We start from the raw sequence: 72,089 nt of genomic DNA on the forward strand, positions 1-72,089 counted from the left end.
AGATAACAGTCAACAATGCTCCAAACAGCACATAATGCAAAGAAAAGAGGAACAAGAAAGAATGGTCCTTGGCCCCTCCAACCACTTTTATGTTTTATATATTAAACAGGACATGCACAGTTAACAAACCAATCACTTCAGTGTTAGGAACTGCCACTTGTGGCTGACATGATTAGTTTGTTTGGGCCCTCACAAAACAACTTGCAAATGGGCAGTGGACATTGCTGGCAATGATCTCTATGTACACAAACTAGCTGTACATAGGCAAGATGACATCATCGTCATCATTATCCAATTCCACATCCCCATCAGTGTGTACATCATCTTCTTCCAACAATATTAATTTGTACCAGCTGGAATCCACCATTACAGATGCCTCTGTATTTTTTGACTTAATTGCTGGCAAAGGTCTTCCTTGTAGAATTTGTAATTCATTTTGATGAACATCATCTTTTTCACATTTTGGGGAAGTAACCTCCTATACCGATCACTGACAAGGTTCCCGGCTGCGCTGAAAACTCTGAGTACACACTGGAGGTTGGTAAGCTTAAGTAAAGAAAAGCCAGTTTGTGCAAGGGCCTCCAAAATGCCTTTTGTCACTGCCAGTAGTGAAACGATCTGAATGACATGTCTGTTTGGATGCTATAACTAAAATAATCATCAAACATGGATATTACACTGCAGTTTGGTCCACAGCAGCATCACAGTAATTGTATGCATATTACACATGGGTATGGCCTATAGTGTCACAATACTTGTATGAAATTGGGGTACAGCCTGCAGCGTCACAATACTAGTATGAATACTGCACTGCGGTTCTACCTAGTGTTTCACAATACTTGTAAGATATTGGGGTACGACCTGCAGAATCACAATACTTGTATGAATATTAAACTGCGGTATGACCTACAGTGTCACAATACTTGTATGAAATTGAGGTATGGGCTGCAGCTTCACAATACTAGTATGAACATTACAATGCGGTACGACCTGCAGCATCACAGTACATGCGTGAATATTAAGCTGCAGTACAACCTACAGCATCACAACACATATATGAATATTACATTGAGGTCTGACCTGCAGTATCAAAATACATGTATGAATATTAAGCTGCTGTATGACCTGCAATGTCACAATATTTGTATGAATATTAAACTGCGGTATGGCCTGCTGCTTTACAATACTTGTATGAATATTACACTGTGGTACAACATGCAGAGTCACAATACTTGCATAAAATTGGGGTACGACCTACAGTGTCACAATACATGTATAAATATTAAGCTGCAGTCTGACCTGCAGCATCACAATACTTGTATGAATTTAACTCTGCAGTCTGACCTGCAGCATCACAATATGTGTATGAATATTACACTTTGGTATAGCCTGCAGCATCACAATACCTGTATAAATATTACACTGTAGTATGACCTGCAGCATCACAATACATGTATAAATATTACACTGTAGTATGACCTGCAGCATCACAATACTTGTATGAATTTTACACTGCAGTCTGACCTGCAGCATCACAATACGTGTATGAATATTACACTTTGGTATAGCCTGCAGCATCACAATACCTGTATAAATATTACACTGTAGTATGAACTACAGCGTCACAATACTTATATGAAATTGGGATACAACCTACAGCATCACAATACATATATGAATATTACGCTGTGGTCTGACCTGCAGTGTCACAATACTTATACATTATAAAATTGGGGTATGACCTATAGCATCACAATACGTGTATGAATATTACAGTGTGGTCTGGCCTGCTGCATCACAATACTTGTATGAATATTGCGCTGCAGTATGGCTTGCAGTGTCATAGTACTTGTATAAATATTACACTGGGGCAGTGATGGACAGGAGCATGAAGGGTCCACCAGGGGAATGCAGTGGTAGGGGCCCATGCTTAGGGGTGTGGCCAGCCTCCAGAGGGGGTGTGGCCAGCCACTAAAGATAGACGGTCTGGGCTCCTTGATAAAAATGTATAGGAAACAATGCTAGTGCATGCACAATAACGTACCAGACTAATAATATAAATAGTCCTCTGGAGTATAATGTAACATTATTTATATTTCAAGTGCACTGTTTTAAACCTGTTCCCTAGAGGAGGAGGTGGAGCCCTCGTGTAGTGGGGCCCATCGGGGGTTTCCCCTGTGCCCCTGTGCGCCAGTCCAACCCTGCACTGGGGTACAGCACAAAAATAAAATTAAAAAACTATTTTTAACTTCTATATTTTTTTAGTTATTCTATATTTTACACTGGAGCAGAGACCCTGGATGGACACAGCAGCTCCCCTGGATGGACACAGCAGAGCCCCTGGCTGGACACAGCAGCTCCCCTGGATGGACACAGCAGATCCCCTGGATGGACACAGCAGATCCCCTGGATGGACACAGCCAGCAGCCCCTGGATGGACACAGCCAGCAGCCCCTGGACGGACACAGCCAGCAGCCCCTGGACAGACACAGCCAGCAGCCCCTGGACAGACACAGCCAGCAGCCCCTGGACAGACACAGCCAGCAGCCCCTGGTCGGACACAGCCAGCAGCCCCTGGACGGACACAGCCAGCAGCCCCTGGATGGACACAGCCAGCAGCCCCTGGACGGACACAGCCAGCAGCCCCTGGTCGGACACAGCCAGCAGCCCCTGGACGGACACAGCCAGCAGCCCCTGGACGGACACAGCCAGCAGCCCCTGGACGGACACAGCCAGCAGCCCCCGGACGGACACAGCCAGCAACCCCCAGACAGACACAGCAGCCCCTGAAGGATGCATCAGCCCCTGGAGGATTAATCAGCCCATGGTTGGACAAAGCAGCCCTGGAGGACACAGAGACCCTGGACTGACATAGCACCTCTGGATGGACACAGCAGCCCCTGGAGGACAAAACATCTCCTGGATGGACAACATAGCACCCCTGTATGGTCACAACACATATTGCACTGTTAAAGTTCCACAGCTGGAGTGAAGGTGCATGCCGATCATCTGGGATCTTCATGCAATTAAAAACCCAAGAGAAACCAACAACGGAAGGATAATGTTTTGCTTCGTTTTAGGATCCAAGTCAGGCAGAAAAATCCGAGCCGGACTCGGATACCCTTCGGATTCACAACGTTCCCTCTCATCTCTAATTTGTATCAGTCTCATATATTATCTTAAAGTTTACTATGTGGAGTTGCTGACATTCTTCCCTCTCCTTTTTTCTATTTGTGTATCCTCCTAATTTGATAAATGTAATACAATTTATGTTTTGTTTAAGAAATGTAATAAGAGATATACTTTGCCATAAAATACAGGGAACATCTTACTGTACAATTCAGACACATCTTAGTGACTGTAGTGTAAGCACAGATCTGAATTATCACTGCCTGGCTATCGGATAGCAGAGAACATGTAGTGGATTCAGACTTTAATAATTCTTTACTATTATAATATTTAACAGGATTTGTACACCCACACCATTGGGTGGCTGTAGGATCAATAATATCACTGTTAATTTGGGATATTGCTAGGAATGTGATCAATAACAGCATTGTACAGTATAATAAACAGGATGTATGAAAATATACTCAGTTAATAGGGGAGAAATAACATATTGACAGGTTCTCTCTAGAGATGAGTGGGTTTGGTTCTCTGGGAACTAAATTCCCCAAACTTTGCAATCCGAGCCGGAATCTGAGCCCAGCTCGGATTTTCCTGCCCACCTCGACTACATCATCAAGGCCAAGCAACATCATCCTGCTGTTGTATTCTGCGGGCTTTGGATTCTATATAAGTCTCCAGGCATCTGCGCCATCTTCACTCATTGAAGAGTGTACTGGACGGAAGTGTCCATCTCAGTACTGGGTGGCGTGGTGTGTGGTGGGTGGGGGTGCCCTGTGTGCTGTATCTGAAAAAGGGGTGCTCTGTCTGCTGTATCTGAAAAAGGGGTGCTCTCTCTGTCTGCAGTATCTGAAAAAGGGGTGCTCTCTCTTTCTGCTGTATCTGAAAAACGGATGCTCTCTCTGTCTGCAGTATCTGAAAAAGTGGTGCTCGCTCTGTCTGCTATATATGAAAAAAGGATGATCTCTCTGTCTTCAGTATCTGAAAAAGGGGTGCTCTCTGTTTTTTCTGAAAAAGGGGTGCTCTCTCTGTTTACTGCATCTGAAAAAGGGTTCCTCTGTCCATCCATCCAGGGGCTCTGCCCCAGTGTAAAATTAAAATAATAAAACCAAAAAGCCTAAAATGATTAAAAAAAATTACTCCAGTATAATATACAATTTTTATTTTATTTTCATAAGTACTGTGACACTGCCGGTCAGAACAAAGTATATTATTTCCTTCTCACACTTTTACTCTGTGATGCTGTCGGTGAAGTCAACCGCAGTGTGTAATTATTATTATATACATTTTTGACTCATTTGTGTGATGCTATCTGTGAAATCAACCACAGTGTGTAATCATTATATACACTTCTGACTCACTTGTGCTATGCTGGCGGTGAAGTCAACTGCAGTGTTTAATTATTATATATATTTCTGACTCATTTGTGTGACGCTTTCGGTGAAGGTGTGTTGATAGAAATGGAGGGTACTACTAGTGCTGAAGCTGCTGCCACTAGCCATGATATTGACAATGCATGTCCGTCAACATCATCTTCTGAGGCACATGCCCACGGACATAGAGGGCTTAAGTCAGTGTATATAAAATCATTTAATTTTTGAGTGGTAAAGAAAAAAATCAAAAGGAAATTTAACTGCAGAGGCAAGCAGACTAGTTGCGCATTCAGAATCAGAACCATCAGACATTCTTAAGGAACATTTAGGGGTGTCCACGTCAGCTGACATTTCTCACACTGTCCTCATAGAGAAGCCTCTTTCACCTCCTTTCACCATTTCTGAACCATCTGCACATGTGGGAGCAGTACAAGTAAAGATGCTGATGAATCTGATGAGGAGGGTGATGAGTCTGATGAGGAGGACAAAATAAAAATTGAGGATTTGTGTGTGGAAGTGGGACAGGAAGAGAGGGATATGTGTGTACTTTCTGACAGTGAGGATGTTGATGATGTTGTTTGTGTAAGTCAGCCACCAGTTGCTGCAGTTGTTGACCATGATAAAAAGAAAGTAATTGCGATGCCTGGGCATAAGACCAAAAAAGCCACATCTTGGGTGTGGGATTATTTAACACTAATCCTGACAATGTTTATTAAAGTTTCTGTACCACTTGTCAGGCCAAATTTAGTAGAGGTAAGAATGTTATCCATCTAGACACCTCCTTCATGTTACGTCATTTGCGGCGCAGACATGAAATTTATTGTGCAAGTTTATAATGTAAATAACGGGTTGAAGTTATGTGACTGGCGGTCATGAAACTGACACCTCCATCCTGCCCCCTGAACATCCCGACAGTCAGCATGCTGACTAACAGGGACTATTCCAACTCGAGTGGGATTAGAACCTGTGGCGAGCATAGCTCGCCACCGAGCCTGCATCATGGTGAGTGCAGTTAGCCCGCAAGGGGCTTCATTGCGCTTTCCCCCCACCACCGGCATTCTGCAGCCAGGATCCCAGCGTCGGAATGCTGACCACCAAGATCGTGGCTGCTGGTGAAAAACATCCACAACTCATAATTTACACCTCAACATCAACCTCCTCAGAGTAATTACTTAACGGAGGAAGTCCTTCTAAAAAATTATTTTGTGGTGGCACAAACAAAACAATCATTTCAGCAACAACTGATGGTTCCTGTCAATGAAATGATTGGTTTGTTTAACTGTGCATGTCCTGTTTAATATATACAACATAAGGCTGGGTGGGAGACAATTCTATATTGCACCTTATTTATTTGCGTTATGTGCTCTTCAGAGCATTTTTTTGGGCATAGTTTATAAATCTGCCATCCTGTCTGCCACTGCAGTGCCACTCCTATATGTGCCAGTTATTTGTGTCACCCACTTCTGTCACTTAGCTTAGTCATCCAGCTACCTTGGTGCAACCTTTTGGCCTAAACTGGATAAAAACAATATTGTGAGCTGTGAGGTGTAAAAAATACATTGGGAATCAGTGGATATTAATGTTATTGTGGTTAATAATACTGTAGGAACAAAAACACCCCCAAATTCTGTGATTTGAGCTGGGTTTTTTTTAAATAGTTTATTTAATTTTCAGGTTATAAGGTACAATAGTGACCCCCCACAAAACGTGGGGAGAGCATATCCATAAAACATTATGTATAGAGTAGAAATGCACCCTTAAAAGAGAGGTCATAGGGTTCTCTGAGAAAAAAATAATACACTGATAATAAAAAGAAATAAAATTATAAAAAGAATAGACATCGTAACAGAGAAAAACCAATGAAAGAGGAACCATAGAATAATCTCGTAACTTTACAAGTAAACATCAGAAGGGTAAAGAAAAGGCAAGAGAAGAAAAGAGGGGGGAAAGAAGGGGAAGGTATAAAGTAGAGGGGGAAAAGACAGAAATGGAGGATCCACCGGTACGCCTCTGTATACAGCAAAAACAACTCATCAAAGCAATGCAAGGTTCAAGGTAATAGCTGAACTACACGATAAGGTAATATAGAGGATGTCCCCATGGTTACTCGATAGGATAGGGGTTTACAGAGGTCACAGGAGGAGTGTAGTTGAACCCCCAGAGGAGCTTGAGCTACGTGTGGGAGCTTGAGATTTGAACCAAATGTCCCATATCAGTAGGAACTGGAAAGATCTGTTATGGAAGTATGCAGTGATTTTTTCCATGCTTGCTAAGTACCACACTATATCAATGACCCGCCTAATAAGGGGGGCCTCCCTTTGTTTCCAATGGAGAGCAATTGAGCATCTAGCAGCGTTTAAGATCTGTGTTATCAATTTACCAGAGTTTGAAAAAGTGTTTACAATGGGCCGGCCCAGTAGGAAAGACCAGGGGTCTTTAGTCACCTGGGTGTTGAGCATTGCACTTATCAGGTGTGCGACCGAGTCTCAAAATAGCGCAATCTTAGGACATGACTACCAGATATGGAGGAATGAGCCGTGTCCGCCGCAGCCTCTCCAGCACATGGGTGAAGAGGAAGGAAACATTTTATAGTCTAGAGGGGACAAAATACCACCTATATAGTATTTTGTAGGCATTTTCTTTTACCAGGGTCGAAATGGAATATTTTGCGGCAGCAGTGAAGATATCCGACCAATCATGATCAACAGGCGACGGGCCCAGATCCCATTCCCACTGAAGTATAAATGACTGGGTCAGCGGCTGACCCCAATCCATAAGAAGGGAATATACTGTAGTAGGGAAATAATTCCCAGAGCAAGCGGTTTATGATAGCAATAAGACTCCAGAGTGGATAAGGGCCGAAATGGGGAAGAGTTTGATAGAGATGAGACAAAGTGTCTAATCTGGAAATAGGTAAAGGGTTTTGCCTCTGGAAAGTTATATTTTGTCATGATATCCGACAGAGGTGCACAGGACCCCTTGACAGTACATCCACAGCAAAGCAGATATTCTTGTCCGACCATGGACGATAGCAAGTTAAGTGAAAGAAGGATTATCCCATAAAGGGGTAAGCGAAGAGGGGAATGACAGCATATTAAAGCGACACATGCAATAGTCCCAAATCTGGCAAGAGAATTCCAGCACAGGGTGTAGTTGTAAGTGAGGAGGTCTGGATTTAGAGGGGGATAAGAGCAAGGACGCTAGAGAAACAGTGTGGCAAAGCGCAGATTCCAGCTGAAGCCACCAAGTACTCTGAGCTGGGGCGAACCAGGCAGTAGCTTGACTAAGATGAGTGGCTAGATAATAAAGGCGGATATCTGGGAAGCCTCTGCCGCCCTCCTGTATGGGTTTGCGTAGAGTAGAGAAACCTATTCTAGGGAACTTGTTTCTCCAAACAAAGCGAACGAACCAGGAGTGAACTTGTGCCAAGACAGAGTCCGGGACTTTCACAGGCAATGTTTGAAACAAATAAAGTAGGCGGGGGATAATGTTCATTTTTAGGGCTACAATACGGCCCAGCCAGGAAATAATCAGAGACTGCCACTTATGGAGATCGGCCTTAATATGTAGAAGCAAAGGGGAGAAGTTCTCTTTATATAGATCTCTTCCATAGCAGCGTGTAATAGAGATCCCCAGGTATCGGAGTTTAGAAGAACACCAAGAAAAGGCATAGTTGGCTTGCATATGGGTCAGGTGGCTAGGAGGGATGTGGAAGGGAAGAGCTTCCATCTTAGACCAATTAACTTTATAACCCGACACATGTCCGTACTCAGACAGAAGATTGAAATGGTTTGGCAAGGAAGTGTGCGGTGAGGTAAGCAAGAGGAGGACATCATCTGCAAACAGGGAGATCTTGTAGGCAGAGCCTCCCACTTCAACCCCCCCCCCAATGTCAGTAGAAGTCCGTATACGGACTGCTAGCGGTTCTATCACTAAAGCAAAGATCAGGGGTGAGAGTGGGCAGCTCTGCCTGGTACCGTTAGAGATCCCCAGAGGGTCTGACAACACTCCATTTACAGAAACCTTTGCAGAGGAACCTGAGTACAAGGCCTGAATCCCTGTGAGGAAATCACCCTGAAAACCAAAGTGTGCGAGAGTTTCGAACATGAAGGGCCAGCTTATCCTGTTGAATGCTTTCTCCGCATCCAAAGAAAGCAAAAGAGCAGGGGTACGTGTGAGGTTGATATTGTGGGCGAGGCTAATAACACGTTTCGTGTTATCGCGGGCTTGCCTACCAGGGATAAATCCCACCTGGTCATTATGGATAAGTTGGGGTAATACGCTGTTCAATCGGAAGGCCAGAATTTTTGCATATACTGTATCTTAATGTCAGAGTTAGGTAGCGAGATAGGCCTATAGTTAATACAGTTGGATGCATCTTTGCCATCTTTAAGGATAACTATAATCCTAGCCTCCAGAGCAGATTTGGAAAAAGATGCTTCCTGTAAAGCAGCATTAAAGAGAGATGAATGGTGGGGCAAAAGCTGGGGAAGAAAAGTCTTGTAGTAGTTGGCTGAAAAGCCATCCGGGCCAGGAGCTTTATTTGGTTATACATTTTTAATGACGGTGGCAATTTCTTCATCAGAGATCCTAGAGTTTAGCTCTGCGGCAGCTGTTGGGGACAAACAGGGCAAATGGCAGTGGGACAGAAAGTTACGTATTTCCGCAAGGAAATCAGGGCTAGATTGGGAAGACCCAAAAGCATTGTATAGCTTCTCGTAGAAACGGGAAAAAGTATCAGTGATAAGTTTAGGATCGCAGGTCTTCTTACCAGGGGAAGATTGGATAGATATCCCACAGCAACATAGGAGAAATAGTCGGAGATGCATTTGCAGTAAAGTAATGGGACATTTCGGCAGCAATTTGGGCTTAAGAAGGATTCTGTCATTCAACCGCCATGTAGGGTGGCATGTGGGGAGGTGTGGGACCGGGACGTCCACAGTAACCGGACCATGGTCAGACCACGTGCTAGGATAAATGGAGGTGTCAAGAGTGCACTGAGCAGGCTCTGAACTCAAAATGAGCATGTCCAATCGTGTGTAATCATCATAAATAGGGGAGTAGTAGGTGTAGTCACGAGCGCTCGACTCCTTCACCCTCCATGCGTCAAAGAGGAGATGTTGGGACAGCAGAAGATTCAAAGCAGCTGAATTACGAGAATGAGAAGAGCGCATTGATCTGGGCAGAGGTTTAGATCACTATCCAGAGTTACATTAAAATCCCCACCTAAAACCACATTACCGCATCTATGTTGAGCTAAGAGGCTATTTAGGGAATTGAAGAAAGAGGCCTGTGATTGATTTGGAGTATAGGAATGTGTAGGGGATCCCATTTAATGACCCCACTAACAGCAGGTACCTATCCTCAGGGTCTCTTATTATATTGGAGGGGGTAAGAGCCAGGTGGCTAGCAAAGAGTATAGAAACCCCTTTCTTCTTGCGTATAGGATCGCAAGCATGGAAAGTGTGTGGGAAGGTTTTAGACCTAAGTTCAGGGTGTGATGTGCCAGAAAAGTGGGTCTCTTGCAAAAATATAATATCGCCACATAATTGCTTAATGTACTGAAATAGGAGAGAACATTTGTGTGGGCTGTTCAAACCTTTCGTGTTCAGGGATACTATTCTAAGAACCATGGAATAAAAGTGTAACACTGTTCAGGTAGAGACGTACCAGCAGGACCTCGGGAAAAAGAGGGGGGAGAAGAAGGAAAGATGACCAGAGAAAGAAGAGAAATAGGAGAACAGATGGTGAACAGGCGAATGCTAACACCAACAACTAGAAAACAAAGAAAATCCATTCTCACAAATCGGACCCAAGGGAGGAGTAGACCCGCAGGCTAAGTTTGTCCGATGTCGACCATGAAGGCCGAATGGGGGATGGGTGAACCCAGCTGCCCGGAGGAAATACGTGTGGGGAATGGGTCCCGTGTGTGGGTAAAACCAATACAATATGTATATCGTAAATAGAAAGCAAAAGGAGCTGAAGGGGAGGGGGGGTGAAAAAGAGGGGGGAGGGCAAATCTAAAGGAACAAAGGGGAGATATGGTGTGGTGGTCACATAACCCTAGAAAAAATATAGAGGTCCGTAGACCCTCATCTCCTGAGCCCCTGAGTAGCATACATTCAAACATAGGGAAGGAGAAAATCAATAACATTAGAACCATTGAGAACAGGAATAGAAAGCATGACCTGGTTGGGTCTCTCTGGGCTGGGGTCCACGCACAAACATGAGCTATATCAAAATAAAATATCTCAAGCAATAGTACTAATAGGCTCATGAGGCCAACCGCGAAGAACCCCGGCCCCGAGTCCCAAGCCGGCCCAACCTCCTCAAACATATCAAAATAAAGAACAGCAACAATAACTAAAGAAGTAATGGTCGGGAGCCAGGAGACCTACTGCCATGGCCGGACTCAAAGAGCTGGTGAGTGACAGGGACACAGGCAGCGGGACAGATGGCATGCACACACTCACTCTATCTCTTTATAGAGAAGCTCTACCAGGCATAACATGTTTAATGGGCTCTACCTGGCATAACACGTTTAAGAGGCTCTACGTGGCGCAATGTGTATTAGGGGCTCTACCTTGCATAATGTGAATAAGAGGCTCTGCCTGATGCAATGTGTATAAAAAGATCTACTTGGCATAACATATGTAAGCGGTTCTAGCTAGCAAAATTTGTATAAGGGGCTTTACCTGGCACAATGTGTATAATTGGCTCTACCTGGTGTAACATGTGTATGGGGCTCTAGCTGGCATAACATGTGTAAGGGGATCTACCTGGTACAACATGTAAGGGGCTTTACCTGGCATAATGTGTATAAGGGGTTCTGGTCCACTGTGGTGTAATGCATGTAAGGGGCTTTATCATAGCGTAGTGTGTAAAATGGTTACTACTATATGATGTAGTGTGACTGACGGACACTACTGTGTGGTGTAATGTGAATTGGTACTATTTTGTGGCCACACCCATACATTTTTGCCACATGCCTTAGGTGTACACTGTCCCTATTTTGAATGGGGGGGTCACCACAGGAAACGTTTGCCCTGGGGGCCACAAGGTTGGAACTGGCCCTGACTTGCCTAAGTGTAAGGTTAAAAATTAATGAGCATTCTTAAGGTTGAAACTAATCTCTATTTTAAACATTTCTATCAATGTTACTTTACAACATACCCTCTCATTTCTCCAATGTATTTTCCATGGCTCAATGTATAACTGTTTATCTCCTGGAATGGATTCATCAAATTTTCCAATGTTTATATTAAGTATGGAGTCATTTTTTGTTTCATCATATGTTATCCTATTTACAAGCTCTAAAGCTGAAGATAATTCTCCTTTTTCATTATACATTATTTCATTACCATATTCATCTTCATAATAAACCTTTTGTATATAGGTGTGAAGCTTTCAAATAAAAAAATAAATAGATTTAGGGTTAGAGAGTTAGAGAATGGACAAGAACAGTATAATCATTCATGAACACAATACAGTATAATAGAAGATTTTACAGATGAAGAGAAATAAAACAGTAAATTGCTGTGGATACAAGACATGTGTAGTAATTATGGAGGACATTACTCTGCAGGCAAGCTATAAATGGATATCGGCATAGAGATTAGTTTCCAATTTAAATTCATCAGATCTTCACCGCTTTGGTTTTCTGAATACATTGGTGGATTACCAGCACTTGCAACCAGGGCACTTAAAATAATGCAATGATCTATTGTTCCATTGTATTGTTTTGGTACTTAGATTGCTTTATATCAATTATCATGGGGCATTGATCATCCTCTAACATCTCATTATTTTTCATACTACTTGAACACAGAGTAATAGTGCATTTTACTAGCGCTTGGAGGCACTGATAGTAATATAATGACTCACTATTCTACTACTCAGGCACTGAGCAATAGTGCTCAATACCTGCATTATTATTACCCATTCATCGAAACAGAATGACTTGTTCCTATATGAATCCAATTTGGGGACTATACTAAAAAATCAAGCAAAACCACTATCTGAAAGAGACTTTTTAGAAGAAAAATTTGATTGGAACAATCTCGGAATTAAAATAAATATGAAATGCCCAAACAACATACCCTAAAAATCAGAATAAGAGAAGAGAGGAGGTTACAAATGTCAAAGTAACATAGTAACATAGAGGCAGATGTATTATGCCTGGAGAAGTGATAAAGCAATGATAAGGGCAATGTGATAATGCACCAGCCAATCAGCTCCAATATGTAAATTGACAGTTAGGAGCTGATTGGCTGGTGTGTTATCACCTTACACTTATCACTGCTCTATCACTTCTCCAGGCTTAATACATCTGACCCATAGTAACATAGTTATTGGGTTTGAAAAAAATACAAAATGTCCATCTAGTTCAAACTCTCTTTTATAATTCTTACACTAATCTGTAAGACTGAAGTGAGTTAATAAGTCTAGTTAACACTATTAATTAAGCTTTTTCTAAAATACACTCACTTTAATTGCTATATCCTTAAATATCTCTTACAGTTAGGAATTTATCTAATCCATTTTTAAACATATTGATTGAGTCCACCATTACCACCTTCTCCGGTAGTGAATTCCAAATCCTTACTGCCCATACTGTGAAGAACCCTTTCCTTCGTTGGGTATGACATTTTCTCTCCTCTAACCTCAGATGGTGTCCACGTGCCCTGTGTAGAGATTTTTCAATAAACAAATTCTCTGATTAATTCTTGTATTGTCCCTTTATTTGTAAATATTAATAATGTTTCCTCTCAGCCGCCTTTTTTTGAGCATGAACAAATCTAACCTAGTAAGCCTTTCCTCATAATCCAGTGTTCCTAAACCCTTAATCACTTGGGTGGCTCGCCTCTGTACCCTTTCAAGTTCCAAGATGTCTTTTTGTGGAGCGGTGCCCAGAACTCAACACAATATTCAGGATTACACTCTCGTAGCTTGACTTAATTCCCTGCTTTATGCATGCTAACACCTTATTTACTTTTGATGCTGCACTATGACATTGGGTACTGCTTTTATCAATAAGCACCCTCAAATATTTTTTAATTAACATTTCCCTTACATTTTTCCTATTTATATTCTAGGTTGCATGATTGTTCTTAGTCCTAAAGTGCATAACTTTACATTTTTCTATATTAAACCTCGTTCTACATTTATCTGCCCAAACATCCAATTTAAATAGGTCGTTCTGTAGAGACTCAACAGTCTTGTCTGAATTAATTATTCTACACAGTTTGGTATCATCTGCAAAAATTGACAATGTGCTTTCCAGACCTTCTCCTAGGTCATTAATAAATATGTTACATAGTAGAGGCCAGAGTACAGACCCTTGCGGTATTCCAGTAAGTACTGGGGAGGAAATCATCCCATTAACCACCACTCGCTGTTTCCTGTTATCCAGTAAATTACTTACCCAATTACAAATATTGTTTCTTAAACCAAGCTCTCTTAATTTGAAAATCAGTCTTATGTGTGGCACTGTGTTGAAGGCTTTTGCACAATCCAAATAGACCACATCCACTGCCTTTCCCTGATCAATATTTTTGCTTGCTTTCTCATAGAAACTAATTAGTTTGATATGACCTGTCCCTAACAAAACCATGCTGGTTCCTTTTAATAACCTTGCATGTTTCCAAGTATTCCTGAATGCTATCCCTTATTATACCTTCCAGTAATTTCCCCACTATAGATGCCAAACTTACTGGTCTATAGTTACCGGGATGAGATTTAATTCCCTTTTTAAATATTGGGACTACCTCTGCTATTCGCCAGTCCATCGGTATCATGCCTGAAGTAAGTGAATCATAGAAAATCAAACATAAAGGCCTTGCTAGTTCTGTTTTAAGCTTCATAAGCACCCTTGAGTGAAGTCCATCTGGACCTGGAGATTTTTTTATTTTACTATTACTTAGTCTCTCACGGATTATGTCCTCTTTTAACCAAGTACTTAGAAACAGGACGTTGTCACAGCTGTTGTTATGCACTACTCCCACCAACTGGTCCTCTCTAGTAAACAGAACAATAAATACTCAGAGAAGCGCTACCATTGAACAGTATAATAAAATTTATTATTAAAAATAATTGACACAATCTCAATGAAATAAACCGCTTATCTTGGAATATTCAACATATAGTATACACCAACCATTTAATAATTCCAAATAGTCACCCTTAAAAGGAACATAACCACTTAATTTCCAATAGATGCTGCAGCAATTATAATGTACTAGTACTTAAAGGGTTAAGCTCCATGCATGGGCTAATTGATTCACATGGGTTCCTTAAATATTGTTTAGGAAGTCCATCGACAGTGAAGCGTTAAATAATGATAATCAGCTTGTATGTTACAGTCTTATCCAGATCACGGCAGACTTTCTGTGGGTAGCTTAATTGTGCAAATTTCCATAAGTGTGCAGTGATGTTTTAGCTGAATCACTGATTGTGCAGTCTCATATAATGAAGCTTACCCGACTATTGAATGAATGAAATTTCCCTTTGGTACCTTTCCTGTAGTGGGCGCCGGCTGCCCACACCGCTGAACAGCGGCACAGCAGAAGGTGTCGGTAACACTGTTGAAGGCTGCGCTTCACGGGACCACTTCAGAGCGCGGCGAACCAAGACCAGAGAGCCGTCCGCGGCTGATCAAAGTCAGGAGCCGTTCGCTCGTGCTTCCATAGCAGGAACCGCTGAATGTGCTGCGGGTGTATTGAATGTTGAACACCCAAGATACCGGACAAGACCTCGGGCGGGATGCTTGACGCGTTTCTCAGCCTCTAACACCGGGGCTGTTTCATCAGAAGTACCGCCTCCATGGTTTTGGGTATCTTTATACACCGGAGCTCTCCAATTACTCAAACACATGCCTGGTGTTGCTCCACTAATTGAAATCCATGTCAGGTGAATTAAATCAACAGACACTTGTTAGTATTAAAACACACTTGTTTATATGTAGCTGGAACTGATTGGTCTAATCTTTTTTCATTTGGTAAGGACATGTGAGAGGCTCTACAAATAGTTATTTAAAAGTATATATTTCTCTATAGAGAACACAAATAATTATAAACATATATATAAAATATATAGTATATATATAATATAATAATAATAATAGGTGTCTTATAGCCATAAAGTACCACGTTGTTTTAATTTCTATCGAAAATAACAATTCTTAAAATAGCCATAATCTTATAATTACCATAACAGAATGAAGACTTTGAAAAAATATGTATATATATACATATAAATGTATCAAAATATATACAATTTCTTTAAAGTTATAAGGATATAGAGACAGTAATTCTGTATAAGGATAGACATATATTTTTAACTGCATAAAATTACTGGATCATAATCTATCACCGCAAATTCCAGTCACAAGATGTTAATGCTGCATGTTCCACTAATTTTTCTTCTTTTGAAGTCTCCAATCAAAAGATGGTGATACAGTATATTGGCCCAGCAATCCACCTACATCTGAAGCAATACTCTGTAAAACCACTAGGATCAAATGAAGAACAAAGCTATACCTAATAATTAGGAAAGAGGGGGAGAGAGAGGAAAAGAAAGAAGAGAGAGGGAGATTCAGATGTTATTGAGCTCTATGGTGTCATTAAGACCTAATGGGGTCATGGTTCCAAGTTTGAATATCCAAAATGCTTCTTTACGACATAACTTTGAAAATCTATCCCCTCCTCTGGCGGATGGAGGAATCTGTTCAATGGCTTGTACTTTTATATCTTTGAGAATCCCCTTAGAGCACATTCTAAAATGACATGGTAGACTATGTGTTCTATTCCCATTAATAAGAAATCTTCTATGTTCCAAAAACCGAACATTTAATGTTCTGGTGGTGCGGCCAACGTATTGTATGCCGCACCCACAAGAGATGACATAAATAACATAACTTGACTGACAGTTAAGAAAAGAACCTACCTCAAACGTTTCTTTATTACTGAATGATGTGATGGTATTGTATCTATGTGCTGCATATTCACATGTGAGACACCTAGATTTCCCACACCTAAAAAACCCTTTAGGTTTTGGGGCTACATCCAACCAGTTCCCTACAGCTGGATCCCTATTACGGTCTGTTTTCAGCATACTGGGGGCTAATTTCTGTTTAAGACTATCAGCTTTTCCAAAGACCACTTTCCTAGAGTCCTGTAGATCATTCTTTAGATACTTATCAAGCTTCAATAAACTGTAATTTTTGTTTATAATACGTTTAATATCCATGGCTGATGAGTTATATTTTGTTATAAAGGTAAGGGGGCGTTTAAAGTTAGTATCCCTTTGTTGTGTGGAATCCGCAGTCTTATTATTTTTAGAGACTAAGAGCTCTTCCCTATTCATAGCACTGACTTCTATAAGGGTTCTATCTAAAAGGTCTTTAGGATACCCTTGTTTCAAAAAAGATGTTGTCATGTTGTCTATCTGTGTAGTAAAGTCAGTGTCATTAGAACAATTCCTGCGAACACGCATAAATTGGCCTTTAGGTATATTTGCCTTCCAACTACTGTGGTGGCAACTGTCAAAGTGAAGGTACTTATTACAGTCAACTTCCTTAGTAAATGTAGCAGTGTGAAGCTGATTATTAACCACTTTTAACGTTATATCCAAAAAATTAAGAGTGGAATCACTAACATTGTGTGTGAATTTTAAATTGAAATCGTTGTTATTCAAATTATTAACCAAATCTGTGACCGTGGTAAAATCCCCATCCCAAATTATACATAAATCATCAATATAGCGCCCAAAGAAGACCAAGCTCGCTCCATATCCGCCACCCCAAATGTGGCGCTCCTCGAAGCGCCCCATATAGAGGTTGGCGAAACTTGGAGCGAACTTGGTCCCCATGGCGGTCCCCAGTGACTGTAAAAAAAATTGTGATTCAAACAAAAAATAATTGTGAGATAAAATAAACTGAATTGATGATAATAAAAGGTTACGTAATGACTGATATAGTGGGATCTTTCTGTAGATAATATTGTACTGCCAATATCCCCTTGTCATGTGGGATATTGGTATAAAGTGCTTCTACGTCACATACTATAATTTTATAAGTATCTTTCCAGACAAAGTTATTAACTTTGTTCAAAAAATCTGAAGAGTCTCTTAAATATGATCGAAGAGACGTTACATAACCTTGTAAGTGTGCGTCAACAAAAGAAGATAAATTAGTGGTAAGTGACCCAACACCTGAAATAATGGGTCGACCAGGTGGTGAAGTAATGTGTTTATGAATTTTCGGCAAATGATAATAAATGGGTGTAATAGGGTGCACAGAAAACAAAAAGTGCCAAGTGTCCTTAGAAATCGTGCTATCCGCAAGTGCTTTGTCGAGGAGGATTTTGAGTTCTTTCTGGTAGACAAAGGTGGGGTCTGATGCTAATTTCTTATAAAATGTTGTGTTATTAAGCTGTCTGTTTGCTTCAAAAAGGTAATCCTTTCTGTTTTGTATCACCAGCCCCCCACCTTTGTCGGCCTGTCTGAAAACCAAATCAGTGTTAGTCATTAATTTCTTAAGAGCTAACCTCTCTTTTTTCGTGAGATTATCCCCACGGAATTTACTTTTACCCTCTCTAGATTCAATTTTTTGGCACAACTTCCTGAAATCTTCCATTGTGGAGGAGTAGAAACTCTCCACAAATGGCCCTTGATATTGAAGGGGGTAAAATTCAGATGGTTTCTTAAAGGATAATCCTTTAATATTCACATCATAAAGTTTAGCCATTGTTTCAGGTTTCTCACACCCTTCTACATTCTCTGAAAGGAGAGATTCCAATATTTCCAGAGGGATTTGGTCATTGGAATCCAATATAATGGGATTCCCTGTTAAATCTTTTTTATTAAGTTCCTTAATTGCAAAGTATCTCTTGCGACTTAAGGTTCTAACAAACCTATTAAGGTCAACAAAAAGACCAAACAAATCAGGTTTGACAGATGGAGCAAATTTTAAGCCCTTTTTGAGTAAAGATATCTCTTCAGCAGTCAAAGAACTGTCAGAGAGATTAAATATCCCTGTGGGGCTTATCTCCTCCTGAAATTTTTGTTTGGGGTTCCCATTGGACCTCCCCCCTCTACATCCCCTCTTTCTTCTTCCACCTCTTGTCTTCCCCTCTTTCCGTTCCATCTTATCTCGTGGTCCTCCCTTTCTTGGACTTGTGGGGACCTCTGGTGGTTTGTGTGATGACCCTTTCCTAAAAAACGTGACTGTTGTCGAGTAAATGAATGTTTCCTTCTTGCACCCCCATATGGGGAGAAGGACTCGGATGTCTGGTCTGTTTTATCTTCAAGTGGCTCAAACCTGTTATGTGTAGGGATAGCTCTATATTGAGTTTCCTTTGTCCTGGTATAATGTTGTTTTCTCTGGGAATAGGCATTGCTTCTATAATTTAGTTGTCTGGGTGGACTAGAGTAACGTTTCGTATAACCTCTCTGAATAGTATTATCATAATCTCTCCTGCTATTCATGTTACATGAAAATTCCCTTTGAGGCAACTTATAATTAGATCCTCTATCTTTTCTGTTATAGGTGCGGATCTGATCTCTATTGTAATCTTCCTTATCCCTGAACATTTTTTTTTTTCATCCTTTCTATTAATTAGCTCTTTTTCAAAGTCTTCCACTCTGCTATTAATCCTGCTGTCTCTCATCTCAAAACTGGGATGTTGTGAAAATTTCTTTAAATCCCCATAGACTAATTCTATCTCTTTCTGTATCTCTGAGACTCTTTCTGCTCTATATTTAATGAGCAATTTCATAAGATTTATGGAGCAATCATCTAAAACACTATTCAATTTTTCCATAAATACCTCATCTTCTTTGAATGAGGAATTTTTAAAGATTCTTAAGCCTCTTGGGATCAGATCCTTGTCCAGGTATTTCTGGAGAGTGATCTGGTCCCACCAATGGCGAGTCTCAGCTAAACATAGTGACTCCATTTTATTAAACAATTTAAACATGTCACTATTATCCTCTGAAACCATTTCATTTATATTGTCTCCAAAATTAACAGTATATTTATTTCGTCTTTCTAGACGTTCCGAAATACATTTAAGACCTGACATGATAATAACCAAGCTGCCCACCAATCAGCAAAAATAGAATAGAATGCAAAAAAGGGAGAGTAGGTGGGCGCTAGGAGATATGGCTATACGACACCTGAAATACTTTAACTGTTCACTGGCTGCAGCTTTCCAAGGTCGAGATGCTGATCCTCAACCCAAAAAATACACAGAACAATAAATACTCAGAGAAGCGCTACCATTGAACAGTATAATAAAATTTATTATTAAAAATAATTGACACAATCTCAATGAAATAAACCGCTTATCTTGGAATATTCAACATATAGTATACACCAACCATTTAATAATTCCAAATAGTCACCCTTAAAAGGAACATAACCACTTAATTTCCAATAGATGCTGCAGCAATTATAATGTACTAGTACTTAAAGGGTTAAGCTCCATGCATGGGCTAATTGATTCACATGGGTTCCTTAGATATTGTTTAGGAAGTCCATCGACAGTGAAGCGTTAAATAATGATAATCAGCTTGTATGTTACAGTCTTATCCAGATCACGGCAGACTTTCTGTGGGTAGCTTAATTGTGCAAATTTCCATAAGTGTGCAGTGATGATAAGTATCTAAAGAATGATCTACAAGACTCTAGGAAAGTGGTCTTTAGAAAAGCTGATAGTCTTAAACAGAAATTAGCCCCCAGTATGCTGAAAACAGACCGTAATAGGGATCCAGCTGTAGGGAACTGGTTGGATGTAGCCCCAAAACCTAAAGGGTTTTTTAGGTGTGGGAAATCTAGGTGTCTCACATGTGAATATGCAGCACATAGATACAATACTATCACATCATTCAGTAATAAAGAAACGTTTGAGGTAGGTTCTTTTCTTAACTGTCAGTCAAGTTATGTTATTTATGTCATCTCTTGTGGGTGCGGCATACAATACGTTGGCCGCACCACCAGAACATTAAATGTTCGGTTTTTGGAACATAGAAGATTTCTTATTAATGGGAATAGAACACATAGTCTACCATGTCATTTTAGAATGTGCCCTAAGGGGATTCTCAAAGATATAAAAGTACAAGCCATTGAACAGATTCCTCCATCCGCCAGAGGAGGGGATAGATTTTCAAAGTTATGTCGTAAAGAAGCATTTTGGATATTCAAACTTGGAACCATGACCCCATTAGGTCTTAATGACACCATAGAGCTCAATAACATCTGAATCTCCCTCTCTCTTCTTTCTTTTCCTCTCTCTCCCCCTCTTTCCTAATTATTAGGTATAGCTTTGTTCTTCATTTGATCCTAGTGGTTTTACAGAGTATTGCTTCAGATGTAGGTGGATTGCTGGAGCAATACACTGTATCACCATCTTTTGATTGGAGACTTCAAAGGAAGAAAAATTAGTGGAACATGCAGCATTAACATCTTGTGACTGGAATTTGCGGTGATAGATTATGATCCAGTAATTTTATGCAGTTAAAAATATATGTCTATCCTTATACAGAATTACTGTCTCTATATCCTTATAACTTTAAAGAAATTGTATTTATTTTGATACATTTATACGTATATATATATACATATTTTTTCAAAGTCTTCATTCTGTTATGGTAATTATAAGATTATGGCTATTTTAAGAATTGTTATTTTCGATAGAAATTAAACAACGTGGTACTTTATGGCTATAAGACACCTATTATTATTATTATATTATATATATACTATATATTTTATATATATGTTTATAATTATTTGTGTTCTCTATAGAGAAATATATACTTTTAAATAACTATTTGTGGAGCCTCTCACATGTCCTTACCAAATGAAAAAAGATTAGACCAATCCGTTCCAGCTACATATAAACAAGTGTGTTTTAATACTAACAAGTGTCTGTTGATTTAATTCACCTGACATGGATTTCAATTAGTGGAGCAACACCAGGCATGTGTTTGAGTAATTGGAGAGCTCCGGTGTATAAAGATACCCAAAACCATGGAGGCGGTACATCTGATGAAACAGCACCGGTGTTAGAGGCTGAGAAACGCGTCAAGCATCCCGCCCGACGTCTTGTCCGGTATCTTGGGTGTTCAACATTCAATACACCCGCAGCACATTCAGCGGTTCCTGCTATGGAAGCACGAGCGAACGGCTCCTGACTTTGATCAGCCGCGGACGGCTCTCTGGTCTTGGTTCGCCGCGCTCTGAAGTGGTCCCGTGAAGCGCAGCCTTCAACAGTGTTACCGACACCTTCTGCTGTGCCGCTGTTCAGCGGTGTGGGCAGCCGGCGCCCACTACAGGAAAGGTACCAAAGGAAAATTTCATTCATTCAATAGTCGGGTAAGCTTCATTATATGAGACTGCACAATCAGTGATTCAGCTAAAACATCACTGCACACTTATGGAAATTTGCACAATTAAGCTACCCACAGAAAGTCTGCCGTGATCTGGATAAGACTGTAACATACAAGCTGATTATCATTATTTAACGCTTCACTGTCGATGGACTTCCTAAACAATATCTAAGGAACCCATGTGAATCAATTAGCCCATGCATGGAGCTTAACCCTTTAAGTACTAGTACATTATAATTGCTGCAGCATCTATTGGAAATTAAGTGGTTATGTTCCTTTTAAGGGTGACTATTTGGAATTATTAAATGGTTGGTGTATACTATATGTTGAATATTCCAAGATAAGCGGTTTATTTTATTGAGATTGTGTCAATTATTTTTAATAATAAATTTTATTATACTGTTCAATGGTAGCGCTTCTCTGAGTATTTATTGTTCTGTGTATTTTTTGGGTTGAGGATCAGCATCTCGACCTTGGGAAGCTGCAGCCAGTGAACAGTTAAAGTATTTCAGGTGTCGTATAGCCATATCTCCTAGCGCCCACCTACTCTCCCTTTTTTGCTCTCTAGTAAACATGGATGAAAAAATTTTGTTCAATAAATCTGCTTTATCTTTGTCATTATTTATCAAGACACCCAACTCACCCTTTTATATAACCGTTTGCCATTTATATACTTAAAATTTTTTTTAGGGTTTGTTTTACTCTCCCTGGTGATTTACTTTTAATTTTCTGTTTTCGCCGCTCTGATATTTTTTTTACATTGTTTGATACATTCCTTGTAGAACTGGAATGTTTCCATCTTCCTGCCAAATTTAAACACTTTGAAAGCACGCCTCTTTTAATCCTTTTCTTCCTTAACCTTTTTATTAAGCCACATAGGTTTTAATTTAATACTCCTGTGTTTGCTGCCCAGAGAAATGTGCCATGAAGCAAAATTTTAAAAGCATCCCACATTTCAGCCATGTTCTTACCATGAAACAGAATTTCCCAATCAATGTCCTTTAGTGCTCATTTCAGCAAGATGAAATCAGCTTTTCTGAAGTTAAAAGTCTTAGTTGGACCCTTATAATGATATTTTTTAAAGATAATATTGGAACTGATCATATTATTATCGCTATTTCCCAAGGTCTCCCCTACTTTAATATTTGATGTACTCTCATCATATTTGGTTGGTATTAGATCCAGTATAGTTCTAAATCTATTTGGTTCCTCGATTACCTGAGATAAGTAGTGATCTTTTAGCATGTTTAAGAACCTTTTTCCCCAAGCTGTTTTACATGATTCGGTGTTCCAATTTATTTCCAGATAATTAAAATCCCCAATAATTAGGACCTCTCTGGTGCTGCAGCTTTTCGATTTGCTGCAAGAGTTGTAATTCTTTAGTCACATGTCCCTATTAATAGCTTTTTTGTGTCTTTCCACTCACTGGAAATCTCAACCTATAATGACTACACATTATCTCCAGTCCACTCATAAATAAACTCCTTTAAATATGGTTTTTGAAAATGGCTTAACAAAAAGACATACACCTCCTCCCTTTATGTTAGTCCTATATCTACTGAAAAAGAGAATATTACCTTCTATGTGCTTGCCCTAAGTTTGCGACCTAGGTCCCTGTAATTATTTTTAAGGACACTCCATTTGCCTTCTAGCTATGTCATTGGTGCCAATGTGCACCAAGACCACCGGGTCTTTCCCAGTCCCTACCAACAAACTGTCTACCTGATCTGCGATGTGTCGTACCTGAGCACCCGGAAGACAACATACTGTACAAAGGCCCTCATTCCGAGTTGATCGGTCGCAAGGCGAATTTAGCAGAGTTACACACGCTAAGCCGCCGCCTACTGGGAGTGAATCTTAGCTTCTTAAAATTGCGACCGATGTATTCGCAATATTGCGATTACTAACTACTTAGCAGTTTCAGAGTAGCTCCAGACTTACTCTGCCTGTGCGATCAGTTCAGTGCTTGTCGTTCCTGGTTGACGTCACAAACACACCCAGCGTTCGGCCAGGCACTCCCACCGTTTCCCCGGCCACTCCTGCGTTTTTTCCCGAAACGGTAGCGTTTTCAGCCACACGCCCCTGAAACGCCGTGTTTCCGCCCAGTAACACCCATTTCCTGTCAATCACATTACGATCGCCGGAGCGATGAAAAAGCCGTGAGTAAAAATACTTTCTTCATAGTAAAGTTACTTGGCGCAGTCGCAGTGCGAACATTGCGCATGCGTACTAAGCGGATTTTCACTGCGATGCGATAAAAAATACCGAGCGAACAACTCGGAATGAGGGCCAAAGATCGCGAACCGGGTACCCTATCTGCCTTTCAAATAATTAATACCCCTACTACCACAATCTGACTAGGTACCTTGCTAACAACTTTCCCATCTTTGCCGGTGTGACCGCTCCTCTGGTTGCTTGGGGAAACAGTCTCTGCCAGCTCCACAAAATCTGTACTGCTATTCAAAGTAACATTAAGAATATTGGCAAAACACATTACCTGCATATGGAAATCTTCAATATGTCCTCAAAAAAATTTAACTAAGGAACTGACTAGTCTGCTATAGTCTAAATTTGGCACTTAAATATAATTTATTTTACTTTTTTGGGGAAATCAAATACATATATACATAATGGGGTAACAACAAAGGGTGCAGGGAATGCAACTGCTATGGGAACCGGCCATCTTGGGGCCCAAAGGCCCAGCAAACAACCCCACTGCACCATTTTGCATTTTTTCGTTCATTTTTTTAATTGGAAGTGCGCCGGATTCCACATCCAGCAGTTTCCTTCCTGGTAGGAGGAGAGAGGGTGTAGATACTGTGAGCAGTGAACTGTGGCAGCTGCAGAACAGGAAGATTAAGTGACCAGTTGGAATTTGTGTGTCTCTGCCTCCAGCAAAGTACAACACATCTCCCGTCTGACCACATTCGCTGAACTCTCCCCGTATGCTTACACCCTCGCTTGGCACCTGAGCTCCCCTGTCCTCCTTAAATGTGCATGTCCCAGCCTCGCAACTCACCCTCATCCTGGCGATGATTGGATATTAGCCAGGGAGAGAAAAGATGATAAATTCCTTTGTCATGCTCACTTTCTCAGGAGTCCTCGTAGTATAGTACGACAAATAAAAGAAAGACAATATCAATTAATACTGATACATATACATTCTTTTCTCATGACCTATATACCACAGTTCATAAACACAACTGTAAATGTGACCAATACCCTTTTTCTGTTGTCACACTACATGAATTTACAATAGAATACTCACACTGTAAAGTGAAAGCTAAAAGCTAAAAAATCAAAATCTTCCATTCAGCTGGTCAGCTTCCCAATACAGTAACCGCAAACAAAGGTAGGTAACAGACCATTGTGGGGATGGCTCTGCGAAAATGTGGGTGGGGTGACAGTATTTTGGGGGAGGCTGCATGACATCACACGCAGTTGTTCCAATGCAAAAATATGGCGGACAGCCGTCTGCCTTGGCAGCCGGACTGTGGAGGCAGGGAGTCATCCAAAGTTGCTGCGACAACAATTAAATTGCGGTCGCAGCCACTGGGCAGGATATTCAGCATGCTGGGCAGCCTTGCTCTGTGATGGGTGGCCCCCAGGCTGCAATGGGTGGTCCCCAGCATGCAAAAAAAAGGATTGCATATTCTGTTTATTTGCAGAATCTGCAATCCAACCTGAATAACCCTCAAAGTTCTGACAGGATGTCAACAGTCTAGAATAATGTAGCTATCTCCTTAACAAAGACCCTGATTATTGAAACGCATTGGTGGAGAGGGACGAGGCTTGTATGTCACAGGACTGGCGGCCAACTACATTATTCTGGACTATTGACATCCTGTCAGAACTTTGTTTGAACTGTGTTCTAATTTACTGAGGTTGCCGTATTGGGAAGCAGACCCACTGAATGGACGATTCAAGGGAATAAAGACACACAATAAGGCCTGAATTACAATTTATAGGGTGAGTGTAATTTACATACCTTTCTATTTTTATTTTGTATTTCCAGTATTACGCTATGTTATTTTTTATCGTTTAGCTTTCACTTTACAGTGTGAGTATTCAATTTTAAATACAGTACCTACAGTATAGTGTGACACTGGAAAAAGGGTATTGGTCACATTCACAGGATTGTTTTCGAAACGTGGTATTTGGTGCTTGAAGAAAGAATGTACATGTATCAGTTTTTATTGATCTCTTCTTTCTTTCATTCATTGACATCCTTTACTACAAGGACTCCTGCATCTCTATATTCCATACCTACTGCTCTGTATCTCTATATTCCCTCCCTACCATCCTGTGTCACCCTATCCCCTTCCTACTGCCCTGTATATCCCTATCCCCTCCCTACCTCCCTGCTTCTCTCTATCCCCTCCCTGTCGCTCTCTGTCTCCCTATCACTCTCTACTGCCATGTGTATCCCAATCCCCTCCCTACCTCTTTGCGTCTCTCTATTCTCTCCAACAGGTAATCACTTGTACTGCAGGGCAGTGGGGTGCTGAGGGGGTGAGCCTGCAGTGCTTGGTTTGATTCTTTTTTAATTTATGGGCCAATGTTTCTTTATGGGGGCCATTTCAATACTTTGGGGCCCACAAGGTTATAGTTACACCCCTGTATATACAGCATGTAATCTATATACACAGAGGTATTTTGTCACCAAAAAGTGATAAAAGGAATCATATTTTGACAAGAGATGTAACCTCGACTCTAATGGAACTCCAAGATGATTATTCAATTATTTAAAAAATATTTTTTGTATTAAGAATAAACCTCAATAAAAAGAGCACAATTAACCACATTAAAATAAAATTAATTTATTACACACAATAAAAATATGTCGATTTTATTAAGGGCAGTGCAAAAAAGTTTAATAGATCATCAGAGTGAACCTAACCCTTTCCAAGGTATATATATTAAAAAAAAAAGTCTGGAGATTAATAAAAAAGAATAACTCTGGGGCATGAGTAAATGAAGAAATGTTGGGGGTGTATAAGAGTAAAGTCACAAATTGCTGAGATATAAGAATGCATATTTAGTTCTGAATTCAATTAGCCCTAAAAAAACGAATGCATTTTTGTGTGTTTTCTTAAGGCTTTGCCTGAGTACTACTACTTTTGCTTTCGTATTCTCTGACCTATGCAATTGTAAGCGAGGTACCTGCTTGTGATTCTGAAAACTCCTCTCATTACAACAACAAAAAAATGGATCCCCAGAATGGCACTCAATGTTTAAGTGGTCTATAAAGGACAAATACAGGGGGAGTTTCCAGTTGCATGGAAACCCACCTCATCTTTGGAAGTGGTTAGAATTCTGACAATAATAGTAATAGTTTATAATAAGATTACTGAAGCTGCCACCACATCATACAGTTTAATATATAGAGCAGAGTTGCTATATGTGCACAGTGGTAGCAGCTTATCCTACCAAGTCTGCTGTGTGTGTGTGGTTCTGAGTACTCAATCAGTGCACTGGACCAGAGATTAGCTATCAGGATGAAGAGACAGGAGCCTTACCATCAGCTGGGAGAATGTGTGTTTAGAAAGTGCAATTCTATCTCCTACTGGTTCTCTAATGTTTGTGTATTTTTTCATTATGTGATGTTTAGCCTTTTCCTGACCACTTATTTATGTATTTTGTTAATCTGTTTGATACAGAGTATTCTATAGACCATCTATAATGTTAAATAATACTGTATTCCATACAGTATCCAGTGTATAAAAATACCTATAAGTACAATAATGTCCAGGGTTGGTACTAAGTTCTTCTACAGCTTCCCCAGACTACTGCACTTGTGTTATGATCCTGATACTCAGGTAAGGGGAGGTCTTATACGGTGGGACCTGAGTACCAGGATGTAATGCTGGGAAAGGGAAACGGAATGGGAATAGCCCCTGGCACCCTACCTCCGTTGTCTTAACCGTGCTGTCAGTTTACTCTTGCGAGACTATGGTTTCTTGGGCCCATGGCAGCCGCGTTTGAAGGGCGGATTACGTCTGCCCAACTCCGATGCCCCCTCAGGTCTTAATGAGAGACAAACAGTGAACTGAGACAGGGTAATAACAAGGGGCCCTCTAACTAAAACAACAAGGCCAGGGGCTACTGGCTAACCTGAAACTAAAAGTATGCGCGGCTTACCGCCAGGGAAAAGAACAACCAAAATATTCCACTTGTCCAGTCTCCTACACGGCACCACCGAGTACCGGAGAGGACTATGGAAGCGGAAACCTCCGCAAATGCTCCAGTACAAGAAAACAATACTAAAGCTGCCTAGGCCGCAACAAGCGGCAGGGCCGCCACTCACGAAACCAAGTGAGAACCTCAATCGACTGCCACAGGTAAATGAGGACCAGGAGAACTCCTTGGGACCAGGTGACTAACTCCAAGATTCAGGAACTCAGAGAACTGGAGGGACCGGGCACAGCAGACCAGGAACAGACGTTCACCAAACATGAGCAGCATGCAGGAAGCTATCACCGGCGTCTGTGTGAGGCACTGAGGAGGCATATAACAGGAAACCCTCCAATAAGAGCACAGAGCCCAATTACACAAATGTCGTGCAGCTGCCTTGCTGCACGACCAGAGAAACATGTGTGAACACTTAATTATTCAATAACTACAACGGGGAACGCGGTCCGCCTGTGGCATCCCCGTTGCTAAGGACCCGGCGGCTCAGCGCGCATGGCGTCCCTAGTTGCTAGGCGCCGGGCGGGCAAGGAGGAAGGTGCAGCGGCCGCGGTCGTCGCTCGGAAATGGACCGAGCGGAGCCACGGACCGCGGCGCCTAACAACTTGCTCCAATGCTCCGTAGAATGGGAGATTGTTGCTTGCATTTGGAAAACCCCCTCTAGATATCCTGTGTTTGCCACTGTCTTTAATTTACTCATTTTGTCCTTACAAAAGGAGTAACATATAGACCCCTGAAACATTGACAAAACTCATTCAAGTAGTGTGGATTTCTTTTGGTGTCCTGAGTGTCAATCTGGGGGGTCCATTATATATATATATATATATATATATATATATATCTATCACACCATCTGGACATTCAAGGAATGGAATTTTTTTCAGTTTGAAGAACCTTCTTCTGATTGTCTTGGTTGTATGAATGCCAGATGGGTACAGTCTATTGCTCCCAGAACAATGGGAAAATGCCATTTTTTTTATTTATTTTTTTAAATATGTTTATTGGAAAAAAAAAGGTGTAACACACAAATTTTTCACGATAATTGCATAGCACTAACAATATCAAAGACAATATCAGAGCTAAGGTTGTGTAGGAATGTACAACATTACATTTGTTCAAGGGCAATCACATACGATCGTAAAGGGATGATAATAGAAGGATATAGAGGGTAGCACAAAACACATAGTAGGAAACGGCAATCTCTCGGTGACATTAACAGTGTAAGTAAGCCAAAATAGGTGGTCATAAAAACAAGGAAGTTAAGGTTAAAAGGGCGGTGATCCCCTCGTAAGTATCTCGGTATTGTACCATGTAGTATGCTTAACTACTTTACGTATGCTATCACGAATTGATTGTGGCAGAGTTACCACATAGGGCAGCCATAATGCAAAGAATTTCGAAGAATTGGATTCCGCTCTAAGAGAGCATTCTATCCAGTACATTTGGTAAAGATATGTCAGTCTAGGGAGTAGAAGAGTTATGGGTATAGGGGTTCTGTGTATCCACTGAGGCAGTATGGTCTTTTTTTAAGCTGCCGCAATCCGTGCTAATAATAATTTATTACCTGGAGATACTGAACAACAATTGGGATCATACTGATTCCAGAAAGCCCAGATTAAAGTAGGTGTGAGAGGAATATTTAAAGTCGTTGTAATGTAGTTACAGACATCTTTCCAAAACAATTGTATTATAGGGCATGACCAAAGGCAATGGATAATGTCGGCATCAGGTGAGGAGCACTTGAAGCAGTGGGAGTTATCAGAGATGCCCGTGAGATACCCGAGACGAGGAGTATAATATGCCCTGTGTAAAATTTTTAAATGCATTTCTGCATAGGAAGAAGATACCAAATATTTATTAAGTAATAAGTGCCAATGTATTATGGTTTGCATAGGAATGCCTGGCAAGGTGGTCGACCACTTAGCTAGGCCAGTGGTTTGACAATCTAAATCAATCTTACGTCTGGTGTGTGCATAAATAAAGGATGTAGGATAGGGAGAATGAGGAGTTAAGCGCAGTTGGACGTCTAGGGGAGAGTTAAAGTCCGTTGGCCGTAGGCGTGTTATCAATCGCGTTGCAAAACTGCGGACTTGAAAATATGCGAATAGTGGTATATGAAGGTTCGGAAATTTAAGTTTTAATTGGGACAGGGTGAGCACTTCGGTACAGGTGACATTCAAGAGTTGATACACTAAAAATAAGCCGTGAGAATACCAAGTCTTGATAAGCACATCGGCTTCCCCGCCTTGAAAGTCTGGCTTATGCAGGAGTGGTTGGAACAAGGAGCAGGTTGTTGTTAGCCCCATGAGTTTTCGAAGGTGTTTCCATGCTTTGCACGGAGAGAGCAATAATGGGTTTGAACGGAGGGACGTCACTGTGGGGGGGTCTGGAAAATGTAATATGGTAGAAAGGGTACCGTGGGGTAGCATAAGCTGTTCCAGAAACACATTAGCATAACTAGAAGAGCCCCTAACCCAGTCAATGGCATATCTATAATTAGCTGCCAAAGAGTTGTTTTCCGGACATGGTAAATTCACGCCACCCGGCATAGTCGGTTGATTCAATTTAAAAAGGGCTATGCGTGGGCGCTTGTTTGTCCAAATGAAAGTATTAAGGGCATTATTAATTGTTTGAACATCTCGTTTAGTCAGAAAAAATGGGAGCATTTGGATCGGATATAGCAAGCGGAGGAAGGAGATAATTTTGTACAAGTGTCATCTACCCAAATATGAGATTGGTAAGCTTTGCCAGTGCGTAAAATCAACTATCATTTTATTAATCGCGCGTGAAACATTCAGTGTATATAGTTCAGCTAAAGTAGGTGAAAAACGTAAGCCCAAGTAGGTTATAAAGCCAGCTGCCGATTTAAAGGGAAACCCGGAGCCCCAATTTCATGTAGCTTTGGGGCCTAGAGCCAATGCTTCCGTTTTATCAAAATTGATTAAAAAGCCCGAGATCAAGTGGAAATCATTGAGCATGGCCAGTAAAGAAGGGAACGCCTTTATGGGATCATTAAAATAAAGTAATAGGTCATCAGCAAAGGCCGACACCTTCACTGGCTGTGAGCCAATTTTTATCCCGTCCCAAGTAACATCTTGCACGCAAGTGCGTTTCACTGGGTCAAGAGCTAAGTTAAAAAGCAGGGGAGATAGGGAGCATCCCTGATGCATACCTCTATGTAGAGAGAAGGCGGATTTTTTCAATCCATTAATAGATAGGTGTGCTTGTGGATTAGAATAAAGCATACGGAAGACTTTAGTGAACTCCTCTCCAAATTGTTGAGTATGGAAAATTCTAAGTAAGTGTGCCCATGATACACAGTCAAACGCTTTGTCAGTGTCACAACAACTGTTCTAGTTCTCACAAACCCCGTTTGGGTAGGATGTAGAATGCGTTGTAGTATCGGTTGGAGTTGAGTGGCCAATAATTTGGTGAATAGTTTCAGGTCCTGATTGAGTAGGGATATGGGTCGATAAGACTGGACATATGAAGGGTCCTTACCCGGTTTAGGGAATACTACTATTCTAGATTCAGTGAATCTCGGGGGGGGGGGGGGGATCCGTTCAGCAGTGAATTAAAAACTTTAACAAATAAGGCATTATGTGGGGAGCTAGCAATTTATAGTATACTGCCCCGAACCCATCCGGGCCTGGCGATTTCCCATTATGGAGTGATTTAATCAAAAACAGCAACTCTGTGTCTGTTACGGGGCTCGTTAGTGACTCCCGTTCCTCCTCTGTCAATGTGGGTAAGTCAGCTTTATCCAGAAATATCATACCCTCAGTGGGGCTATCTAAAGGTGTCGTGTATAATTTTGTATAATATTGTAGGAAGGTGTCTGACATAATTTGTGTGTCCATGGTTGAGGAAGTTGGGTCAGTTTGTAAGCTAGTTATGCGAGAAGGGACAGTAGATGATCTCACTAAGTTGGCCAGCAATTTACCCGACTTATTACCACCTCGGAAGAATTTATTCCGTTGAACATCATAGGAGAAACTAGCTCGTTCAGTGTAAAGTACGTCATAAAGACGTTTTGTGTCAGTGTAAGTCCGTCTGTTGTCTGGGGAATCATTTAATATCATTGGGTTATACGCTGCCGTTAAAGCCTTGCTCAGATCACACAATTGGGCGTTCAAGTGTTTGCATTTGCTGAAAACGTATTCTAATATTTGTCCACAGACAACCGGTTTAGAAGCCGACCAAAACAAATTGATGTCGTTCTCATGAATCTTATTATCATCAATATAGTTAAGGAAGGCTTGAGTAAGAAATTGACTGAAGTCTGAGGAAGTTTCCAAATAAGCAGGGAAACGCCAATTATAGGATCTAGGCAAGGGGGTATCTAAAGTGACCGATATCCAAATTGGGGCATGGTCCGAGAGTGAGATTGGCTCAATTTTAGCATTCACTATATGATGCAGAAGAGAATCAGTGATTAACCAATAATATAATCTAGAGGAGGAGTGGTGAGGGTGGGAGTAGAAGGTATATTCGCAAGCGTCTGGGTTACGAATTCTCCATGGGTCAGACAGTCGTAGAGAAGAGGTGAGCAGTGTGAGTGAAGGTGAAGTGGTAATTGCGGACGTACCGGACATGGATGTCAAGACCAGCTGACTGTACACAATTAAAGTCTCCTCCCATGATAATTTCTCCCTCTGCCCAACCCTGCAAGTTTGCGTAGATATCAGAGAAAAAAGATGCGTTAGGGCTATTAGGGGCATAAATATTGGCTACCGTATAGATCATATTTAATATTTTTAGTTTCAGGAAAAGGAATCTACCCTCTTGGTCGACCAAACTATCTAAAATAGTGGCAGGAAGTGATCTATTGAGAATAGTTAGGACGCCTCTGTGTTTGGACGTGAAGGAGGCTACTCTATACTCTCCCACCCACGTATCCCGAAGTACATTAGGATCAGAGATCCTCCAATGAGTTTCCTGCAATAACACTATATCGGGTTTCAGCCATTTCAAATAGGTGAGGACCTTTTTCCGTTTAATAGGGGTATTAAGTCCCTCTACGTTCCATGATACTAACCAAAATCATGACTGCACTATTGTGGGAGAATCATGGGTCGACGGCATTCAGCCGATACCAACCCTAGGCCGACATCGGGATACAATATACCATAACCGTCGATCCCAGCCCATCCCAGCTAGCGGGCCGTTATGGATCAGTGATGAAAAATAATAAATATAAAACATCAAGTACATTCCTATCACAATACGTGAATTATGTCTGTGTACAATATCAAAATTATGAACCAAGTTACAAAACAATTTTAACATTTTAAGAACCCGTGTGAGCGCCCTATTAAGAGATGTCAACCTCCAAATGGAGAGCAATAAAACACATGAGGAGGGTATCCTCAAACATAGTAACCAAGGACACCATAATCCAAAACAGTATGACAAAAGATGAGAAAAGGGGGAGAGGGGAAGGTAAAGTAGTAATAGAAAGAGTAGAAGAGGCAATTGAAGGGGGGGAAAGAAGCATAGAGAAAAGAATAGAAGAACATAACCAATATAGTACTTTCGCACCGCAACCCGCGTCAAGCTCCAACCGCAACAGCAAACCATCTTCACAGTGCACAAATAAAATCGAATAAACTTATCACACAGAAAAATATCTTTTGACTTAAACATGAATGGGCCAACCAAAGGTGGCAATCAACCAACTGGAAAAGGATATATAGAGTCAATCAGCATCATCTGTACCCAAAAGGAGAGCTGTATCCAAAGAGTTCACAAAATTTCTGGCCTCTTGTGCGGTTTCGAAGAAGTGGGTTTTTCCAACATAGGTGATTCTCAGCTTCGCCGGATACAACAACGCAAACCTGTGGCCTAGCTTGTAGAGACGTTTACAAACAGGCGAGAACTCCCGTCTTCTCGCAGCAACCAGATAAGAAAAGTCTTGAAATAGTAGAATCTTAGAGTCCTGGTATCGAAGATCCGTGTATTTCCGATAGGCCTCCAGCAAACGGACTTTATCGGCGTAGTTGAGAATTCTCATGATGACCAGTCTGGGTCTATCTCTACCAGACTGACGATCAGGACCAATCCAATGGACACGTTCCACCAGCATGGAACCCGTGGCCGAGACGCATCCCAGCTCTCTAGGCAACAACTGGGAGACCAAGGCCATGAGCTCGGAAAATTTCACAGATTCTGGCAAACCTTCAAGACGTATATTATTTCTTCTATTCCGATTTTCCAAATCTTCTAATTTGTCGTGCAGAGACACCACCAGCTTGTCGTGCTCCATCTGGGTTGTATTAGCTGCAGATAAATAATCCTCTAGAGCAGAAATTCTTTGCTCAGCCTCGGAAATACGTTTATCATGGGCTGTGAGTTGCGCAAGCACCGAATCCAGAGAGTCCTTTAGGGGTGCCAGTTTTTGATCCAGCAGAGATGAGAGTATATTCGTGATTTCACTTGTGGTGAAGGATTTGGACGGTTCCATAGTTGGTGTAGATTGGGATTGCCCCCTAGGACTAGAACCTTGACTATACGTCGGGGAAACAGGAGCACTGCAAGTAGGATTTTCACGATTTTTGCCTTTACCCGGCTGAGCACCCCGTGGGTTACGTAATGATTTAGACATGAATTTGTCCATAGCAATAATAGACCCAGGGAGATCTAGAAACTGGTCTACAGAACTGTGATGAATGGCCCCGTAGGGAGAGTGTCCTGGTCTGGACCCGCCACAACCCGAGTACTGACAGGTGAGATGTGTAAGGGTTGAAATTCAAAGACGATTTGATAAAGGGGGTCTTCAGGGAGCTTGAGTGTGTAAATAAAGCACACAGATGGAGACGTAGAGAAGTCTCCGACGAAGCATCACATAAGACCCAGTGCTGGGGGCTGATGAGAGGAACTGAGTTGAGTTGAGTTGTGGGGGTCGGTATCCACAGAGTGTTCCCCAAACCCTCTCTCCAATCAACACGTCTGGCCCATAGACTGTGGGGGACGTCAGGCTTGTGCTTTGGTTTTTTTATGAGAGCATGGGGATGTATAATAGGAGGGGGGGTCAGGTGGGGGGAAACAATTTTTTCTGCTGGTGCTCCAATGTACCCCCACGTTAATTATATGCCCCTTAACAGGTGCTCCATCATCTGGCTGATAAACAAGTCCCCAGGGAGAAATGCCTTCCAGTGGGTGAATTGCAGGCCCAGGCTGAAGCTCCGGCGGATGCCTCCCCCGTGTCCCGCTGGTCACCTAGCAACTGTCGTCCGGCTCACCTCCAACCCAGGGCACAGCCCAGTGGTCACCCCCCCCTCCCTCTGCTGGAGCCCCGCAGATTGCAGATCTGTAAAGTGTACTTACTCTTGGGCCCAGCGGGAGAGAGGAAGCAGGGAGCCGAAGGTGCAAAGAAAAGATGGCCGCCGGTCATCCCGCGGCCCCGTCCAGCGCAAAGAGCTCTGGCGCCCCTGGGCAGCAGAGGCAGGCAGCAGGGCGAGTCTCCTAGCCGCGGCCAGTGGCAGTGTGAGAGTCGGAGGTCTGGGAGCAATCCGTGGCCAGATCCGGAGGTCCCCGAAGCTGCCGCCTGTCCGGGGTATAAATCGAGGCCTCGGCTTGTAGGAGCCCCGTAGGCCGCAATCCGCAGGAGCAGTAAAAACGACTCCCCGATTCCGCGGTGCTAACAGGGGCACTGCAGGGGGAACAGGAGAGACAGGGGGGCTGCTGAGGGCACTAAGGGAGCCCAGAGATGGGTTATATGAAGAAATAGGAGCCCTGTTTCACAGGAGCTCTTGTAAAGCGTGACTGTCTCCTTCAGTAGCCAGGCCACGTCCAAATGCCATTTTTTTTTTAAAGCCAAATTTAGACTCCCTCCATATTCTTTTGTTGTTTGGAAATGTAATAAACTAGGTCGTTAATTTGCAGAAAGCCTTAATGACCTGGGTTAAATAATGTGAAACATGTGGATTGTGAGAAACTGCATGATTGGGACAAAGTAGGTGGAAAAGTGCCTGATGCTAAAAATGTAATGCAGCCAGCAGTTTCTAGAAACCACTGACTTCATGATTAGTGGGCAGCAAAGGTTCCAGGGCTAGCTACAACAGATCATACAGCAAAAAGATTGCACAAGAGGGTAAGCCATAAGATCTTCTCACCTCCACTGCGGAGAGACTGTCCAGTACATGCCTAGTATGATAGTGGCATGGACATGGAGTTGAGACATGCACTGAATCACCAGATTGGGAGCTTGCCTGAGCACCATATTCATCTGGCAGACCTACTCATCCTCCACACTCACTGTAGAAGCACATGCGAAACAGCTGTCTGGGACATCAGGCAGACGCCGCACTTTTAGTGCAGTACTAGAACCACACACTTCCACACCAGTATTCATAGGTACCTAAGCTCCTTTTCGAGTGACCTATTACGGGACCACATGATGAGTAATTTAGTCCTGCAATACCATTTGGTATCAGGAACAACACCATCTTTAGGGTCCTAATTTTGTCACCTGGCTATCCTTTTCTAAGCCCTATGGGGTGCATGGGAGTGTAACGCTCACACCGCATCAATGTTTTTACAATGCAGTGCAGCAGCATACACTCAGCAATGATATAGTGCTACTATTCACCTATCTTCAGCAACAAAACCTTCCCCTCCCCGACCTCTTTTCTTTATCATTTCTTGCTCTATCATTGTTAAATACTACCCGTAGGATTCCCTGCATTTATATATCAGGGTGTCCAGGGCTGTTTAAACAAAAGCAGAAGCAACCTTTTGATTCCAACCCACAGGTGCATTTGTGGCATGCTCATTTGCTGTATAATGCATGCCACGCAGTGAACAGCAGCTGCTTCACTGCACCGTTAACAGGAGTGCCTTTTTTTTCTCCCCTGCAAATCTCCGCTACTTCTCTTACCAATGTGCATATGTAACAATTTTTTTGATATAATTTGGTTTTGAGATCTCTCCCTGTCAAACTATACGTGTATGTAACAAATTAATAGAGATAATTTGGTTTATGATTACAAGATAAATACCAATCATCCTATTTTGTATCCACACGTTAAGAATTGTAATTAATGTGGACTAGTGAGCTTCTTATGACTGATAGACTCACTAGAAAGCTACTATGCTATTAATGAATATCTGTATTGCACTGGATACACAGTATTTGCATGAGATTATTCTGACAGTATTTACACTGACATTATTCTGACATATATTCCGTGTGTACTCAACATTTATGATATATAAATGATAGTATAAGATTACGTGTGGTATAGGGAGTTCCATAATTGGTGTTATTGTTACAACTACATCAGCAATTAGGACCTAACCAACCCCCATGTACACTTTTTGGTAACTATCCTACTACCCAATAGCATACATAGAACTGTGTAAGCGGACGGGTGATGGCGGCTACTATCTAGGGTGTCCATTACATTTCTCTGTGGTGCGGACTGTTAGTCAGCCTGTTCAAAGCTTATTCACACCTAGTCAGCTTTATTATACGCTATACCGCCCTCTAATCCGTGTACAACACAGGTTTTGGTTCTGGACATAATTTTGTTGCTACATACAAATTTCTGATATCTCTGAATCTGGACCAACCTGTTGCTATCTATTGTACTCACCTTTGACACGTGATCATAATACTTTTCACACGGAATACGGTTATGAATTGGTTTTGATAAAATATACGTTTATGTTTGTGTTTAGTTTGTTTTGTGGCATTATATTTTAAAGATTAATTAAAGGTTATATTTGAATTATACTGTTCAATGAGTGCCCCCAAAAAACAAGAGTTATTTTCCTCTTCTGCTGGCAAATGTTTATCAACAATTAGGGGTGCACCTCCACATGAGACAATTGCCTATCCCTCATAGGGATAATCTCGTTACATTATCATGGTACATTTATTTGTTGGTTATTTCTAACCACAAACTTTGCTTATTGGACCTGTGCTTTTGTTTCCTTTCCCCTCCCCCCTACCTTTTCCCTACCTTAAATCTAGCCATCCTCCACACTTACCTGGTCCATGAACATCCAAATAGTGACAGTAAAAAGCTATATTTTTGTAGGCAGTTTTTGAAAAAAACGATTTCTAAAAAAAACAAATGCTTATCTTGCAAAAAACATTGTTGTAAAGCAGATGACTGTAAAAACTGTAGCTCTCTAAAAAGTGACAATTTCCTGATAAAGTATAAATGAAGTTGGTCATAATTAAAAAAGTGGATCATGGGTAAACATAAAGGCATCAAATATAAAAAATATTACTGTGGGTAAGAAAACAAAAAAAGGTATGTTGATAAAATATAGTGCTTGTAGAAACAAAAAAATGAATAATAATACACATTTTCAAAGTCAGTTTTTATACTTTACCACCTCAAAGTATACTACAGTAGGTGAAATTAAATATTTATAAACAGCATCGCAAACCCCTAAGAACTTTTCACTTGTATGCAATTGAATTGGTTTGCTGCAAAAAGACCATTTTTGCTTATTAAGAAACTTCTACTCATGAAAATCTGATCACCAAAAACTTTACGAGGATTTTTTGGTGTGAAAAGCAGGCAATTGAAGTCCAAACATTTTCACTAAATAACTGAGCCCAGAAAAGTAATAATTTAAGGAAAAAGCTATTTTTGTGACTTATTTAATATGGCCCCATGAATGTTAAACTTGGATGACCAGCCAGTGTTAGATGAAATGGGAGGCATGGCAATTTGTGACTTTGTACTTATACACCAGCAACATTTTTTGTTTTATCTATGCTCCAGAGTTTTTGTCCTTTATACATTTCTGGACTTGTTTTGTGTGACTGTGAATACCTTGGAAAGTATTAGGATCGCTCTGATGATCTAATTTACTTTGTTGCACTTACCTTAATAAAATATATATATTTTTATTGTGTGTTATAACTATTTACTTAAGAGTATTCAGAGATACTTTATAGAAGCAGCAATATTGTACTTAAGAGGATTTCACAGGGTTCATTTGATTTAATTTTATTGTATTGCATTGTGATTAGTTGTGCTCGGTTTATACTTTGGCATTTAAAAAATGTTGATAAAGGTGTGGAGATTGGCATATTATAAAGAAACTAATAAATAGAATCTTTATGCCAAGTGTATAACTACACCTTCAATAGCAAAGAAAAAAAAAAACCAACTTTCCAGTATCAGAAAGAACTAAGGAAGATTCAGGCGGAAGCACTGGGTGTAAAAAATTTGATTCTTTATTCATTACATACCCCATCACATCATTTTTTTTTACCACTACTGTATTTTTATTTCATCTTGATGGCACATGAAGCCTGACTTAGATCTCACATTATAGTTACTCTACATATTTTAGAAGTAATTCAGCACATCAATTGAAAATACAACTATTTGTTTTTGATCTTAGATGTTTCTGCACTGTATACTAGAATACCACTTAATAAGAGGTTAGATACAGTAACTTTATATTACAATCAAATTAACTTTAAAACACAGCTATGTTTTGTTTGGCACTACACACTTTTAACAGTCTGTTATTATGGCCATTGGCTCCAATTTTTCACCAAGAAGATTTGAGCATATACAGTATGTACATCTGGGAGGGCTCATATCAAGGCAACCTGGAAATCTATGGCCATTATATAAACAATCTTACTATTATTTTGGAAGGGGATTTGAACACTATTTTAGAATTTTTATAGTATATAACACAAATGAAAAATGTGCACATTTTTCTTTCTAGGTAACAGCACAAGCAAATGGTCAATTACAGAGACTAAGCTCCTTCTCCTCTGCCCTGATGACGGGGTCTGCAGCAGCCCGGAAACGTTAGCGTCGGCACTTATGAGGACTAACCAAAGACTGTGAGCCATATAATTATGATATAAACTATGCTTGTACCATCCATTTTTTCTATAAATAAGTCTTGAATTAAATCCTTGGAGTGCCGTGCTTTCAGTCAGCACACACAGCTGTCTGTTCTGCAACCATGTGTGTATATACATATATATACTATATATATATATATATATATATATATATATATATATACTGTATAGATGGACTTGGTTTGAAGAGCTACATTATTTAATCTATATTATCTTCAGAGTAAAACAGTTTGTTAATATAATTTCAAATATGTGGCTACCACCAAAACCTAATGGTTTTTTATAAATGTAACAAAGCAACATGCTTTACATTTATTATTGTTAAAGACAAAACCAATGAAGTTTGCTCATTCATTAAATTTTTTATTAAATGTCTTAAAAATTATGATTGTTCATCTTTTATTTACTGTATGTACGCAATACTATTGACAATGATACTATTAATAAAGGAGGGAGGTAGATTTTTAAAATGATGTACAATGGAGGCTTGTTGGATTCTAAACTTTCAGACTTTAAATCCAGATGTTCTGTATGATAAATTAAAGTTCAGTACAGTGAAAAAATGTTGTCTAAGTTACATTAATACAACCTTTGGGACCCCTGTCTATAAGATGTTTTTATTTTTTTTCTACACAATTTAGTATTTATTTTGTAGAATTAGAAATAGTAGGTTAAATATGACTTCCTCTGCTGTTCCACAATGTGAATATATAATTAGATACAATTTATCCTGATTTTTTAGATTGTTTATTTTCATTTCATTTTTTATTATTTTCTTATAAATATATATATATTTATATGTATATGGACATATTTTAGTAGTATATTTTTCTTGTATACATTTGGATGTATTAAACATCATAAGAGCATTTGGAAAGTACAGATATTTGTATTATTATAAGAGAAAAACAAATCCGAAATAAACCTTTTTAGATTTGACTCCAAGGAAAAAGCTACAGATGTTTACAATTATTCAAATATATGGTATAAATAAAGAGCCATATTATGGAAATATTTGCATACTGCACTTTGATAAATTTTGAAAATAAAAATACTATACAAAGTTATTGAATATTGTTCTAAGCCAATGTTATTATTCCACCTTATAATGATCCATTATAATAGGTTCTGGCAGTGAAAACCAATAACATCAAATTCAAGCAAGAATAAAAAACAGGGTTGTCTTCAAGTGCGCACAAGGATAAGTTTAAAAATAAACCTTAAATTATTATTTTATTTCATGTGGACTAAACAGCAAAATATAAAAAATAAACACAAGAAATTGTGTAAAAATTGTGAATCAAAGATAGATGATTGATAAAAAAACAAAAAAGTTTCCTGCTTTGACATGTATTATGCTTGTTTCTTAGATTGAAATCTGATGTCTCATTATATTTATTATTACCCCCTATTTATTATTGTGTGTGTTTACATGATCTATTAGTAAAGCCACAATTTATTGCTTAGAACACTTTTACACCTTAATGGATTCATGAATATTTACAATGGGTAAAACAAGGAATGAATAATGCGATAAAACTTCAAATATGAAGAACACCCCAATTGAATTAGAATATTTAACACTATTTTACAATCAAATATCTTGTGTTGAAGGTCTATGGCCCTCATTCCAAGATGATCGCTAGCTGCCATTGTTCGCTGCTTAGCGATCAGTTAAAACATGGCAAAACTGCGCATGCATATGCACCGCAATGCGCATGTGCTGCGTACGGGTACAAAGAGCATTGTGCTTTTGCACAGGTTCTAGCGATGCTTTCAGTCGCACAGCTGATCGCAAGGAGATTGACAGGAAGTTGGAGTTTATGGGTGTCAACTGACCGATTTCTGGGAGTGTTTGGAAAAACGCAGGCGTGGCCGGGCGTTTGCTGGGTGGGTATCTGACGTCATTACTGTGTCATTTGTCACAGCAATCATCACACAAAATAAGTAACTACAGGGCTGGTCTTGTTCTGGACAAAATGTGTTTGCAGCAGCTCTGCTGCACAGGCGTTCGCACTCCTGCAAAGCTAAAATACACTCCCCCTATGGGCGGCGACTATGCGTTTGCACGGCTGCTAAAAGTAGCTAGTGAGCGATCAACTCGGAATGAGGGCCTAGGCACAGACCAAATATACACAAAAGTTTACAGATTCAAATAAATCTAGTTTCCTTCATTCATTCTATGGATATAAGCTTTTGAAAAAAGTTAGAATTATTCAAATATCATTGCTAGGAATCTATGCACACAAACCTGATAATGGAAAGGATCTAATTGCATCAAATATAGTTGTGCAAGATGTAAATAACAAATCTATCCTTTCATCTGTTGTTATACTGAATCAGATTGGCTTTATTATTGCACACAGATACTAGCTATGTTTATAACAAAATGATACAACACTTGCATATTATTGATACAATATAGTATCTATTAGTACCAAAGTATGAAATAAAGTACATGTCACTTGGGGGTATATTTACTAAAAGTAAACATAGTTTTAATGACCTCTTCAGAAAAACCCTTAGCCCTCAAGACGGAAGCTTCAAGAGCCACGCCATCAAAGACAGCCGGGCCAGGTCCTGGTAGACACAGGGGCCCTGAACAAGGAGGTCTGGGCATTGAGGAAGTAGAATCAGATGCTCTGACGATAGACCCTGAAGGTCTGAGAACCAGTGACGTCTGGGCCACGCCGGAGCTATGAGAAGCAGATTTCCTTTTTCTTGCTTGAACTTCCGAATTACCCTGGACAGTAGCGACACCGGAGGGAACACATACGGCAGCCGAAACCTCCATGGCACTGCCAGCGCATCCACGAATGCTGCTTGAGGATCCCTTGTCCTTGCTCTGAAGACCGAAACCTTGTTATTGTGTCAAGACGCCATCAGATCCACATCTGGAAGACCTCACTTTTCCATGAGGAGTTGAAACACTCCTATATGGAGGCCCCACTCGCCGGCATGCACGTCCTGATGACTGAGAAAGTCCGCTTCCCAATTCAGGACTCCCGGAATGAATATTGCCGACGTAGAATCCGTGAGACTTCCTTCCTTGCCAAACGGCTTCGAGTGCCACCTTGATGATTTATGTAAGCCACTGTGGTGGCGTTGTCCGACTGTACTTGAACAGGACGGTTCTGAATTAAATTCTGGGCCAGGTTCAATGCAATGAAGACCGCCCGCAATTCCAGAATGTTGATTGAGAGGAGAGATTCCTCCTTGGTCCACCTACCCTGAAGGGAGTGTTGCTCCAGCACTGCACCCCAACCTCTTAGACTGGCATCTGTCATCAACAGGACCCAGTTGGATATCCAGAAGGGACGACCCCTGCACAATTGTTGGTCCCGGAGCCACCAGTGTAGCGACAGACGGACCTTTGGAGTCAATAAGATCATTTGAGATCTGATCCGGTGAGGCAGGATGTCCCACTTGGCTAGAATCAGCCTCTGGAGGGGGTGAGAATGGAATTGAGCATACTCCACCATGTCGAATGCTGATACCATTAGGCCCAGCACCTGCATTGCCGAATGTATTGACACTTGCAGACGAGAAAGGAAGCAACGAATCCTGTCTTGAGGCTTCAGGACTTTCTCCTGAGACAAGAACAACCTCTGGTTGTGAGTGTCCAACAACGCTCCCTGGTGCACCATGCTTTGAGCAGGGAACAGGAAGGATTGCTTTAAGTTGATGAGCCACCCGTGGGCTTGCAGAAACCGGACCGTCATATCCAGATGACGTAGGAGAAGATCTGGGGAATTTGCCAGGATTAACAAGTCGTCCAGATACGGCAGTATCCTGACCCCTTAACGGCAGAGTACCACCGTCATCACCGCCATGACTTTGGTGAAGACTCGCAAAGCCATTGTTAAACCAAAAGGTAACACCCAAAACTGGTAATGTAGGTTGCCAATAGCGAACCTCAGGTATTGTTTATTTGACACTGCTATAGGAATATGCAGGTAAGCATCCTGTATGTCCAGGGAGACCATGCAGTCCCCATGTTCCAAGGCCAGAACTATAGAGCGAAGGGTTTCCATACGGAACTTGGAAACCTTCACAAACCTGTTCAATGCCTTGAGGTTGAGAATGGGCGAGGAGGACCCATTCGGTTTCTGGACTAGAAACAGTGGAGAATAGTACACCTGGCCCCTCTGAGCAAGAGGCACCTGTACTACGACTCCTGTATCCAGGAGGGTCTGTACCACCGAGTGTAGAGTTTTTGCCTTTGTCTGGTCCAAAGGGATGTCTGTCTGGCAAAATCGATGAGGGGGTCAGTTTTTGAAGGCTATGGCGTAACCTTGAGTGACGACTTCCCGTACCCAGGCATCTGAAGTGGTCTTCAACCACCATTCCTGGGTATACCCTAGAAGCCGGCCCCCCACCCTGGGATCCCCCAGGGGGAGGCCCGCCCCGTCATGCGGCAGGCTTATCGGTCTTGGCCGCTGGCTGATGGGCAGCCCAGGCTCTTTTGGGCTTCGGCTTACCAGGTTTGGAAGTGCGGGCCTGCTTATGGTACGCCTGACCTTTTGCTTTACCTGAAGTACGAAAGGGGCGAAAGGACGTACCTTTTAGCCTTCAACACAGAAGGTGCGGTATTAGGCAGACAGGCAGTTTTAGCAGTAGCCAAGTCAGCCACTATCTTATTTAAGTCCTCCCCAAACAGAATATCTTCCTTGAAAGGGAGTACCTCCAGGGTTTTTCTAGAGTCCAGATCCACAGACCAGGATTTCAGCCACAATATCCGGCGAGCCAGGACTGATGTAGTAGAGGCCTTGGCTGCTAGGATACTGGCATCAGAAGCCGCCTCTCTAATATATCGAGAAGCTGTGACAATATATGATAAGCATTGTCTAGCATGGTCAGAAGAGATTTCAGCTTCTAACTCCAAGGCCCATGCTTCAATAGCCTCTGCAGCCCATGTAGCTGCGATAGTAGGCCTTTGTGCAGCACCCGTGAGGGTGTAAATCGCTTTCAGACAACCCTCCACACGTTAATCCGTAGGCTCTTTTACAGACGTGACGGTAGTGACAGGTAGAGCTGAGGAAACCACCATCCTAGCCACATGTAAGTCCACTGGAGGAGGCGTTTCCCAATTTTTAGACAGCTCTGGTGTGAGGGGATAGCGAGCCAGCATCTTCTTTTGAGGCACAAATTTCATACCCGGGTTTTCCCAGGGTTCCCGACGTATATCCACTAGGTGGTCAGAGTGAGGTAAAACTTGTTTAACCACCTTCTGATGCTTGAACCTATCTGGTTTCTTTGGAGGGATGGATGGCTCGGTATCATCCGTTATCTGCAGAATTAACTTAATAGCCTCCAAAAGATCAGGAACATCCACATGTGAACTACCCTCCCCATCAGCTGTATCTGAGTCAGAACCTGAGGGGTCAGTATATGTGCCGTCTTCATCAGACGAGGTGTCAGTGACAGCAGTGGATTGTGAGGAGATAAGCACTCGCTTAGAGGACCTCTTGGACTTAGGCGAGCGTTGGTCTGACTTTTTAGTAGTCAAGGACTGGTTCAACTTCTTTAATTGAGCAGATACATCATCCGCCCACGGCGGGTTAGCTGAAGAACCACGTACGGTTGTACCGGCATTGGGGGTCCCATAGGGGGTGTCAGTTTATGAAATAGTGTATGCAGAAGCGTGGAAAAAATGGCCCACGGCGGGTCATTATTTGCCCCCGTTGCCACCGTCCCACTGGGGGGCAAGGAGCCCCCAGAACCAGAGCCCAAAGCTGCTATATTCTCCTCATAGTTATCTGCGGCTTCAGCAACATCGGAAGTGTGTTCAGCCCCAGAACCGTTACCCTCAGAAGCAGACATGATATAACTTGCAGTATCAGGTAACACAGTACAATTATCAGCAGCACTATACCTCTGAACCCAAACTACTGCGCAGTGTGGTCAGCACTTGCAGAGATAAAGGAGAGATATGGTGACTAAATCACAGAGAAAAATATGTAATACAGTATATCTTTGTGAAAATCCTATATTAGATAACACCTGACGCACTAAGCCCCCTCAGGTTATGGAATAAAATGATAGCAGGTTGAGTGAAAGACACGAAATGGACACCACTCAGCTATCAAATGCACACAAAGAAATTTACAGTTTGTACAATGCAGAGGTTATTACTGACAATAATACTGCACTGGACTAGCTTACACAGCTATATAACAATAGATATAACAGTACACAGTAAGAACTGGATGTATATCACAGGGTAATTGTACTATAAAACCCTGACTAAATGCACTCTTTCTTAACTATCACTGACTGAAAAGGCAGGTAGAATACTTAAGTGTTGTGTAAAGGCACAGCGTTGACAACCAGGCGGCTTTACATACGAGGATTTGCCCAAGCAGTCCCAGGAACAGTGAGCTGAGGGATAATGGCGCCGCAGACACTGACAGGGAGTGAGGAAAAGACAGATATGCAGCTCCAGGGCGGGAACACTTGCTAGAAATGGCGCCCTGTGGCTGGGGGAGGGGCTTCAGGTCTAAGCCTTATCCCCTCTGCTGGCAAAACCACCGGGTACTGTGGGCGATATAAGAATTGGTTTAGAGTGAAAACCTGACCTGCGCCCATGCCCTGGTGATCTAGTGGGATCGCCTGTACTGCTGAAGTGTCCATCACCAGCGCGCGCGGCCCGCCTCCCACTGACCGCGCCAGATCGCAATAAAGACCGGGTCCCGCAAGCGGGACCCACTTACCATCTCCCGATGCGCAGTCACTCGATCCGGGAGAGCCCCAGCCGTGTGTGTCTAACATGAAGAAAACCGGAGCCTCTGCTGTAGGTACCCGGCAACCAGGGCTCGGGAGTGTACAGCACCGCTGGGGAGAGCTGGAGCTGCAGCAGTGAATGTCACAAGACATTTACCACCGCTGCTGCCCTTGAAGTCTTCACTTTTTACCTCATAAAAAGCTTTTCTTAGGGCTGCTTGGAGCAGCCCCTCTGTTAAGTGCCTGCTTACTGCAGCACCAACTTACAAAACTGAGCTCCTGTGCTGGGAGGCGGGGTGATATAGGAGGCGGCGCTGTGCATTCTGGGAACAGTCAAAACTTTGAGCCTGTTGGTGCCTCGGATCAAGATCCTACTCTACACACCATTGTCCAATCCTTGTGGAGCCCAGTGTACCCCGCAGCAGAAAGTAAGTTAAAAAAGTGGTATATGAAAAAGTTATATATATATATATATATATATATATATAAATATCAAAAGATAGGAGGTAGGTCTTATCTTATTAGAAGGCAGAAGTTTTCACAGTGAGGGAGGCTCAATGCATTTTCTTCTAAGACCCCTTGATGAAGTCTTAGGACGAAGTGTGTTGGGCCTCCCTCGCTGTGACCTCCTGCCTGCTAATAAGATAAGACATACCTCCTATCTTTTGATATATGTTTTAATTAAAAAAGTGTTTGTTTTTACTTTGCTAATACAACTATATATATATATATATATATATATATATATAAACTTTTTCATGTACAGCTTTGAATTTTATGCTTTTAATATACTTTGTTCTAAATAAAGTGCTTCTCTTAATTTTTAATTGAACATATTCTTTCTTGATTATTAGTACTGTAACGACTGCATTGGTGGCTGATATCCCCATCACTTCTGTTTAAATTTTTCACCCAGCAGTTTACCACTGCTACTTACTTGGGGTTGGCTGACACCCTATATCACAGGGAGTGTCTCTTTATCAGACTAATGGAATATTGAATTTACATTAAGGGGTATACCACAAGTGGCACTGAACCTTGCTATGTATGTATGTATGTATGTATGTATGTGTATATGTATATATATATATATATATATATATATATGCAAATATCTGGCACTAGTATTGATGATGAAGGAATTATGCTCTGGTGCCCTCCAGGGGTGCAAGGTCCCGGTATATATCAGAGGTTTGGCAGCACTCAGAGACTTAGTGAAAGTTGCAAAATAGTGCTTTATTTCAATGTTTTGGGTGTCTGCCTGTTGTCAGGAATAACAAACAGTGCACTGTTTGTTATTCCTGACAACGGGCTGACGCCTGAAACATTGAATTAAAGCACTATTTTGCAACTTTCACTAAGTCTCTGAGTGCCGCCAATCCGGATATATATATATATATATATAGAGATAGAAAGATTTTTAATATATATATATATGCAGTATACATTGTGTAGCTTTCAACAGTCTAGCATAACAGATAATGAATTCAAGTGCCTTATTGGTTACTATAAAATACCAATGTTTTAGTCCAAAGTGAGCTCTGCTGAGTACAATATTTTACTGACAACACTCTACTATATGTGATAAAAAATTTGTCATTGTACTACAGTAAACTGTATGTGTCCATCAATTAAAAGTGTCACTAGAAAACTGCTGTGTTCTACTTTACTTTAATTTTTTTTCATATTTCCCAAGCATCTTTCAAATTTGCACCAATCAGCATCCGTGTCATCAGCCCAACACAGATCGGGAAGCCGGCTCAGGGGAGCATTGAAATATGATTGCTTTTCTCATCTATATAAATACTGTCCCTGCAAAGCCGCCATAATATCCAATGGTGGCTTCATTAATGTGTAAGAAGAAATTAAAAGGTGGAAATATCAATCATTTATTGCACTTTTCATGTAATTAAATGGAAAGAAAACAAAGTGGAGCTTTCTCTGCTAAAGTGCTAGAAAAAAAAATATTTGTTAAACCGTCCCCTTTGTCTCTCTGTCTACAATGGTCATTTAAACTGCACCTCTGCCAAACTGCAGTTTAGATGACCCTTTACCTTTATGTTTAAACATATTTTTATATGTATTATTATAACAAATAAAAAATAGTACATACAGATACATCCTTATGCGTCTTGCCTTGATGTTTTGCATAGCGGGTTGTGAGTCTCGGCATAGCATACTGTAGTGGGTGCTGTGAATGCAAAATTGCTTTCTCACAAATATTTAAAATGCCCGCTCTAATATATATCGCAGATGCCAGGCGCATCTTAATACCATATACGATAAAAGTGTGCTGTACATCACAAAACACTGCATCCCATAAGAGAAAACAATACACCCACACATTATCTGAGTTCCAAAACTCATTGATGTATATATTTGTTATTAAAAGGATATGGATTCAATATATATTACAATGTACAGTATACCTATAGTTACATGGTTACACTCACACAGTAAGCAGTTAAAACATACAGTTACATACAGTTAAATACAGTTACAGTTACATACAGTTACAGTTACAGGCCAGCAATTCAATACCATTCCCTCAATGCTTATCTCTCTCTCTCTCTCTCTCTAAAATCATGCTGGGACTCCATCTTATGCTGAGACCAAAACAGGAACTGACCTCCTGTGTGATCAGCAATGTGTTATCTAGTTTCTGGGGGAGGGGACTTACTCATTCATGATGAGTCACTAGTCTCTTTGTATATGCTAATCAGGTTCAGCCTTGAAGACATCCAAAGGGCTGGCCTGAGCTTCCTGTCCACATCCTGTTTGGAATATATATTGTTCTAATAAAAGTGATTTTAGCTTTTATACATTTAATCATAATTATTTGTTGCAATGTCCTACAACTTAATAACAAGTATCAAATGAATCTACACATTAATCTGGTTGCTTTAATAGTAAATATGACAGGACTATCTTACTTCGTTCAAATAATACACATACATGACATTACTTCATTATATAATTTTAAATCATCATGATGTCTGGTGCTTGATATTATAATATTTATGTACTGTATGAAATAAGTGTTGAATCCATTTCTGTGGCATGTCTGTGTACAAGCATGTGTTACCATATATTGCTGTGCTCGCTGCGCGTATTTGCAAGTATAGCTAATCATATGTGTGTAGTTTGTATGTTCTTTTTATGTAATATTTTTGTCTTCGACAGTGCCCACTACACAAACTTTATGGAGGCACACAGCCACCATGGATAGTGGTAAATGATACGCCCGCTACCTGGAGATATGAATACCAGATCCGTTGGAGCCAACGAGCGTGTGAGTATACACATGGCCTCTAGCTATTGTGATGTGGGCGTTACACTGTGCAATGATGCATATGCATCATGGCAGAGTCAAAGCAAGCTGCAAAAAGCAGTAAAGATGTATGGTGACACATCTGTACCAGAACCACACAGTGTTAATAAGTATATTGCTCGTAAAGTAAAGTAACAGACAGAATATATAAAATTAGCAATTGAATACCAATATGAATTACAGTGCTAGATCCAACTAGAATAAAGGGTTCTATTTTGGTGGCACCAAAGAAAATACATCTAATATTCACTATATAAATAACTGAAACGTAGAGAGAAATTTGCACATATGAAACAGTAACAATTTTAGTAGAATTTAGAATAAAATAAATAGAATAACAAAAGTGGTAAATATAAACATCAGACAAAGGGAAGCAGGAAGGGAAAGAGGGAATGAAGATATACAGTGGGAGCATTCAATAATGACAAACATTGTCAAAGTATATACTGTAAATACATAAGATAGTGTCTTAGAACAACATAACATGATAAAGTGTTCTAAATCCATTGGCGTGTACTTGAGTTCCTTTTAAACATCCAGATTCATATAAACTCCAGATTTAGTTATGTGTTAACACTAACTGTATGTTGTGGTTATTCATTGCAATGTAATTTTTTTTTCATTATGAGAATAATGTTCATTGTATAAACTTACTTGGTTTTCATTTACTTTAAAACTGTGTTTTGTTACATTATTGTTTAAAAATAGATACATATCATGCAAAGCTTGAGCCATAGTGGAAATAGCAATGTACACTCGGTAGGGAAGAGGATCTTCAGGAAAATTGTAATAGGTACCAAGATTCACCCCAGTACAGTTTTTAAGGTCTATGTTACGCATTATTGAGAAAACTGAATTCTTCAACTTATTTTTAGACATGCAACGACGTTGAGTTATCCAGAGATCCTCCAGTAATGGGTCATTTGAATAATTTGGATGATTGAATTTATCTAGAAATGATTCCACTCTAGGGATGTTACATACAGGAAGTGAATACACAAGGCAGCAATTAACTGGAACACCCATATTACTGGGCACAGTAATCTCTCTTACAGTTGACCACGAAGCTGGAAGAATAAAAGTCTTATTAAAAGTAAATTGAGACATTCTATGGATAAGAAGTGTAATGGACAAAGAATATGTGCCACACAATATTATAATTTCAGCAGTAGAATTCTGAATATTCTCAATGACTGACATTTTCCAAAAAATGTCTGTATTAAATACTTTTAAGCTGTATTCAATGCATATTCCATGAGTGGTTAACTGTCTGCTCAGTTGTTGGAGCTCCCGCTCTCCACTCTCGTCATCTGATGAAATTATCCCAACCCAGTTCCAGCCAAAGAGTTTCAATAACTTTACAATTGCTACAAATTGCATCTGGTCATTGTAACTTGTTCTAAAAAATTGTGGATAAATCCTTCTGTCACTCAGCGCAGGGTCTCTGGCTCCGTAACTGATCTAAAATTAAAGTTAACTTATAATTAGTTGACAAAATAAGCAATTACAAAAGAGGTTTATTTCCTCAAACATGTTTGAAAATCTTATATTGTTTATTTATACTAATGAGAACTTTTCCACCATTACTCTGTTTTACATGATATGTGGAAAATTGTAAAAATAAATTTCAATATCAAACAAAAATTAAATTTAGGAGAAATTGGTAATTTATAAACAAGGCCGGTATGAAGCAATATGAAGAAAAAAAGCTGCACATTTCTGCTACAATTTTGAAAGTTTCTTATAGAAACATAATGTGATGGCAGATAAGAGCTACTTAGTCCATCTGGTCCACAGGTTCTCAAACTCGGTCCTCAGAACCCCACACAGTGCATGTTTTGCAGGTCTCCTCACAGAATCGCAAGTGAAATAATTAGCTTCACCTGTAGACCTTTAAAAATGTGTCAGTAAGTAATTAATAAACCTGCGCACTTGCTGGGTTACCTGCACAACATGCACTGTGAGGGGTCCTGAGGACATAGTTTGAGAACCACTGATCTACTCTGTTAGTTGGATCAGATTTGATATTATTAATTCATTTATCAAAGTAAGAGAACATTGGGATTGTCTGTGTCCTGTGTAAAATGTATAAATGTGAAATGTTTTATTATAATATAGCTTATCAGCTTATAAATGTGCTTATCCATACTCAGTGCATATGCATGAAGCATTATTGGTCTTATTCTGATTGCCAAGTCTGCATATTTATGCTGATGTTGATGCTGATTTTTTGACTTGTTAGATATCCACTTGCAGCACCTTGGAATTTACTGTACTGTGTGCAAATAATACACAAACATAGAGGTTCAGAAGCATCAGTGCAAATAGTAAATGATTGCCATGTTAACCAGAAGAATGTCAATAAAACCCCCATATTTTAGTTTTAGATCTGTATTAACTAGGGGTGTGCACCAGGCCAATTTAGTTTTTTTGGATCTGGATCTCCTTCTTTTGTATCTGAATTAGTTTTGCCAAAACCACCCTTGTGGGTTGTAGTTTTGGATATGTATTTTTTTTTAAAAATTAATCAAAACAGCTAAAATAACAGAATTTGGGGGTGTTTTTGTTCCTACTGTATTATTAACCTCAATTACATTCATTTCCACTCATTTCCAGTCTATTTTGAACACCTCACAGCGCACAATATTGTTTTTAGGCCAAAAGGTTGCATCAATGTAGCTGGATGACTAAGCTAAGCGACAGTAGTGGGCAGCACAAACACGTGGCACATCTAGGAGTGGCACTGCAGTGGCAGACGGGATGGCAGTTTTAGAAACTATGCCCCAAAAATGCTCCAAAGAGCACATAATGCAAAGAAAAGAGATGCAAGATGGAATTGTCATTGGGCCCTGCATGCATGAGACTTCCGGTTCCGGCTTGATGCTGTGAGGTGCGCTCCCAGCGTCGCTCCGTGAGGCAATATCCCACTTAGCTTTTAAAAGCCCTTTTCACGGCTTCCACTGAAACCTTCGCGCACTGCTGCTTACCTCCGCACCCTAATGGAGAAGTACTTAGCTTCAGGGGCCACGCCGAAGTCCTCCTCTCTCCCGCAGCCGTCCAGACAGGAGAAGAAGCGTGCCAGTCCCAATATGGCACCGAGCAGCATCACTCCTCCGGCATCTCCCGCGGCTAAAAAAAACTGCTAATGAGCTGTTTCATAAGGACTCTCCACAGGTCAGTCTCTCCTCAGATGCCCCAATAACTCACTCTGACCTGGCCGCTGCGATCACCAGCACTTTGGGTCCTCTGTTGTCTAAGGCTGTGGCTGATATTACACAGCAGTTACAGCACCTCACACACAAGGTGTCTATTCATGATAACCAAATTGGGGTTTAGAGTCATGATATGGCGTCTGCTCAATGCTCCATCCTCCGTTTACAAAAGAGAACCATCAATTATGGAACCATCTGGAGGACGCAGAAAATCGCTCGCGACGGAACAATATTAGGTTAGTGGGCTTGTCTGAGTCCGTTAAGGGTGCTGACCTAGTTACCTTTGCTCAGACCACTCTGCTGTCCTTCTTAAATATCTCTGACGCCTGCAAAGATCTAGTAATTGAAAGGGTACACAGAGTGGGCCCCCCTCCACGTACTCCCGACTGCCGCCCGCGGGTCACACTGTTTCGCTGTTTTAATTACCTACAGTACATAAAATGGCATTTTGGACAGCCTCCCGCAAACAGAGATCCGTGTGGTGGGACAACTCTCGCCTGTTTATCTTTCAGGATTTTTCTGCTGAATTGACCAGGGCTAGAAAAGCTTTTAACCCTGTGTGTTCTAAATTAATTCAGGACAAACACAAATTCTCTTTGTTATACCCTGCAAAACTCAGAATCTATGGAGATGACAAACCGCTTGATTTTACCTCTCCTGATGACGCCTTGGCCTATCTTCATGATGAAGCCTCAGGCACCCGGGAAGATATTTCTGATGCCCCTCTTCCTATCGCTTCTAAATAAATCTTCTTTTCCTGCCAAAGAACCCGCTGGATGGTTGTTTTCTGGTTTTCTGCATTTATGACTCACTACAAGACGGACTCACCGCTGTGATGTGATGGTCGTATGATGTTAAATGCATATATATATATATTTTTTTTTTTCAAGTTGCAAAATTGTATTTGGGGGTACTCTGCTTACCTTACTACTACTTCAGTTTACCCGTATCTTACCTTTCATATATGTGGTTGTATCTATATGTTTCTAGCTGTAAACCTAATATGACTGCTCTTTTTCAATTTCAATGATAATGTCTCAGCCTTTTGCTTATTGGTCTCTATTCTGTATACCAAGTCTTATGTGGTGAATTTGCCTACCGGAGCACTATGTCAAAATTCCACAGTATTTGTGCTCAATGTTGCTTGTAATCTGTTTACCGGATTTCCATCTGTATTATACAGACATTACTCATTATTTGTTCTGGTTTGTTACTATTTTGCTTTGTTTTACCTATGTCCCTCCCCCTCCTCTCCCCATTCCAGCTAGATATACATGTACTGATTTCTTGCTTGCTTGCTGCTCCCAGTTACTCATTAGTACTATGTTCTATGCTTTAAATGACTGAAATCAAAATAGGTTCCCTCAACGTTGGGGGTATAAATTCTCCTGCTAAGAGACGCAAAATTCTTCATTATCCGACTAAACAAAACGTGGACGTTATCTTTTTACAGGAGTCACATCTCACTCACCTAGAAACACTTAAACTTCAAATGCTTCAGTGGTCCTTGATCGCAGATGCCCCATTTAATTCCAAGGCACGCAGGGTAGTCATACTAGCCGAGCGTAATGTACCAATTGTGGTAACACGAATTGATGCAGATCCTGCTGGTAGGCGCCTCCTTGTCGAACTCACTTTATATGATATCCCGTATATTTTTTGCAATGTATATGAGCCCAATGCTTATAGCAAAACATTCTTCCAAGTACTGCTCTCCAAACTCATTCCTCATGCCCATAGTAACCTGGTTATGTGTGGAGATTTTAATTTAATTACTTCTCCTTACTTAGACCGCTCATACTCCTCTGGAGCTCCCATTCACCTTCCCAAACTAGGTATCTCACATTTATGTTCATCCTTACACTTAGTAGATATTTGGAGAGCCTTACACCCTACGGACAAAAACTATACCTGCCTTTCTGCTGCACACAACACTCTTTCATGTATCGATTACACTTTTATATCTCACCAACTATTTCCGAAAATCACAGACTCTTACATTGAACCAATAGCAATTTCCGATCATGCCTTGATTTGGTTCTCACTCCTCATACGGCCTGTAAATAACCCCCCCCCCCCCCCCTCATTGGAGATTCCCATCTCAATAAATAGTATCCTCTGAATTTGGTGATATGTTAGACGCTGCCTGGAATACTTACTCTCATACTAATAAATCTCATGCAGATTCTGACCCATCCATTTTTTGGTTAGCCTCCAAGGCTGTTTTACAAGGCAAAATTCTTTCTTATACTTCGGCACTTAAAAGAAAATATGCACAATCCTATTTATCTGCTCAACGAGCTCTCACAGATGCATATCAATCCTATAAGATGCATCCATCCCTTGCCAATAAACACGTTTATTATATAGGGTATTAGATACTATTCAACATCTGAATGCTCCTAGTTTTCGCGACTACCCCCCCCACTGTAGTTTTAACTTTAGATGCAGAAAAGGCCTTCGACCTCATAACATGGCCTCATTTATTTTTGACTTTAGAGAAATTCGGTTACCCTTCTTCATTTATTTCTTTTTTGAAAACCTTATATACTTCGCCGAAATCCAAACTTCTATGTAACAGTTACTTCTCTACTCCATTTACCATATATAAAGGCACATGTCAAGGGTGTCCACTCTCACCCTTGTTGTTTGCGCTAGCAATTGAACCCCTTCTGGTTTCTATTCGTAATTCTCCACTTGTTGATGGTATTCGAATTGGCGATGTTGTTCTGAAGACAGCTCTCTTCGCGGATGACATGTTATTATTTCTCTCCCGACCTGATACTGCGATCCCCAATGTAATGTCCCTGATACATTCATTCATGAGTGTGGCGGGCTTCAGGATAAACATCGCTAAATCTGAATTACTTACTGTGCCTAGTCCTCGTTCAGTCAAGCCCTCTTTTTCCTCGATACACTCCCATTTTACTAAGGTTGACAGTATCAAATATTTAGGTGTTAATATTCCCTCTGACCTTTCTTCTTAATGCAAATTAAATTTTTCTCCGATTCTTACAAAAATCTCGACCCTATATGACGCATGGATGAACCTACCCCTTTCTCTTCTTGGCCGTTTAGCTATTGTTAAGAGTATTATCTTTCCGAAGATTTTCTATGCCCTTCAAATGCTTCCAATTGCACTCTCCAAATCCGATTTTTCAAAATTTGATAGTCTCACTTCACGTTTTTTATGGAATCAAAAACGCTCTAGAATCACCCTGGATAAACTTCAGTCTCCTCGCTCCAAAGGAGGAATGAACGCCCCTAATCTCCATAGATATTTTCTTTCTGTACAATTTCGTGTTATTACTGATTGGATGCTAAATTATTCCACTTACACTGATCTTGCATTAGACTGTGCCATCTTCTCTCCATTCGCTCCTAGTGCCTTGCTCCACTCTAAACAAGGGGACATTCTACCTACCATTTTACAGAACATACTATTTTGTGATGTTTATTTGGCATGGAAATAAATTAACAAAAAATTATTCAGAAATCACCTCTCATCTCCTTACGTCCCTTTTTGGGGAAACCCTTCATTCCCTCCCTCATTAACAAATGCCGACTATTTGAATTGGAAACAGAAAGGTCTGTTTTTAGCTTCACAAATTTTTGACCCTGGAGGGCTTATACTTTCTTATTCCGAACTGAAACTTACGTATCAGTTATCTGATCGGACCTTTTTTATGTATTTACAATCTAGACACTATGCACTATCCCTGACTCCTTCCACTCGCTATACCCTTTCTACAGATCCTCTAAATAGTTTATTTAATGCTCTAAAATCTATGCCATACCACATTAAATTGCTTTATTCTCTTCTTTCCCCTGCCACTACATCAACGGCATGGTCAAAACTTTTAAAAGCATGGCATTCTAACATAGCAACTATACAAAGTTCCGCTGACATTACTAGTGATTTTGAAACGACGCTGAAGCATTTGAAATCCTCATATTTACAAGAGGTACATTTAAAAACAACACACAGAGCTTATGTTTCTCCGTCTCAGAGAGCTCACATGTTCCCTGAAAATGATAGCTCCTATCCAAAATTCTGAGTTTCTAGAGCGGATTTTTTCCATTGCACGTGGAGTTGTAAGAAAATAAAACGTTTTTGGTGTAAATTACTCAATTACATAAATTCTTTGTTCGATCTCCACCTTCTCCCAAATCCTTCTGCTTGTCTCTTAGCTGATTTTAGGGGTTGGGCCCTAGGCACCCGCAAATCAACCATTCTGCCTTTATTAACGATTATAGTTACAGTGGCCAAGAAAATGATCCTAGTTCATTGGATATCTAGGACTACTCCATCCAAATTAGAAGTTAGACAAAAATTACTTCAATTAATGTACTTTGATAGGAGAGATACTTTTCCAGATTTAAATAAAAACATCGAGAAATTTCATTCGAAATGGGAACCTTTTATTTTTTCCTTGGATCTCTCCACACAAAATACCATTATGAAATTTTTTGAAAACACAGAATGGCAACTTTTGCGTAACCTTACTTAGGTAAATTCACGCAAACAACCTTCTTAACCCCCTGATAGATATTATTAAACTTAATAATGTGTTCGGTTTCAGTCTGGGTTCAGGACAAACTGGGAGTTTTTTTTAAACTTTATTTGGTATCACGAATATCTACTTCCCCTCCCCCCCTCAAACCCCTCCCATACTCTTTTTTGTAGTTTTATTCTGTTTTTATTTTATTGTTTTATTTTATTTTTTGTGTGATTCTATGGTGAGAATTGCGATGTTGGCCTCTCTAACTAAGTTTAGTTAGTTATAGCTTTTCACAAGGATATCTGCTTTTATTACACCAGAGTTATTATATATTTACTAGCTCTCCTACGGATGTTAACCACAATCTGGTCAATTCTCCCTGTTAAACTGAGGAGGGTTCTGATATATATTGCTAGATTTACTTAGTTACTTTCTTTTTCTCTCCTTTGCCTTAGATTCCCTGATATGGGAATTACACTTCTTCTCTAACATAACTTCTAAATTGTTATACCTATTTTTCTGTAATGCCGTCATCGTTGTATTCATTGTAAATGTATATGTTGTCATGATGATTTTTTCAAATAATAATAAAGAAATTGTTGTCTAAAAAAAAAAAAAACAGGACATGCACAATTTTACAAACCAATCATTTCAGTGAGAGGGACTGTTACTTGTGGCTGAAATGATTGGTTTGTTTGGACCCCCACAAAATAAGATGGCAATAGGCAGTGGATAAACTGGCTTTAGTACTTTAAATAGGCATGATGTGGTCATCAGCATATGATTCCTCACCCCCATCAGTGTGTAAATCCTCTTCTTCACAGACTATACATTTGTCCCCACTGGAATCCACCATCACAGGTCCCTCTGAGAGGGGGCCTGGACTGCACACCGTAGCTTCTTATAATGGGATGTACTACCTTGCTGGGACTTAGGAACTACAATATAGGAACAAGGGTGCAGGTGCACGATACACCATTAAAATTATAACAACCATAATATAATATTCAAGGTTTTTGGCATATATTGGCCAGTATATGAGCCTGCCCACCTACTTCATTAGTGACCTTGTCAGACAGGTACATAACATTATAAGGGTTAACCTCTGCGGCGCAGAGCACCCACAAGCTATCCCAGCCACACCACCCCAGGGCATCACACAGAAAATGTATAGGAGTAAAAGATCAGTGTTAAGCAAATGAAAAAGGCTGCTGACTGGTCTGTCTGACATGCCTATTTGGATGTTATCACTGAAATAATCAGCAACTATTATTTAAATGGTGACAGCATACATATGCTTCATTTGGTACAGCAACAGTGTCACACAAATGAGTCAGAAATATATTTTTTGCTCTGGATCAAACACAGAGGCTAAATCATATATAACAGTAGTGTACAGCAGCTGCAGTATTAGTAGTCACTAATATACACACCATTAGAAATATATTTTTTGCTCTGTATCACACACAGATGATATATAGTAGTGAACAGCAGTACTAGTATTCACTGAGTGACACACCAATAGAAATATATTTTTTTCTTTGGATCACACACAGAGAATGTATAGCAGTAGTGTACATCAGCCGCAGTACTAGTAGTCAGAGTGACACACCAATATAAATATATTTTTTGTTTTGGCTCACACACAGCTATATTGCAGTAGTTTACGGCAGCCACAATACTAGTAGTCAGAGTGATGCACCAATAGAAGTATATTGTTTGCTCTGTCTCACACACAGAGGATACATAGCAGTAGTGTAAGACAATACTAGTAGTCACTGAGTGACGCACCAATATAAATATATTTTTTGCTCTGGATCAAACACAGAGGCTAAATCATATCTAACAGTAGTGTACAGCAGCTGCAGTATTAGTAGTCACTGAGATACACACCATTAGAAATATATATTTTGCTCTGTATCACACACAGAGGATATATAGTAGTAGTGTACAGCAGAACTAGTAGTCACTGAGTGACACAACAATATAAATATATTTTTTGCTCTGTATCACACACAGAGGATACATAGCAGTAGTGTAAGACAATACTAGTAGTCACTGAGTGACACACCAATAGAAATATATTTTTTGCTTTGGATCATACACAGATATATAGCAGTAGTGTCTGACAGTGCTAGTAGTCAATGAATGATGCACTAATAGAAGTTTATTTTTGCTTTGCATCACACACAGATATATAGCAGTGGTGTATGGCAGCCACAGTACTAGTAGTCAGATGATGCACCAATAGAAATGTATTTTTTGCTCTGAGTCTGGATCACACAAAGAGGATATATAGCAGTAGTGTACAGCAGTACACAGCCTCTTATAGACAGAGAACAACACCTGGTCCTATACACAGCCACTTTATGCTATATGCAGTGCACTAATATGCAGAGCCCTAACACAGTGACAACACACCTACACAGGCAGCACCCCTGGTTAATTTGACTCTCCTGCAACCAGTCTACTCTCTCCTGCCCCCTTTGCTCTCTCCTGCCCCCTTCCCTAACTCTAGCACCGAAGGAACATGTCCTTACTATGCACTCTCCAAGTCCGGAGTGAAGATGGCGCAATCACCAGGACTATATATAAAATACAAAACCAGCGAGATCTGACAGCGGGATAATGACATTTTGCATTGTTTTTGATTTCGTGTCAGGTGCACAAAACCGATCCTGACTTGGATCCGGGCTCAGATCTCCAAGTTCAGGTGGGTTCAGTTCTCAGGGAACCAAACCTGCTCATCACTAGTATTAACTTTGTGTTTTGGTTTTGCCAAAACTGCCCTCTCATGTTTTGGTTTTGGATTTGGATTTTTTTCAAACATTTTAAAATAAACCTGCTAAAATCACAAAATGTAGGCCTTTTTTGTTCCTACATTTTTATTAACCTCAATAACAGAGCTGTGGTACAAACATGGCAGTTTATAGCACATCTACTTTATGAGACTTTGCCACACAGCAGTGGCAGAAAATAAGTGGTGCAAGATGGATAATAAAAAGGACATGCACAGTCTAAGAAACCAAGCACTTCAATTTCATTCTATAATAACTCATCCCTGATAGAATCCATTTACAGAAGTCTCTGTAATATGATGTAATTGCCTGTAAAGGTCTTTTTGTGGAATTTGTAATTAATTTTGATAAACGTCAGGTTTTCCACATTTAAGAAAGTAGCCTCCTATGCCGAACACTGACAAGGTTCCCGGCTGTGCTGCAAACTCTGGAAAAAGTGGAGGGCATCAGCTTAATTAATGCAAAGTGAGTTTGTGCAAGGGCCTCTAAACTAGAGATGTGCGGGTTCAGATTTACTCGGATTTACCCGGATCTCAAGGTGGCATTTTATTGGCTCTCGGATGTCACGTGTTTTGGTTAGCCAAAAAGAGAAATCCCGATAACTCTGAACTCTCTCGTTAATTATGGCGTTAAGTACCGAGTAAAACTGAACCTGCACATCTCTACTTCAAACTGCCTTTTATTACTCCAGTAGTCAATGGGACTCTGTGACATACCTGTTTGTACACTGTCAGTTGCAATAAAATAATATTTACACTCAGGAAAAGAATATGGCATATGTTATAAAAAAAGATATACTGTACATTCAGTATAAAATGAATATATCAGAAAACATTATTTAAATGCACATCAAACATTAAATGCAAAAAGTTTTCCAATTACAATTAATAAATATATTGTCATATGAAACACTAAAGTTCCATCTATGATTCACTTTGTAGAAAAAGTTTTTGCACAATTTCCAACTCCCTCCCCACTAAGGTGTCATACATGTGTCAGAACGCATGGCCAGTATTCCCGTGGTCTCCTGTATGGGCGCCGCCAATGTTCTTTTGGTCACATGACGGAAGGGGCCTATGAGAGACCATTTTCACTGATACTCCCTGCTGTTTCCTGTTCAGGTATAAAAGGAGGTTCTTTGCAAGCACTCAGGGCCTGTGTAACTAGTTACAATGTTAGCTTTATTATTTAGCTGTTAACCAGTGCGGTCCAGCTATATTCTTCAGCTGGTAACCAGTCCGGTCCAGCTTTACTGTTCAGCCAGTAACCAGGCCAGTCCAGCTTTAATTTTCTGCCCGTAACCAGTCTGGTCCAGCTTTATTTTTAAGCTGGTTACCAGTCCGATTCAGCTTTATTCTTCAGCTAGTAACCAGTCCAGTCAAGCTTTATTCTTCAACCGTTAACCAGTCCGGTCCAGAGGACTTCCGGTTCCGGTCTCATGCTGTGAAGTCACACCACAGCAGAGCTCCGTTAACTCCCGACAAAGGTATTGTTATATCGACTGTTCTACAGTCTCCCTGAGTCAGCCACCCATACAAGCCCTTAGCGGTAATGACGCACAAGGCACCCCTGGCGTAAGATGTCCACACCGAGCCACTATCAAATAGCCGGACGTCCCCGCCGGCGCACACCCGGAGCCACCAGCGGAAGAGGATGAGCACCTGCGGCTGCAGCATTCCAGCCGGGTGGGTCCCGCCAGACGGCGCATCGTGATAACAGAGCCTCTGAAGCCACCAAAGTCTTCTACCTTGAGCCGCATTCACTAGGCCGGTTGAGATCATCAAAGAGGCCGCCCACGTTCAATGCTCCAGAGTTCCCAGTCCCGCCAGCGGGTAAACAGCTTGAGACGATCAGTGTGATCAGTCATCTCCCAGCCGGGCTAATACTTCAGGGACGCTGCCTACATAAGGTACGGATTTTGCTGCATACTATATACTGCCAACCCACTGTGTTACACAGAACATTTATCTCCTAACAAAAGGCCCTCTCTACGTGTCACCCAACATATCTATAATACTCCCTGCATTGTGTACAGTGTTATTTTAAAGGAACTCCATTCTTTTTTTCTTCCTACTCTACTGCTACTGATGGACCGATTCCTGTCCCCCAACACTCCAGCTAAAGCTCCTGCTTCTTCCCTCCCTGTTTGACAGGAAAAAAGGAGAGCTAATACAATTATGGCTCCAGGCATTCATACTCCCCCTTCTTCTCCAGCTCCTAAAAAATTGATAGCATCGCAGTCTCTTTCCTGTACACCACCGACTGACCGGTCTCCTGACTCGCCAATAACGTATGCTGATCTGACTGAAGCCATAACGCAAGCTATGTCTCCATTATTATCTAAAGCAGTGTTGGATATTTCACTTCAATTACAACATCTCTCGCATAAAGTCTCCGTTAATGAGAACAGAATTGGAGGTCTTGGTCATGATATGGCAAATGTACAGGGATGTATTAAACGTCTTGAAAAAGAAAATTACCAGCTTTGGATGAAGCTAGACGATGCAGAAAATAGGTCTAGAAGAATAATATTAGGCTGGTTGGCTTAACGGAATCTGTAAAGGGAGATGATCTCACTTAGTTTGTATGATCTACTTTACCTACCTTACTTGGTATTACCGACGCTTGTAGGGATCTAGTAATTGAACGTGTGCACCATGTAGGATCTCCTCCTCACTCTCCTGATGGACGTCCATGGGTCACCTTGTTCAGATGCCTCAACTATCTTCACAAAGTCGCCATATGGACTGCGTCTATGAAGCTTCATTCCCTTCAGTGGGAAAACAACCGACTGCTTATATTTCAAGACTTCTCTGCCGAGCTGACGAGAGCTCGAAAGGCTTTCAACCCCATTTGAACTAAATTAGTATCCGCCAAACTCAAATTCTCTTTACTCTATCCACTGCAAATCATATTTTTCCACTGGTAATTCCAGGTATTCCAGGTGTTCTTGTTGTACAGCTTTAGGTTGTGGGCTTTCCCAATGCGCGAGCTCCTTGTATCTGTTGTCGCTGAGTCCTTCCACTGTTTCTCATAGTGCGGGGCTCATCATGTTTCTGTTGTCCATGTCTACCTCCAGTGGGGGGGGGGTGGATCGGTTTCCTGATCCCTAGTACAGAGACAGTCTGCAAGATGATGCTTGGGGTCTCCCTGGGGGTCAGCTGTTACATCCCTCTACTTCCCCTTCACTCCATTCGTTATCCCAAGGCAAACTATTGAGTCTAAGACCAAAGCTGCCACAGGCATAACATAGTGTCTCTCTTGTCCGAGGGTCCTCCATGTGTTTGTCTGCAGCTTTCTGATGTAGAGCTTCTGTCAGCGCCATTCCACAATCATCGTAGTGGTGGCCCATAGGCAGTCTTGAAGTTCATATCCCCTTTTGTCAGAAAATTCAGTACAGGGCTTGTCCAAAAATTTCTTGAACAATTCTTGCATTTCTGATCAGAGCAGCTGGCTGCTTCCCTCTTGGTTCACCTCCATTGACTCCTTGGAGCTTTGGGTTGGTCCAGGAGACCTGGTTATGTGGTGGTGTTCTCTCCTATGGGTCTCGGTGACTGCAGACTTTCTCCTGACCTTCATTTTCACAGCATCCCACTGGGGGCACTGCCAGCATCATGATCCTGCTGCTCGCACACCTTCTAGGAGATTGCAGTAGCTTTCTTGCATTTAGTCAGACAGTGTTCTTCTTTGTCTTGCCAGTTTGACTGCTGCACTATCTTCAGCAGATCAGCTGAATTCACAGTGGGCCAGCCACTTGTATGCTCCCATGCCAGGGTGAGGATCTGTTCCAGCGTGTGTCGAATGCAGGGACCATTTTGGTGGAGTTCCACATTGCCTGCTGTATTCAGATCCTGACACCTGCTCCAAATGTGGGAGGGGTGGGGGTGGTTGCATGCCCTGCTTCCAAGCAGGGGTAGTTTGTCCCTTACCTTCTGCCACTACTTCCTACCTTCTGTCCATCAAGGGAACTCAGACTGCATTGGAACATGGTTCGTACACAATCAGGAAGTTCCTGTGGTACCCTGGAAAGAACAAAAAATACGCTTTGAAGAGATGACCTCCACTGGGCTCAGTGAATGGTCACCATTGGCACTTGTGGACTCAGACTAGGTGCCCCCATTTTGTTGTAATGCACCAGGCATAACTCTGAACAAAAACATCCAAAAAGGAAATGGAAAATGGGACAATATACACACAATGCACCTAACACGAATTTGCTCACCGGCTGTAATATCAGCCTCCAGCCAGTTTGCTATCCCATCCCCTATTTCCTGCATTAGAACATAAAGATGCAGCCCACTGATGTGGCACTTCTACACTTCCCTTACGGTTCCTGCCCAGCCAGAGGTGCAGACAATACAGTGGTGTGGACAATACAGTTAACAACGTTAAGATACTAATGGGTACCTTCTGACAGCCTTCCTTTCATGGTGGCCTGACTGTGGAGAAACCAAGGACTTAACTGCAGCCTACCTTTAATGGGAGCCTGACTGCTCACTTTAAACCTATAGGCCTAGTGCAAGGTCAAGAGATGCCACAGCCTAGTGCTGACTTACTATACCTGTGGCCTAGCACTGGATCAAAAGATGCCACAACCTAGTGCTGACTTACCAAACATGTCAATCACACAATAGCTTTGGGCCTACTGCCCACTGTGCCCTTTCCTATTGCTGCCTATATGAAGGACTTGCTGATGGGTCTATAGCCTACCTAACTGGAATCCTCCCAATGCCTTGGGCCTAACATGAACCCTTACAATAGCATTGGTTCTAATGCCCGCTGTGCCACGGCCTATTGCTGCCATTGGGGAATGAATAGCCTTCCCTCCTCTATTGCACCCAATGCCCCCTTGTGCTCCATGAGCTTAGAGCCTGTCTACTGTGCCACAGGCCTAGTGCCTGATGTCCCCACAGGTCTAGTGCCTGATGTCCCCACAGGCCAGGTGCCTGAACCCTGGTGGTATAAGGTGTACACTGTTGGACTTGCCAGTCCTGAGGTCTTTGGCTGAACAAAGCATGGTTAAGCAACTCCCACTTTGTGGTCTTTGCTGGATGCAGGACAGCTTCCACAACCTTTGGTCTTCCTGGAGCCTTCGTCTGGGCAGCGGTGGCAAGTGCTAGCTCTTTTTTATTGCACACCACTACCTCAGGGCTTCCGGCATCTTCACCAATAAGTGACGCCTCTTTGAACTTCAGCTGACAGGAAATGGCCTGTTTCTGCTCTTTTTCAATGGCTGTCACACTCCTGGACTTTGCACTCCCATTAACTCTTCACTGCTATATACCAGCTGACAAACTGAGATCCTGCGCCTGACACTGGCCATGAGTTAGTGCCAGGAGCAGTGACTATGATGTGTTGAGCCAGGATTGGCTCACCACTGCCACTCTTGATTGGCCACCAGCATGTGAACTGTGATTGTCTCACTATTAACACTGGATTAAAAATGCAGCACTGTGATTGATGGGAACTGATTCCTTCCCAATTTGGACCAACCATTACACTGCTGCTACCATGGACACCAGCAAACTATGTTGCTATGGGGACAGATGGGGACTGGACCTGATGAAGCCCAGTATCAAAGTGCTGCCAAGTCCCTCCCATGCAAGGAGTGGAATGGCACATAGCAGCAGGGCCAGTGACCTCATGAGTACACTTGCCCTTGCTACATCTAAACCAGGAAAAAAGTCAGATGGTCCCCATTGGGTTGTAGGCTTGTTAGATAAGAATGTGTGTGCAGGGAATAGGTCATGACCATATGTGGGACATACAGGACCATACGTGGGATATATGTCATTGTGATGAGCATAATTATAATGAAGAGTTCCACTCAACTGTGATGGTATGGTCTGGTGTAATACTGTCTGTCCATGTGTAAGGCTAATGATACCTAAGCCAGGAGAGTCAGCGATAGTCAATGTAGATATCCTTATTCAATGATGATGTGTGTGTGGGGAACTTGTTATGTCCAACCATGGGCAATACATGTCTTATGTGTCTTATATTACTATTATTATGACATTTTATTTATAGGTCTCCACCAGATTTTTGCCATGCCATACATATGACACACATAAAAAAATACAGGACACACAGAAATTAACACAACATTAACAGAAAAACTAACAGAGAGCACAGTTAACAATTAGCAACACAGTTATAAGTACACACTAAAGACAAGATGAAAGCAAGCAAATTAGTTTTCATAATAATAATAATGGGGACAGCAGCCATCGGAAGAGATAAACACTAATGAGCTAAAGGAGATGCAGGTATAGACATTCTCTACATAGGCTGTAGTTGAGGTGTAAGAGAAGAGGGTTGTTAGAACAGGAGAGAAGAGGGCCCTGCTCCAAGGAGCTCACTGTCTAAAAAGTGGGGGGCAGAAAGGTGACGTGAGGTGCAAGTAAGCAAAAGGCAGCCTAATGGAAGGAGAATTCCATAGATAGCCAAGGCATGAGGGACTGAGTTGGGAGAGGGACATCAAAACTAGATTATGCAGCATGGTATGCTTTGATGAACAGTTGGGTTTTGAGTACCTGTTTGAAGCTCTGCAAGGTCGGAGAGAGTCTAATAGAGCGAGGGTGCTCATTCCAGTTAAGGGGGGCAGCACAGGTAAAATCTTGGAATCGCACATTGGATGCAATTCCAAGATTAAAGGTAGAAGAGAGGCTTTGAGTGGGAGGGAGTATGTAGGGAGATGAGGTTGGAGATGTAGGGAGCAGTAGAGGTAGAGATCACCTTGTAAATGAGGGTGAGGAGTTTGAAGAGGATTCTGTGTGGGAATGGGATCCAGTGCAGGTTTTGTCGAGAGAAGTGGCAAATGTAGAGTGGCGGGAGAAGAAAATAAGTCAAGCTGTGGAGTTGAGAACAGACTGGAGTGGAGCAAGATGAGAGCATGGGAGGCCAGTGATAAGAATTTTCTATAGTCGAGCCGTGAGATGACCAGTGAGTGGATAATGAGTTTAGTGATTGTTGCATAGCTGGAACCGACAGGATTGAGCAAAAAAAATTAATATGGGGGGTAAAGGAGAGGGAGGAGTCAAAAGTGATGCCTAAGCAGTGTAGTTTGTGAACAGGGAGGATGATGGTGTTGTCAAAAGTGAAAGAGATATTATTGAGGGTGGAGACCCTGGATGGGGGAAAGATGATGTGTTCGGTTTTGTTCATGTTCAGCTTCAGGGAGCATTCAGACATCCTAGAGGAGATGGCTGAGGGGCAGCTGGATACCCAAGAGAGGACAGAGAGGGAGAGGTTGGGAGAGGAGAGGTATAGTTGCATATCATCATCATAGAGGTTGTATTGAAGCCATAGGAGCTTATAAGCGCACTCATGGAAGTGGTGTACATGGAGAAGAGAAGGGGGCCAAGGACAGAGCCCTGTGGGACACCAACACTGAGGATGGAAGGGGGTTAGGTGGAGCCAGAGGCAGACACCAATAATGAGCTGTTAGTGAGGTAAGAGGTAAACCAGGCAAGGACAGTGCTGGAGAGGCCCATGGCCTGGAGGATGTGGAGGAGCAAAGGATAATCTACAGTGTCAAAGGTAGGAGATAGGTCCAGGAGTATGAGCAGAGAAATTGAGGCATATCTCGCTGTGCTGTTTTCAGGAATTGGGGCTTTCACCTGTACTAATAAAATAGACAGAGTGCCCTTTGGGGTATAGTCTGATTAAATAAAGATATGTGTCTGCACAGGGAACTAGTCATGCCAATACACTGACCAAACATGTAATATAGCTGCCACATATGTCACTGTGGCATCCCCCACAGTGCTATTACCAAATATCGGGGCTCTTATTTTGGAACATAACCTGACTTGCTACTATAGTATGCTTGCAGAAAACTGACTGTATCCTAGTGGGGACTCCAGCCATAAAGAATTCTGGCAGGTGATAGCAGTCCATAAATACAGGATGTTCCCAAGAATCAACAAGGGTAGTAATAAGGATCAAAATACTGGAACCAGGAACAGAGGACCAGGGACCCACGTTTGCAAGCATGAACTATAACTGGCAGGGACTGACAGTCAGAAAAAGGAGAGAGGAGCCAATCCAGAGTCCAGCTTGGATGAACCTCTCCTAATTAATAAGCTTGTGCAGCTGGAATACTGCATGTGTCTCCTGCACATCTCTTAACCCTCACAGCCACCATGCATCTCTGTTGCCAAGGAACTAGGAGGAAGCCACAGGCCAGAAGCACTCTGACATCCTGGTCACCTAGTAATGGCCAGGACTCACAGGGATGATGGGCTGTGGCGCCTCACAACACGGGAGAGCCAACAGTCTGTGAGTCACCAAACACATCCCGGCTTTGCAGACCCCACTTTCATTGGCCAGCAGTGCAGAACATCTGGATTATCAGGAATCTGTGGCTGTGCAAGGTCCATTCTGTACATGTGCAGTTTGGGCCTTGTGATGATGCCTATAGTTTCCAATTGCTCCTGATTGAAATGCAGTGGTGCTGAGGTTGTAGGGAGAGGCCATAGGGAGGGCTGCATTCCTGAAAATGGGGGCACTTTGCCTCCATTTTCTGGGAGGGGAGAGGCAAGGGTTTGCTTGTGAACTTTCCATTGGCCAGTTACATAAACTGTGGCTAAAGCTGGGCATTCGCTATACAATTTTCTAGCAGATCATATGTCAGATCTGTCTGTTTCATACTGCTGTCAGATTCTCATGGGTTTTGGATTCCATATAAGGAACTTTGCATCGCTGCCATTTCCACTCCAGTCCTGAAAAGTTTATCGAGGGGACGTGTCTCCTCAGTGTCTGTGGCGTGGCATGTGAGGTGGTAAACTGCTCTTTTGTGTCATTCCAGTGGTGCTGTCTGTGCTGCATCAGTCCAGTGGTGCTTTACAAGTCCAATCCAGTGGTACTCTCCTGTGCTTCCATAAGTCCAGTGGTGGTGTCCTGTGCTACCATATGTCCAGTGCTGCTGTATAAGTCCAGTCCAGTGGTGCTGTCTTGTGCTGCATCAGTCCAGTGGTGGTGTCCTGTACTGCCATAAGCTCAGTGGTGGTGTCCTGTGCTGCCATAAGTCCAGAGGTGTGGCTTTATAAGTCCAGTCCAGTGGTGTTGCCATATAAGTGCAGCTGTACTGCCGTATAAGTCCAGGGGTACTACCATATAAGTCTAGGGGTACTGCCGTATAAGTCCAGCGGTACTGCCATATAGTTCAGCGGTACTGCCATATAAATCCAGGGGTACAGCCGTATAAGTCCAGGGGCACTGCCTTATAAGTCCAGCGGTACTGCCATGTAAGTCCAGTAGTGCTGTCCTGTGCTCTATATTATTTACTCCAAATAAATGGGTTATTATTATTTAATGCAAATAATTTGTTCAGGGTTTGCCCTGTGTGGTGTAGGGATACGTTCTCCTGTGCTGCTTATTATTATAATAACTCCAAATAAAAGGGTTATTATGCATATAATTTTTATATTCTTTGCCATGTGTGGTTTAGGGGTATGCTCTCCTGTGCTGCATATTGTCATAATAAAAAGGGTTATTTTCCAATAAATTTTAAAGGCTTTGCCGTGTGTGTGCAGTTTAACGGTATGCTCTCCTGTGCTTCATATTATTATAATAACTCCAAATAAAAGGGTTATTATTCAAATAATTTTTAAAGGCTTTGCCGTGTGTGTGTGTGTGTGTGTGTGTGTGTGTGTGTGTGTGTGTGTGGACTAGGGGTATGCTCTCCTGTGTGGCATATAATTATAATAACTCCAAATAAAAGGGTTGTTATCTATTTCATTTTACAGGGTTTGCCCTGTGTGGTGTAGGGGTATGCTCTCCTGTGTCGTATATTGTTATATAACTCCCAAAAATTAAGGAGAACAAAAATGTGGAGGATAAAATAGGGAAAGATCAAGAACCAATTCCTCCTAGGGCTGAGCTGACATAGACAATAAAATGCCATCATCGTTGTCTGCCAAGGCCGATGCCCAATGTCATAGTAGAGAGCATGTAAAATTCAAAAAGCCAAAGTTCAGTAAAATGACCCCAAAAAATACATTGAAATGGTCTGAGGAGAAATGTAAACTTGCCAATATGCCATTTTCGACATGGAGTGGCAAGGAACGGCTACGGCCCTGGCCTATGTTCATGACTAGTGGTTCAGCTTCACATGACGATAGAAGCCCTCATCCTCCCACTATAAAAATTAAAAGAGTTAAGCTGGCAAAAGCACAGCAAAGAACTGTGCATTCTAAAATGGTATCACAAATCCTGCACCTCAGACCCATACCTAGTATTAGGGACCCCCAGTGACGGAGAAGCCTTGTCGATTGGCCTGGTGGCTTAATCTTATATCTGCAGATATATACGCAACTAAGATCTCCATATTATCTGATCATTATGTAGTATTATTTTTCACTCAGTGTGCATTAGGGAACACAAATTGTTTTTTCTTACACAGAATTACCCCTCCCTTTTAGCACCTGAGTTACATCACAATCTGATTGAGCAGTTACCAATACTGTAGATGTGCATGGTATCGCAAATCCTGAAGGAGAGTCCAAGTGTGTTGGCGGTTGCAATACCTGACCTTCCCACCACTCGTTTGGAAAAGGTGGCTCCTTCCACCATTTTCATGCCCTCTCCAAGTGCAGGTATGAGCACCCAGCACCCACAGTCCAGTTTCTGATATTCAAATTGAAGATGTCACTTTTGAAGTAAATCAGGATGAGAATATGGGTGTTGCTGGCGCTGAGGAGGAAGTCAACAAGGAGGATTCTGATGGTGATGTGGTTTGTTTAAATCAGACACCAGGGGAGACAGTTGTTGTCCGTGGGATGAATAAGCCCATTGTCATGCCTGGGAAAAATACCAAAAAAGCCACTTCTTTGGTGTGGAATTATTTATCCACAAATGTGGAGGTGTCAAGCCATCTGTTGCCATTGTCAATCCATAATAAGTAGGGGAAAGGACGTTAACCACCTTGGAACATACTCCCTTATATGTCACCTGCAGTGCATTCATCATAAGTCATTGTCAAGTCCAGACACTTTGGGTAATAGCGAAAGAAGGCTACTGTGATCTAAATGATATGGTTTTGTTTGTTTGAATATTATTTCTCTGTGAGGATGAGGAAGAAAACACTGAAGGGGGGGGGGGGGTTCTGAGGATGAGGACAAAATCTTGCCACTGTAGAGCCAGTTTGTGCAAGGAGAGATTAATTGCTTCTTTTTTAGTGGGTGCCAAAACAAACCCTTCATTTCAGCCACAGTTATGTTGCTGAAATTACTGGTTTTGTTAAAGTGTGCATGTACTGTTTATACAATATAAGGATGAGTGGGAGGGCCCAAGGACAACTGCATCTTGCGCCTATTTTTCTTCTTTGCATTATGTGCTCTTTGGGGCCTAGTTTTTAAAAGTACCATCCTGTCTGCCACTGCATTGCCACTCCTAGATTGGCCAGGTGTTTGTGCTGCCCACTTGGGTTGCTTAGCTTAGTCATTCAGCTACCTCATTGCACCTCTTTTTTTTCTTTGCATTATGTGCTCTTTGGGGCCTAGATTTTAAAATTGCCATCCTGTCTGACACTGCAGTGCCACTGCTAGATGGGCCAGGTGTTTGTGCCACCCACTTTGGTCGCTTAGCTTGG

Source organism: Pseudophryne corroboree, chromosome 1, assembly GCF_028390025.1.
Source record: "Pseudophryne corroboree isolate aPseCor3 chromosome 1, aPseCor3.hap2, whole genome shotgun sequence".
Lineage (NCBI taxonomy): Eukaryota > Metazoa > Chordata > Amphibia > Anura > Myobatrachidae > Pseudophryne > Pseudophryne corroboree.